This window comes from Gossypium hirsutum, chromosome A10 (assembly GCF_007990345.1).
Source record: "Gossypium hirsutum isolate 1008001.06 chromosome A10, Gossypium_hirsutum_v2.1, whole genome shotgun sequence".
Classification (NCBI taxonomy): domain Eukaryota; kingdom Viridiplantae; phylum Streptophyta; class Magnoliopsida; order Malvales; family Malvaceae; genus Gossypium; species Gossypium hirsutum.
Genome location: NC_053433.1, coordinates 77,084,454 through 77,156,542, shown reverse-complemented (window position 1 = coordinate 77,156,542; position 72,089 = coordinate 77,084,454). Strand labels below are relative to the sequence as shown.

General features: G+C 35.4%; 2 protein-coding genes and 1 non-coding gene across 6 annotated transcripts; all 3 read left to right on the top strand.

Moving 5' to 3' along the window:
* The first annotated feature begins 50,562 nt into the window (after positions 1 to 50,562).
* LOC107903760 (mitochondrial import inner membrane translocase subunit PAM16 like 2) lies at positions 50,563 to 53,898 on the top strand. The gene is made up of 4 exons (XM_016829908.2): positions 50,563 to 50,798; positions 52,366 to 52,453; positions 53,160 to 53,293; positions 53,379 to 53,898. The coding sequence occupies exons 1-4, from the start codon at positions 50,796 to 50,798 to the stop codon at positions 53,505 to 53,507; spliced, it is 354 nt and encodes a 117-aa protein (XP_016685397.2). The 5' UTR covers positions 50,563 to 50,795; the 3' UTR covers positions 53,508 to 53,898.
* A 2,929-nt stretch (positions 53,899 to 56,827) lies between these two features.
* On the top strand, positions 56,828 to 56,934 carry LOC121209202 (small nucleolar RNA R71). The gene has a single exon (XR_005904319.1). It is a non-coding gene; the product is annotated as a small nucleolar RNA R71 (small nucleolar RNA).
* Positions 56,935 to 59,975: 3,041 nt separating this feature from the next.
* Positions 59,976 to 68,673, top strand: LOC107903761 (clathrin interactor EPSIN 3). Of its 4 annotated transcripts, none has more exons than XM_016829912.2 (14): positions 59,976 to 60,327; positions 60,896 to 60,958; positions 61,182 to 61,233; positions 62,186 to 62,265; positions 62,344 to 62,422; positions 62,697 to 62,780; positions 62,889 to 63,034; positions 63,697 to 63,996; positions 64,378 to 64,419; positions 64,519 to 64,611; positions 64,695 to 64,780; positions 65,283 to 65,494; positions 65,998 to 67,477; positions 67,554 to 68,673. In XM_016829912.2, the coding sequence occupies exons 2-14, from the start codon at positions 60,924 to 60,926 to the stop codon at positions 68,294 to 68,296; spliced, it is 3,432 nt and encodes a 1,143-aa protein (XP_016685401.2). In that variant the 5' UTR covers positions 59,976 to 60,327; positions 60,896 to 60,923; the 3' UTR covers positions 68,297 to 68,673. The 4 variants fall into 4 exon arrangements, with proteins under 4 accessions (XP_016685401.2, XP_016685399.2, XP_016685400.2 ...); XM_016829910.2 differs by having other exon boundaries at positions 64,695 to 64,852; XM_016829911.2 differs by having other exon boundaries at positions 64,510 to 64,611.
* The last annotated feature ends 3,416 nt before the right edge of the window (positions 68,674 to 72,089 follow it).

Sequence of the window (72,089 nt, the reverse complement as noted above, 5' to 3'; positions counted from 1 at the left end):
CACATAGCATCCTTATCGCACTTGCTTGTCATGTCGTGAAAAATGACCATAATATCATTCATTCTTACAAATTCACCATTCTCATATTCATGAAATAAACATGGCATTACTCATTATTACATTTAGGCATTTTTCACATAATACAATTATCATATCAACTATATAAATATTCACCACATAATGTTAACACATCAATTTAATTTCAAGCATAAACAATGATATTATTGCATTATTATTGACATATGAACTTACTTCGAATGCGAGCACGGCTATTGTAACAGCCCTAATTCGACCCTAGTCGGAATGTGGTTTCGGGACCACAAAACCGAGTCATAAAATTTAGTTAAAATTTTATTTGCATATCTTATATGTGTGATAGTACTTGTACAAAAATTTGATGTTTTAATTTTATATTAGGAATGTGAATTTTGCTTGAAAGGATCTAGTTGAAAGACTTGGAAAATTATGATAGGTAAATAAGTAAGGACCAAATAGTATTAAAGTGGGAAAGTGTTGTCCTTGCATGTCAAATTAGCCAAACTAAAGCATAGTGGCCGGCCATGCTATGGGTGGAAACATGTCTCCAACATGTTATGCTAGTGATGTATGTTAAGAAAAATAAAATAATGAGCATGGTGATTAAATAATGAAAGGAAGGGTGATGAAAAAAAAATAATATGGTCTCATCCATACCCCTTGTTGCCGTGAATTGAAGAAAGAAAACAAAAAAAAAGTGTTCATTCTTAAACATCTTTGGCCGAATAGAGGAAAGAAAGGAAGGGGAAAAGCTTGAGAAAATCGGCTATGGTGGTTTGCTAGACTAAGGTATGTTTGATGTTGTCCTTGAGATGCATGCATGTTTTAGTAATTGACTTGAGTTCTAAATAGCCCATGTTCAAATCTTGAATCTTGTTGGTAACATGAGCAATCGGTCATGAGAAAGTGTTCAAGAAATGGTTGTTGTTCATGTTATTTGGATGAGAAATGGTGAGTTTTGTTGTTTCATGTTAAAGTTAGGTGAATGATGATAGAGGAGTGTTTGAACTATAAAAAGAATCGGCTACCTTGTTATGAGCTAGGGCCGAATGTGAGTTTGGTTGTGTTTGAATATTACATGCTTGGTAGAATGGTGGATGAAGGTGTCGAATGTATGTTGGATTGATAGAGTCTCCAAATTGATTTTATGTGTGTATGCATGACCGAATATACGTGGTCACATGAGTAAGGAAATGAGTTATTTGATATGTGGTAAAAGTTAAGTACTAAATCGAAGGTTGCTAAAATTGCCATTTCTTTAGCCGAATATGTGTTTGATCAATGAAGGAATTGTTGAAGAATATAGGTGAACTTGGTGAGAGTATTCGGCTTAGTGTATAAATGATATAAAGATTTTAGGAAATTGTTTTGGTTAGGTGTATGTATGATTAAGTATATTCGGCAATATACTTAAAGTGGGTACATGATATTACATTATAATTATTGAGCTTAAGTATATGGATATGTGTATATGTGGTCATATAATGACATTTTGGTTTGAAAATTTAATGATATGTGATTGCCGAATGTGATAAATAAATTCATGTTATTGGGTTAAATATTGAATACTCTTATTTGTATTATTTAAGCTCAAGAACCTAAAGGAGAGGCGTCCAACAAGGGGAAATCGAAGGTCATCGAGTAGCCGACTCGGAATTATTTTACCCAACATAAAGTAAGTCATTAAGCATATAGTTGGTATTAATTCAAATGGTCATAACGTTTATGTAATGATGCTGAATGGAATGAATAAATATATATATATGCATGTACGTATGTGGTGATGAAAGTGTTGAATGAAAAGAAAAGAGGTGAGATGTATTGAGTTGTTGATCTTGGCACTAAATGTGCGGGTATAAACATTTATGACCATGAGATTGGCGCTAAGTGTGCGGGTTTAAATTGTGCAGCACTAAGTGTGCGAATTGAATATGTAGCACTAAGTGTGCGAGTTTGACTATGTAGCACTAAGTGTGCGAGTTGACTATGTAGCACTAAGTGTGCGAGTATGATTATGTAGCACTAAGTGTGCGAGTTGATTATATAGCACTGAGTGTGCGGACTTAATATGTTCTTGAATCATTATGGACACTAAGTGTGCGACACTATTGAGTCGATCACGGACAGCGGATCGGGTAAGTATCTTGAGCTCATGGCTAATAGGTGCTATGTCTATATTTGGAGTTGAGCTTGGTAAGTTTGAACCCATGTGACGAATATACTTGAAGTCACGTACATAAGATTTATCGTGGAATGGGTGAAAGGCCGTTTAGTTGTATGATTGTAACGAAAATAAAATGATTTATGAAAATGCCTCGAATATCCTATTGATGAGTATATGGAATGTGAATGCATGATTTGGTATGAGATTGAACCGATAGGTCGGAGGAACTATGGTATGGTTCGGTATGGATGGAGTAACTAGCCTCGTTCCATTTTGTTTCCTCTTGTGATAATGTTATTAATGGATGGTAGTGTATTGCTTATGACTTACTGAGTTATAAACTCACTCGGTGTTTCCTTGTCACCCATACTAGGTTTCTTGGACTCATCTCCTTTTGCGTGGTCGGGCCGTCATCGAAGTCATCACACCGGATAGCAAGTTTTGGTACTTTCTTCTTAGTTGGCTTAGGAGAACATTTCGGCATGTATAGGCTATTATGTTGTGTTTGAACTTTGGTATGTAACCTTTTAGCCATGCGAAAATGGCATAAATGTTCGGTTGGGTTTGGATTCATACGTTAGGTCGCAAATCTTGATAATTCGACCTTTTTATGCCATACGTCATGGTTGATTATTTTGGTGTTAAAATTCATGATATGGCAATAGTGTAGTAGGGGGAAGTTTGACAATGATTAGCCTTTGGCATGGTTAGTCATGATCATAATTTGTGATATGCATGATGAATTATTAGTTAGATCAAGGAGTAAACACGAAGTGGGCATAGTTGCTTTCGTAACAGATGCTGGCAGCAGCAGTGACATGAGATTGAAAAATCACTAAAAATAGTAGGAGTGGAATTAATTGATGAATAAATTATGTAATCGAAGTTCGATGAGTCTATTTTCATATAGAAGTAACGAAAGGATCATATGGACAGTATGTTATGAGATAATCAGGTTCTCGTGGGACAGGGCCAGAACGGTTTCTGGATTCCCTGCTCCGACTTTGGAAATTCATTATAAATTAACCAGAGATAATTAGGAGTCATACCATATATGTATAGATTCCTCTCTGAGTCTAGTTTCTATAGAAACAAACGGCATCAGTATGGAAGTTCTGTACAGGGAGATATCCAGGTCGTAATGCGCAAAGGTCAGTGTAGTCGACCCCAGTAACATGGGAGACTTTGACTAATAAACTGTACTAATTGGCCCGACCAAAAATTCTAGAAAAAAATATGTAGATGGGAATATGAGTCTAGTTTCAGGGAAAATTCACGGAACTGGATTTTGAGTTCCAGAGCTCAAGATATGATTTTTAAAGCGACTAGTACGCAGATTGACAGCTTGTCTGGAAAAATTTTAATAAGTAGTTTGAAGTCTGTTAACACCTCGTGTTCAACTCGGGCGACGGCTTCGGGTTCGGGGTGTTACATTTGATTGGTATCAGAGCTATGGTTTATTCAGTTCTAGGACTACCATAGCGCGTATGAGTCTAGCTATACATGCCTTAATGTTAATGTTTAAATGTGTGATGACTTCTGACGGTTAAAATGTTTTTGTTTTGATTAGTAAATGGATCCCGGTGTAGAAAGAATCTTAGCGGATGACGTTGAAAGTGTAGCGGCTGCTCCTGCACAAGGGACACCGCCTGTTGAACCTCAGTCATCTGCGAATAATCAAGGTGAGGGGGCTAAACAAGCCTTCTTTACCATGATGAATGAATGGGTCGCGCAGTATGCCCGAACCAATCCGGCTGTCCAACAATTCCCGAATTTGAATAATCCACCCCCGGAGCCAGTAATGCCATCAGTTACTGATCCTGTGAGGCTGAGTAAGCCACCTGTAGACTTGATTAGGAAGCGCGGGGCTGAGGAGTTCAGGGCCATAGTTACTGATGATGCTGAAAGGGCCGAGTTCTGGCTTGATAACACCATTCGGGTGTTTGATGAACTGTCATGCACACCCGATGAATGTCTAAAGTGTGCTATATCCTTGTTGCGGGACTCAGCCTACTATTGGTGGAGGACCCTGATTTCCATAGTCCCAAACGAACGAGTAACTTGGGACTTCTTTCAGACGGAATTTCGAAAGAAATATATTAGTCAACGGTTCATTGATCAAAAGCGTAAGGAATTCTTGGAACTCAAGCAAGGCCGTATGACAGTATCTGAATACGAACATGAATTCGTAAGACTCAGTAGGTATGCCCGGGAGTGTGTAGCTGATGAGGTTGCTATGTGCAAAAGATTCGAAGAAGGATTGAATGAAGATTTAAAGCTACTAATGGGTATTTTGGAAATAAAAGAATTCGTAACACTAGTCGAACGAGCCTGCAAGGCGGAAGAACTTGGAAAGGAGAAGAAGAAGGTTGAATTTGAAGCTAGAGACTATCGTAAAAGATCGACGGGTAAAGCTCCGTTCTCAGCCGTAAAGAAGTTCAGGGAGGACACTAATAAGTCGAGGACGACTGCGGGAATTTCCATCAGAGCAAGACCATCGACGGACTCCCGAGCTACTTCGGTAGCTAGTGTAGGCAATAATCGTCTAGAGAAACCTGAATGTCCCCAATGCGGAAGACGACACCTAGGTGAATGTTGGGGTAAGTCTATTAACAGGGCCTGTTACGGATGCGGTTCGAAGGACCACTTCATTAGAGATTGCACGGAGCTTGATGAGAAGAATAAGATTCAAGGTGCAAGACCTAGTGGAGTGACAACTAGAGGTAGACCACCGAGAATTTTGGGAGGTAGGGGTGGTAGTCAGAGAGGGGCCTCTGATACGGCTGTTCGAGCCGAGAACCGTACTCCTGCTAGAGCTTATGCCATCCGCGCACGAGAGGAGGCATCCTCCCCTGACGTCATCACTGGTACCTTCACTCTCTTTGATACTAATGTGATTGCATTGATTGACCCTGGCTCTACTCATTCATATGTATGCGAAACCTTAGCATCCAGTAAGACTCTACCTGTTGAGTCTACTGAGTTCGTAATTCGAGTGTCAAACCCTTTGGGTCAATGCGTATTTGTTGATAAAGTGTGTAAGAGATGCCCTCTAATAATCCGAGAATCCTGTTTTCCGGCCGATTTGATGCTTTTGTTGTTTGACGAATTTGATGTTATTCTTGGTTTGGATTGGTTGACCGCGCATGATGCGGTTGTGAATTGCAAAAGCAAGACTATTGATTTGAGGTGCGCAAATAACGAGATAATCCGAGTTGAGTCTGCGGACTTAAGGGGGTTGTCAGCTGTAATATCAGCAATGTTGGCCCAGAAATATGTGAGAAAAGGGTGCGAAGCATACCTTGCGTATGTACTTAATGACAAAGAGTTAGAAAAGAAACCCGAATCTGTGCCGGTGGTTTGTGAATACCCGGATGTTTTTCCTGAAGAGTTACCGGGTTTGCCACCTGTTCGGGAGATAGAGTTTGGTATTGAGCTTGTACCTGGAACTACGCCAATTTCGATAGCTCCGTATTGTATGGCACTAACCGAGTTAAAAGAGTTGAAAGCTCAGTTGCAAGAATTGACGGATAGAGGTTTCGCTCGACCAAGTTTCTCACCTTGGGGTGCACCAGTATTGTTCGTGAAAAAGAAGGACGGAACCATGAGATTGTGCATTGACTATCGTCAACTGAATAAAGTGACGATAAAGAACAAATATCCGTTGCCGCGCATCGATGATTTGTTCGACCAACTGAAGGGAGCCTCAGTGTTCTCAAAAATAGATTTGAGATCGGGCTATTATCAGTTGCGAATTCGAGATTCGGACATACCCAAAACTGCTTTCAGAACGAGGTACGGTCACTACGTGTAACACCCCGAACCCGAGACCGACACCGACACCGGAGTCGGACACGAGATGTTAACAAACTTTGAAAAATTTTTCCAGACACTGCCCAGTCTGAGTACTAGTCGCTTCAAAAATCATATCTTGAGTTTCACAACTCAAAAATCAGTTTTGTGATTTTTCCCTGAAACTAGACTCATGTCCCCACCTATGGATTGTTTTCTAGAATTTTTGGTCGGGCCAACTAGTACAGTTTATTAATCAAATTCTCCCATGTTACAGGGGTCGACTACACTGACCTTTTCCCATTACGACTGGGATATCTCTCTGCACAGAGCTTCAATACTGATGCCGTTTGTTTCTATGGAAACTAGAGTCAGAGAGGAATCCATACATATATGGTATGACCCCTAATTATCTCTGGTCAATTTATAGTGAATTTCCAAAGGCGGAACAGTGAATCCAGAAACTGTTCTGGCCCTGTTTCACAAGAACCCGAATATCTCTTTCTGTACTGTTCCTATAATTGTTTCGTTACTTCCATATGAAAGTAGATTCATCAAGGTTCGATTACATAATTTATTCACTATTTAATTCCACTCCTACGAATTCTTGTGATTTTTCCAATCCACACCACTGCTGCTATCAGCTTCTGTTTTCAAAGTGAACCTTACCTAATTTGGGGTTTCATGGACCAACTAGGGCCTTGTCATACATAAGCCCACATATGATCATACTTAGCCATTCTAGTGGCTGATCATTTGCTCAACACTTCCATTCCAACATAGTTACATCATGAAACCATCTATACATTCATAAATACGAATGGTCTAATGCCATACTCCACTTCTACAAGCCATCTTCGCATGGCTGTACACTTATACATTTCATAAAGTACTCGAAAGACAACAATGGGTAGTCCTATACATGCCATAACAAAATTCAACCAAAATAGTACCCAAAAGAGCCTTTGATAGTGTGGGCGACTTCGACTTCAAGATCCCGAGTCCGATAGCTGGAGAACCAAAAATCTATAAAACAGAGGAGCAATGTAACGAGTAAGCAATTTATGCTTAGTAAGTTTGAGCAAGGAATTCCAGCATGCACAAAGAATAGCACACATTTAGCTAAACGGAATATTTCATAATACGCAATTTACCGATATCAAACTTGCTTCACAACATTAACAACCATTATGTACATACACAATAAACTAACTTGGCCGAAGGCCGGTAGCTCGTTTATCAACTGAGCGAACATTTATTTGTAAGGGCTCGATTAAATTCAACACATACGTAACATATCCCCATATTGGGATGTTTTTCGAGTATTCGCTGGAATTTTACAGCAAGCTCATTCATTACCAAATCACGTACCTTCGGGATTTAACCGGATATAGCTCCTCGTTCAAATGCCTTCGGGACATAGCCCGGTTTTAGTAACTCACACAATGCCTTCGGGACATAACCCGGATTTAACAACTCGCACGAATGCCTTCGGGACTTAACCCGGATTTAATAACTCGCACGAATGCCTTCGGGACTTAACCCGGATTTAATAACTCGCACGAATGCCTTCGGGACTTAACCCGGATTTAGTATCTCGCACAAAGGCCTTCGGATCTTAATCCGGATATATTCACTTAGCACAAAGCCTTCGGGACTTAGCCCGGACAGCATTCAATTAATCATGCACATCTAACAATAATTCATAGCACATTCATATTTCATTTTCGTTTACGAAACTCAAACACAAGGCACATATTGTCCTTGCACATTCGGCTCAATAGCCACACATAGAGCATGATTTAATCACATCGAAATTTAAGCTCTCTTACTCAAGAACTTACCTCGGGTGTTGTCGAACGATTCCGCTAGCTATTCAACCACTTTTTCCTTCCCTTTATCGGTTTTATTTCCCCTTTGCTCTTGAGCTTAATCAAACAAATAAATTGATTTCATCATTTTAGGCATCAAAAGATGAACACAAGGCACTTAGCCCATATTTATACATTAGACATTAAAGTCTCATACATGCAAAAATCATGCATCAACACCACATATTAGCTAATTTCTTGCCCTTGACCGAATATGCATGTCCATTTTTGGGGTCGATTTCAACACTTAATACACACATGTACACACTAGTAAAGCATCCTCCCCCTTTTCATCAATTTAACACATGCATTGCTCATTAACATGCAAAGTTACATTCGGCCTTAGCACACATCTTGCTAGCCGATTCTTCTCCATTTAGCAACCAATGCACATATGTGCTCACACAACAAAAAATGCTAAAAAGGAGGTTCAAGAATCATCAAGCCATCATCACATGCATCATTAACAAGCTTCATATTTTGCATGCAATGGCATTAACACAACCTCCACCTAGGCCGAATCTTAACTCATCCTCATGCCTCATCACCACAACATCAAACATCAACCAAGAATGATTCATCCATGGTCAAGTGCCATTTCCATCACATAGCAAGATTTAGACCATGGGTTAGGTAGAACTCAAGCTAACAACTAAAACATGCATGCCTCTCATGGAACATCATCAAACATACCTTAGCCTAGCTACATGCATGGCCGAATCTCTTCACCTTTCTTCTTCTTTCCTCCTTAAAATTTTTGGCCAAGGATGAACCAAAGGATGAGAAAATTTTTCTTTGTTTTTCTTTCTAGTTTTTGGCAAGCATGAAGATGAGAAAAGGATGAACAAAATTCCCCCTTTCTCTTGTTTAGCTCACGGCAATGGGGGGACAAACACCACACACACATTTTTTTTTTCTTTTGTTTTCCATTTCTTTATTACCCATACTCCTTATTTTATTCTTCCACTAACAAAACATGTTTCATGACATGTTTTGCCCATCCTTCCTTGTCATGGCCGGCCACTACTCATTAGGGGGGGGAATTTGACATGCAAGTCCCCCCTTTGTCCACATGCACTAGTAGGTCCTCACACATTGACCTATCACATTTTAGAATTTTCTCACATAAGTCCTATTGACTAAATTCACATGAAATCAACCAAATTGAAGCTTGAAATTTTCACACATTCATAATTACATATTCTACACAATAAGTATCACATTCAAACATTTCGGTGACTCGGTTTAGCGGTCCCGAAACCACTTCCCGACTGGGGTCAACTTTGGGCTGTCACAACTCTCCCCCACTTAAGAAATTTTCGTCCCCGAAAATCTTACCGGTAAATAGGTTTGGGTATCGTTCTTTCATCGAGCTCTCGGTCTCCCAAGTAGCTTCCTCGATCCCGAGTTTGAGCCATAACACCTTTACTAGCGGAACTCTTTTGTTTCGCAACTCCTTCACTTCACGAGCTAGGATACGCATCGGTTCTTCTTCATAGCTCATGTCGACTTGAATTTCAACCTCCGATGGGCTAATTATGTGCGATGGATCAGATCGATAGCGTCGAAGCATCGAAACATGAAAGACGTCATGAATCTTTTCAAGCTCCGGGGGCAAAATCAATCTATACGCAACCGGACCAACTCGTTCGGAGATTTCGTACGGCCCAATGAATCTTGGGCTCAACTTGCCCTTACGGCCGAACCTGAGTATCTTTTTCCAAGGTGAAACCTTAAGGAACACTTTGTCTCCCACCTGATACTCGATGTCTTTTCGTTTCAAATCTGCGTACGATTTCTGACGATCCGTGGATACCTTCAGACTTTCACGGATTACCTTTACTTTCTGTTCAGCATCTCTAATCAAATCAACTCCGAAAATTTTGCTTTCACCGAGCTCGGTCCAAAACAATGGTGTACGGCATTTACGACCGTACAAAGCCTCATAAGGTGCCATCTTAATACTTGATTGAAAACTATTGTTGTAAGCGAATTCAATCAAAGGTAAATACCGTTCCCATGAACTACTGAACTCGAGGATGCAACATCTCAACATATCCTCAAGTATCTGAATTATCCGCTCGGATTGACCATCGGTTTGGGGGTGAAAAGCAGTGCTAAAATGCAGCTTAGTACCCAGAGCTTCTTGCAATTTCTTCCAAAATCGTGAGGTGAATCTCGGATCTCTATCCGACACGATAGAAACAGGTACCCCGTGTAATCTCACAATTTGATAAACGTACAATTCAGCTAGTTTATCCAATGAAAAATCCGTACGTACGGGGATGAAATGAGCCGACTTAGTCAGTCTATCAACAATAACCCATATCGCAACCCTCTTACTTGCTGACAAGGGCAGTCCGGACACAAAGTCCATTGTGACTCGATCCCATTTCCACTCGGGTATCATGATCGGCTGGAGTAATCCTGAAAGCACTTGATGTTCCGCTTTCACTTGTTGACATATTAAACATCTCGAAACAAAGTCGGAGATGTCCCGTTTCATACCATGCCACCAAAATTGACGTTTCAAATCGTTGTACATTTTCGTACTCCCCGGGTGAATTGACATTCGGCTACAATGGGCTTCGTTCAGAATCATCGAAATGAGTTCCGAATTCCTTGGAACACACAAACGATTTCTGATCCTCAAACAATCATCATCATCAATTTGAAACTCCGATTCCTCGTTCGGAAAACACTTAGCCCGTTTTGCAACCAATTCATCATCGACTTTCTGAGCTTCACGAATTTGGTGAGTCAATAATGGTTTAGCTTTTAATTCAGCTACTAACACACTGTCTGGTAGAACAGACAAATGCACGTTCATCGCTCGTAAAGCAAACAATGACTTCCGGCTTAAGGCGTCCGCAACCACGTTAGCCTTTCCCGGGTGGTAATCAATGACAAGCTCGTAATCTTTCAACAACTCAAGCCAACGTCTTTGTCGCAGATTCAAGTCTCGTTGAGTCATCAAATATTTGAGACTTTTGTGATCCGAAAATACATGGCACTTCTCACCAAACAGATAATGTCGCCATATTTTTAAAGCAAACACGATGGCAGCTAGTTCGAGATCATGGGTCGGATAATTCCTCTCGTGTGGCTTCAATTGTCTCGACGCATAGGCCACGACTCGACCTTCTTGCATCAATACGCAACCCAACCCAAGTAGGGATGCGTCACTATAAATGACAAACTCTTTACCTGATTCGGGTTGCACCAAAATTGGAGCTTCAGTCAAATGAGTTTTCAGTTGGTTGAAACTTTTCTGACATTTCTCCGTCCACTCGAACTTAACATCCTTTTGAAGTAGCTTCGTCATTGGTGTGGCTATCATCGAGAAACCTTTCACAAATCGTCGGTAATAACCGGCGAGCCCCAAAAAGCTCCGAACTTCAGTAATATTTCTCGGAGGTTTCCAGTCAAGTATGGCTGAAATTTTGTTCGGGTCAACTCGAATACCCGACGCGGATACCACATGACCCAAGAAGCTAACCTCTCTTAACCAGAACTCACACTTACTGAACTTAGCATATAACTGCTTATCCCGCAAAATTTGCAGCACTAGCCTCAGATGCCCAGCATGTTCGGTCTCATCTCTTGAATAGACCAAAATGTCATCAATGAACACAACTACGAACTGATCCAAATACGGTCTGAAGATCCGATTCATCAAATCCATAAATACCGCAGGGGCATTAGTGAGCCCAAACGGCATCACTAAGAATTCGTAGTGACCATATCTCGTTCTGAAGGCAGTTTTGGGAATATCTGGATCTCGAATTCGCAACTGATAATAGCCCGATCTCAAATCTATTTTTGAGAACACTGAGGCTCCCTTCAGTTGGTCGAACAAATCATCGATGCACGGCAACGGATATTTGTTCTTTATCGTCACTTTATTCAGCTGACGATAGTCAATGCACAACCTCATGGTTCCGTCCTTCTTTTTCACGAACAATACTGGTGCACCCCAAGGTGAGAAACTTGGTCGAGCGAAACCTCTATCCGTCAGTTCTTGCAACTGAGCTTTCAACTCCTTTAACTCAGTTGGTGCCATACGATACGGAGCTATCGAAATCGGCATAGTCCCAGGTACAAGCTCAATACCAAACTCTACCTCCCGAACAGGTGGTAAACCCGGTAATTCTTCCGGAAAAACATCCGGGTATTCACAAACCACCGGCACAGATTCGGGTTTCTTTTCTAATTCTTTGTCATCAAGCACATATGCAAGGTATGCTTCGCACCCTTTTCTTACATATTTCTGTGCCAACATTGCTGATATTACAGCTGGCATCCCCTCCAAGTCCGCAGACTCAATTCGGACTACTTCGTTATTTGCGCACCTCAAATCAATAGTCTTGCTCTTGCAATTCACAATCGCATCATGCGCGGTCAACCAATCCAACCCAAGGATAACATCAAATTCATCAAACGGCAAAAGCATCAAGTCCGCTGGAAAACAGGAACCTCGAATTTCCAGGGGACATTTCTTACACACTTTGTCGACAAGCACGTAACGACCCAAGGGATTTGACACCCGAATTACGAACTTAGTAGACTCAATAGGTAAAGTCTTACTGGATGCTAAGGTTTCACATATGTAAGAATGAGTAGAACCGGGGTCAATCAAAGCAATTACATTAGTATCAAAGAGGGTGAATGTACCGGTAATAACATCAGGCGAAGAAGCATCCTCGCGGGCACGTATAGCATAAGCTCTAGCAGGCGCACGGGCTTCGGATCTGGTTATATCATCTCTAGATCCTCTCTGACCACCACCAGCATTGCCCATATTTCCAGATGGTCTACCTCGAGCAGTGGTAGCACCCGGTCTCCCACTCTGATTTGCATTCTGTCCCGACAACCTCGGGCAATCTTTAATGAAGTGGTCCACTGATCCGCATTTGTAACAGGAGCGGTCAGGAAATCTACAACTCCCCGAATGCCATTTACCGCAATATCGGCATTTCGTCCTGTCTCGACGTTCATTCCCAGCACTGGCGACCGAAGTGCCTCGTGTACCCACAGGGGGTCGATCACGATCTCGTCCAAAAAGGCCCGAAGTGCCTCTAAACTGGCCCGCATCATCTCGAAATCTCTTCGATGTCTGTTGAAGAGACCTCCCCGAGGATGTTTTACGAAACTCTCCAGTTCCCTCATCAACTCTTTGCTTTTCTTTTCTAAGCTCTTCGGCTTTACAAGCTCGTTCAACAAGTACCACGAACTCTTGTATTTCAAGAACGCCAACGAACATTTTTATATCTTCATTCAGCCCATCCTCGAAGCGTTTACACATAACAGCTTCGGACGAAACACATTCCCGAGCGTATTTGCTAAGTCTAACAAATTTTCGCTCGTAATCAGTAACCGACATGGAGCCTTGCTTAAGCTCAAGAAATTCCTTCCGTTTTTGATCAACAAATCTCTGACTGATATACTTTTTCCGAAACTCAGTTTGGAAAAACTCCCAAGTTACTTGCTCTCGGGGCACAATAGAAGTCAGAGTACTCCACCAATAGTAGGCAGAATCACGTAGCAAGGAGATAGCACACTTCAGGCATTCATCGGGTGTACAAGATAGCTCATCGAGTACCCGGATAGTGTTGTCCAGCCAAAATTCAGCTTGCTCGGCATCATCGCTATCCATAGCCTTAAATTCAATAGCCCCATGTTTTCGGATTCTGTCAACTGGGGCTTATGTGACCTTATTTGGTCCGTTACCGGTGGTATTGTAGGTGCGGGGGTAGTATTTGTTCGGGAATGGAGGTTGTGGAACAGCCATATTAGTTCGAATGTATTGGTTAAACCAATCATTCATCACGCTATAGAATGCTTGTCTAGCTTCATCATTCTGATTACTAGCATTAGGTTGAGAGTTTTCCGGCACTGTCCCTTGTGCGGGAGCAGGCGCTACACTCTCAAGATCATCAGCTACCTCTCGGTCACGATCGGGATCCATTACTATAAATAAACACATTTACAATTGTCGGAAATCACCACACTATCAAGTAATCACATAAAATGGCATGTATAGCTAGACCCAAAACATTACGGTAGTCCTAGAATCGACTAAACCGTAGCTCTGATACCAATAAAATGTAACACCCCGAACCCGAGACCGACACCGGAGTCGGACACGAGATGTTAACAAACTTTGAAAAAATTTTCCAGACACTGCCCAGTCTGAGTACTAGTCGCTTCAAAAATCATATCTTGAGTTTCACAACTCAAAAATCAGTTTTGTGATTTTTCCCTGAAACTAGACTCATGTCCCCACCTATGGATTGTTTTCTAGAATTTTTGGTCGGGCCAACTAGTACAGTTTATTAGTCAAAGTCTCCCATGTTACAGGGGTCGACTACACTGACCTTTTCCCATTACGATTGGGATATCTCTCTGCACAGAGCTTCAATACTGATGCCGTTTGTTTCTATGGAAACTAGACTCAGAGAGGAATCCATACATATATGGTATGACCCCTAATTATCTCTGGTCAATTTATAGTGAATTTCCAAAGGCGGAACAGTGAATCCAGAAACTGTTCTGGCCCTGTTCCACAAGAACCCGAATATCTCTTTCTGTACTGTTCCTATAATTGTTTCGTTACTTCCATATGAAAGTAGATTCATCAAGGTTCGATTACATAATTTATTCACTATTTAATTCCACTCCTACGAATTCTTTTGATTTTTCCAATCCACACCACTGCTGCTATCAGCTTCTGTTTTCAAAGTGAACCTTACCTAATTTGGGGTTTCATGGACCAACTAGGGCCTTGTCATACATAAGCCCACATATGATCATACTTAGCCATTCTAGTGGCTGATCATTTGCTCAACACTTCCATTCCAACATAGTTACATCATGAAACCATCTATACATTCATAAATACGAATGGTCTAATGCCATACTCCACTTCTACAAGCCATCTTCGCATGGCTGTACACTTATACATTTCATAAAGTACTCGAAAGACAACAATGGGTAGTCCTATACATGCCATAACAAAATTCAACCAAAATAGTACCCAAAAGAGCCTTTGATAGTGTGGGCGACTTCGACTTCAAGATCCCGAGTCCGATAGCTGGAGAACCAAAAATCTATAAAACAGAGGAGCAATGTAACGAGTAAGCAATTTATGCTTAGTAAGTTTGAGCAAGGAATTCCAGCATGCACAAAGAATAGCACACATTTAGCTAAACGGAATATTTCATAATACGCAATTTACCGATATCAAACTTGCTTCACAACATTAACAACCATTATGTACATACACAATAAACTAACTTGGCCGAAGGCCGGTAGCTCGTTTATCAACTGAGCGAACATTTATTTGTAAGGGCTCGATTAAATTCAACACATACGTAACATATCCCCATATTGGGATGTTTTTCGAGTATTCGCTGGAATTTTACAGCAAGCTCATTCATTACCAAATCACGTACCTTCGGGATTTAACCGGATATAGCTCCTCGTTCAAATGCCTTCGGGACATAGCCCGGTTTTAGTAACTCACACAATGCCTTCGGGACATAACCCGGATTTAACAACTCGCACGAATGCCTTCGGGACTTAACCCGGATTTAATAACTCGCACGAATGCCTTCGGGACTTAACCCGGATTTAATAACTCGCACGAATGCCTTCGGGACTTAACCCGGATTTAGTATCTCGCACAAAGGCCTTCGGATCTTAATCCGGATATATTCACTTAGCACAAAGCCTTCGGGACTTAGCCCGGACAGCATTCAATTAATCATGCACATCTAACAATAATTCATAGCACATTCATATTTCATTTTCGTTTACGAAACTCAAACACAAGGCACATATTGTCCTTGCACATTCGGCTCAATAGCCACACATAGAGCATGATTTAATCACATCAAAATTTAAGCTCTCTTACTCAAGAACTTACCTCGGGTGTTGTCGAACGATTCCGCTAGCTATTCAACCACTTTTTCCTTCCCTTTATCGGTTTTATTTCCCCTTTGCTCTTGAGCTTAATCAAACAAATAAATTGATTTCATCATTTTAGGCATCAAAAGATGAACACAAGGCACTTAGCCCATATTTATACATTAGACATTAAAGTCTCATACATGCAAAAATCATGCATCAACACCACATATTAGCTAATTTCTTGCCCTTGACCGAATATGCATGTCCATTTTTGGGGTCGATTTCAACACTTAATACACACATGTACACACTAGTAAAGCATCCTCCCCCTTTTCATCAATTTAACACATGCATTGCTCATTAACATGCAAAGTTACATTCGGCCTTAGCACACATCTTGCTAGCCGATTCTTCTCCATTTAGCAACCAATGCACATATGTGCTCACACAACAAAAAATGCTAAAAAGGAGGTTCAAGAATCATCAAGCCATCATCACATGCATCATTAACAAGCTTCATATTTTGCATGCAATGGCATTAACACAACCTCCACCTAGGCCGAATCTTAACTCATCCTCATGCCTCATCACCACAACATCAAACATCAACAAAGAATGATTCATCCATGGTCAAGTGCCATTTCCATCACATAGCAAGATTTAGACCATGGGTTAGGTAGAACTCAAGCTAACAACTAAAACATGCATGCCTCTCATGGAACATCATCAAACATACCTTAGCCTAGCTACATGCATGGCCGAATCTCTTCACCTTTCTTCTTCTTTCCTCCTTAAAATTTTTGGCCAAGGATGAACCAAAGGATGAGAAAATTTTTCTTTGTTTTTCTTTCTAGTTTTTGGCAAGCATGAAGATGAGAAAAGGATGAACAAAATTCCCCCTTTCTCTTGTTTAGCTCACGGTAATGGGGGGACAAACACCACACACACATTTTTTTTTCTTTTGTTTTCCATTTCTTTATTACCCATACTCCTTATTTTATTCTTCCACTAACAAAACATGTTTCATGACATGTTTTGCCCATCCTTCCTTGTCATGGCCGGCCACTACTCATTAGGGGGGGAATTTGACATGCAAGTCCCCCCTTTGTCCACATGCACTAGTAGGTCCTCACACATTGACCTATCACATTTTAGAATTTTCTCACATAAGTCCTATTGACTAAATTCACATGAAATCAACCAAATTGAAGCTTGAAATTTTCACACATTCATAATTACATATTCTACACAATAAGTATCACATTCAAACATTTCGGTGACTCGGTTTAGCGGTCCCGAAACCACTTCCCGACTAGGGTCAACTTTGGGCTGTCACACTACGAGTTCTTAGTGATGCCGTTTGGGCTCACTAATGCCCCTGCAGTATTTATGGATTTGATGAATCGGATCTTCAGACCATATTTGGATCGGTTCGTAGTTGTGTTCATTAATGACATCTTGGTCTATTCAAGAGATGAGATCGAACATGCTGAACACTTGAGATTAATGTTGCAAGTTTTGCGGGATAAGCAGTTATATGCTAAGTTTAGTAAGTGTGAGTTCTGGTTAAGAGAGGTTAGCTTCTTGGGTCATGTGGTATCCGCATCGGGTATTCGAGTTGACCCGAACAAAATCTCAGCCATACTTAACTGGAAACCTCCGAGAAATATTACTGAGGTTCGGAGCTTTTTGGGACTCGCCGGTTATTACCGACGATTTGTCAAAGGTTTCTCGATGATAGCCACACCAATGACGAAGCTACTTCAAAAGGATGTTAAGTTCGAATGGACGGAGAAATGTCAGAAAAGTTTCGATCAACTGAAAACTTATTTGACTGAAGCTCCAATTTTAGTGCAACCTGAATCAGGCAAAGAGTTTGTCATTTATAGTGACGCATCCCTACTCGGGTTGGGTTGCGTATTGATGCAAGAAGGTCGAGTTGTGGCCTATGCGTCGAGACAATTGAAGCCACACGAGAGAAATTATCCCACCCATGATCTCAAGCTAGCCGCCATCGTATTTGCATTGAAAATATGGCGACATTATTTGTTTGGCGAAAAGTGCCATGTATTTTCGGATCACATGTGATAGCCCTAAATTGACCCTAGTCGGGAAGTGGTTTCGGGACCACAAAACCGAGTTATGAAAATAATTAATTGTTATATTCTATGCTTATTATGTGTGTACATGCATATGTGGAAATTTCATTCCCTAATTTTGCCAATTGTATGAGGAATTATTAAATAGAGATCAACATGAGACATGGTGAAATATGATAGGCTAATTTTAAAGGGCTTATTAGTGCATGTCAACACAAAGGTGGACTTGCATGTCAAATTTGCCCAATTCCCTTATAGTGGCCGGCCAAGATGGATTGATGATGGGCAATTTATTTGTTGAATTAGATATTATAATAGGAAATTGGGTTATTGGAGACATAATGAATAATAGGAAGAATGGGAAGAAAACAAAGTCTTAACTTTGTTCTTCTTAGCCGAACCAAAAGGGAGAGAAAGGGGAGCAAACATTCGGCCATTGAAACCTAAGGAAGGTTAGTAAATCAAGTTAGATTTTTTTTAAATTCTAGTTTGTTTTAGGTTACTCATCATGCTACTTACTTAGCCCATGCCAAAACTTTGAATTTGGATGGTTGAATTGAACATTCGGTTATGGTAGATAAGGAAGGAATTTGATTTTTATCTTTAAGTTTTGATGAAGAAATTGTTGATGAAAGAAGTTGATCTTGTTAAAAACTATAATTTCTAATACTCATATGTGTAATAGCCGAACCTAGACTTTGCTTAATGTCTTGAGCAAATGCCGATTGGGTGTTTTGAAATGGATAAATTAGGTGCTTGATTTCCTAAAGGTTCGGCATAGTACATGATATTTTTGTTAGTATGCTTTCGAAGAATTTGAGTAGTGTTATGTATAAGTAAGATTATTACGTACGGTCTTGGCGGTATATATGTACAATTGATCTATTTAGCTAATAATATCTAGGGTGATAAATAATTAAATAATATGTATACAAAGAATGTGTGAAAGAGTGAATTGCCAATAATCTCTTTAGGACAGCAGCAGTAAAGTGATTTTGGAAAAATCACTATAAATTGTGGGAGTTGAGTTAGAAGCTGAGTGAATTATGTCATTAAAGCTTGAAGAGTCTATTTTCTTACAAAAGAAACTATAAAAACAAAAGAGTTACCGATCTTGAGATATTTGAAGTATTGTGGGGCTGAGTCAAAATGACTGCTGGATTCCCTGTTCTGTTTTTAGAAAATCATTATAAATTGTACAAAAATGATTATGAGATAAAATTTATATTCTTAGACTCCTTAATGAGTCTAGTTTCAAATGAGATTAAATACAATACATTTGGAATTCTGTAAAGTGAGAAATTGGATTCGTAGTGAAGAGTGGTCAGAATAGTCAAACAGTGAAATAGGGGAAACTTTAAGAAAAATCTGGTATTGATTGGCCAAGCCTAAAATTCTGAAAATTTTATGGATGGAAGATATACGAGTCTATATTCAGGGAAAATTAACGGCAAGTGATTTGGAGTATAGTAGCTCCAGTTATAAGTAATTTAGTAACTACTGCTCAGGAAAACAGCTCGTAGTGAATATGTGATTTTGTTGTAAACATTAATGAAAGTTTGCCGATGAATTATTTATTGATTATTATAAAGCTTACTATAATCTATGTGTGTGAAAGTCGGATCAATATATATATATATTATTCTGAAAGTAATACTTGAATAGTCGATTAATGACTATTTTAAATTTTGTTGAACTTAAGCTCAAGAGCAAAGGGGAACTAGATCCGATAAAGGGAAGGAAAAAGTAATTGAATAGCCGTTGAAGTCGTCCGACGACATTTGAGGTAAGTCTTCGAGTAATGACCCTACTTGAATTATATTGAAATGAATAGTCATACTATGACGGATAGTCGAATGTGCTTAGAGACTATGTTATAAAGCCAATTGAAATTATGCTCTTTGTGTGCGGCTACTGAGCCGAAATTTGAAAGGTTTAATAAATGTTTTGTGTTTGAGCCTTAGTAACGAAGAAATGATATGGATGTGTTATGATTATTGATATATGTGTGCATGAGCATTGGAATATATCCGGGCTAAGACCCGAAGGCAATTATGCGAGTTAATATATCCGGGCTAAGACCCGAAGGCAATTATGCGAGTTAATATATCCGGGCTAAGACCCGAAGGCAATTATGCGAGTTGATATATCCGGGCTAAGACCCGAAGGCAATTATGCGAGTTAATATGTCCGGGCTATGACCCGAAGGCAATTATGCGAGATGATATATCCGGGCTAAGACCCGAAGGCAATTATGCAAGTTGATATGTCCGGGTTAAGACCCGAAGGCACATGTGTTTGCGGATGTATTCGGTTAAATACCGAAGAAACTTGGGTTTGAATGTGAGCGTTTTGTGCTGTAACTAATTCAATAAATATGCTCGACCAACCCGAACGATAAGGTATGTTGCATGTGCATTGGAAAAGTCGATTCGTTTTAAATAGTATTCGTGCGATCGGCTAACGAATTTTCGGCTTTTAGAAAGGTTGATACCTTGTGTATATATGTTGATGAAGTGTGAAGTAAGTAGGATTATGAGAATGTGTGTAAATAAAATGACTTAGTTAGCTATGTGAATGTAATACTGTAGTCAAAGCCGATTTCATTACTTGAGACTTACTAAGCTTAAAATGCTTACCCGGTTGCTTTGGCTCTCTGTTTTATAGATTTTGTTCGTTAGCTATCGGATTCGGGATCAGCGAAGTCGAAGTCATCTACACTATCAAGCTCTTTTGGTACTCTTTAGTTGAACTCTGGATATGGCATGTATAGGATTACCCCCTGTTGTTTAAGTTCTTTTGTGATGTATGTGTGTAAAGCCATGCGAAAATGGCTTGTAGATGTGGAGTATGGCATTAGACCATTTGTGTTTATGTATGTATATATATGGTTTCACGATGTGACTATGGATTGAAATGGAAGTGTTGGGCTAATGATCAGCCATTGGAATGGCTAAATATGATCACATGTGGACCTATGTATGGCAAAACCCTAGTTGGTCCATGGTAACCACAAAATAGGTAAAGTTTATCTTGAAAACAGATTTTGACAGCAACAGTGGTGTAGAATTGAAAAATCACATAAATTCGTAGGAGTGGAATTAAATAGTGAATAAATTATGTAATCGAACCTTGATGAATCTACTTTCATATGGAAGTAACGAAACAATTATAGGAACAGTACAGAAAGAGATATTCGGGTTCTTGTGGAACAGGGCCAGAACAGTTTCTGGATTCACTGTTCCGCCTTTGGAAATTCACTATAAATTGACCAGAGATAATTAGGGGTCATAACATATATGTATGGATTCCTCTCTGAGTCTAGTTTCCATAGAAGCAAACGGCATTAGTATTGAAGCCCTGTGCAGAGAGATATCCCAGTCGTAATGGGAAAAGGTCAGTGTAGTCGACCCCTGTAACATGAGAGACTTTGACTAATAAACTGTACTAATTGGCCCGACCAAAAATTCTAGAAAAAAATATATAGGTGGGAACATGAGTCTAGTTTCAGGGAAAAATCACAAAACTGATTTTCGAGTTGTGAAACTCAAGATATGATTTTTGAAGCGACTAGTACTCAGACTGGGCAGTGTCTGGAAAATTTTTTTAAAAAGTCTGTCAACACCTCGTATTCGACTCCGGTGACGGTCTCGGGTTCGGGGCGTTACATCACAAAAGTCTCAAATATTTGATGACTCAAAGAGACCTAAATCTGCGACAAAGACGTTGGCTTGAGTTGTTGAAAGATTACGAGCTTGCCATTGATTACCACTCGAGAAAGGCTAATGTGGTTGCGGACGCCTTAAGCCGGAAATCGCTGTTTGCTTTACGAGCGATGAATGTGCACTTGTCTGTTCTACCCGACAATGTGTTAGTAGCTGAATTAAAAGCCAAACCATTATTGATTCATCAAATTCGTGAAGCCCAGAAAGTTGATGATGAATTGGTTGCAAAACGGGCTGAGTGTGTTCCGAACAAGGAATCGGAGTTTCGAATGGATGATGATGATTGTTTGAGGTTTAGAAGTCGTTTGTGTGTTCCAAGGAATTCGGAACTTATTTCGATGATTTTGAATGAGGCTCATAGTGGCCGAATGTCTATCCACCCGGGTAGTACTAAAATGTACAACGATCTGAAACGTCAACTTTGGTGGCCGGGCATGAAACGAGACATTTCGGAATTTGTTTTAAGGTGTTTAATATGTCAACAAGTGAAAGCGGAACATCAAGTGCCTTCGGGATTACTTCAGCCAATCATGATACCTGAATGGAAATGGGATCGAGTCACGATGGATTTTGTATCTGGGTTACCATTGTCGACGAGTAAGAAAGATGCGATTTGGGTTGTTGTCGATAGACTGACTAAGTCGGCTCACTTTATCCCTGTATGTACGGATTTTTCATTGGATAAACTAGCCGAATTGTATGTTTCTTAGATTGTGAGATTACATGGAGTACCTATTTCTATTGTGTCAGATAGAGACCCAAGATTTACATCGCGATTTTGGAAGAAATTGCAAGAAGCTTTGGGTACCAAGCTGCATTTTAGCACTGCTTTTCACCCCCAAACCGATGGTCAATCTGAACGAACAATTCAGATACTCGAGGATATGTTGAGATGTTGCGTCTTAGAGTTCTGTGGTTCATGGGAAAGATATTTGCCTTTGATTGAATTTGCTTATAACAATAGCTTTCAATCAAGCATTAAGATGGCACCTTACGAGGCTTTATACGGTCGCAAGTGCCGTACCCCATTATTTTGGACTGAACTTAGTGAAAGTAAAATCTTTGGGGTTGATTTGATTAAGGATGCCGAGCAGAAAGTCCGAGTAATTCGCGAAAGTTTGAAAGCCGCTTCGGATCGTCAAAAGTCGTATGCGGATTTGAAAAGAAAAGACATTGAATATCAGGTTGGAGATAAAGTATTTCTCAAAGTTTCACCCTGGAAGAAGGTGCTTAGATTTGGTCGTAAGGGCAAATTGAGTCCGAGATTCATCGGCCCGTACGAAGTATCCGAACGAGTTGGACCAGTTGCATACCGATTAATTTTGCCCCCTGAGCTTGAAAAGATTCACGACGTCTTTCATGTTTCGATGCTTCGACGCTATCGATCTAATCCATCGCACATAATTAGCCCATCAGAGGTTGAAATTCAAGCCGATATGAGTTATGAAGAAGAACCGATACGTATCCTAGCTCGTGAAGTGAAGGAGTTGCGAAACAAAAGGGTTCCATTAGTGAAGGTGTTATGGCTCAAACATGGGATCGAGGAAGCTACTTGGGAAACCGAGAGCTCGATGAAAGAACGATACCCAAACCTATTTACCGGTAAGATTTTCGGGGACGAAAATTTCTTAAGTGGGGGAGAGTTGTAACAGCCCTAATTCGACCCTAGTCGGAATGTGGTTTCGGGACCACAAAACCGAGTCATAAAATTTAGTTAAAATTTTATTTGCATATCTTATATGTGTGATAGTACTTGTACAAAAATTTGATGTTTTAATTTTATATTAGGAATGTGAATTTTGCTTGAAAGGATCTAGTTGAAAGACTTGGAAAATTATGATAGGTAAATAAGTAAGGACCAAATAGTATTAAAGTGGGAAAGTGTTGTCCTTGCATGTCAAATTAGCCAAACTAAAGCATAGTGGCCGGCCATGCTATGGGTGGAAACATGTCTCCAACATGTTATGCTAGTGATGTATGTTAAGAAAAATAAAATAATGAGCATGGTGATTAAATAATGAAAGGAAGGGTGATGAAAAAAAAATAATATGGTCTCATCCATACCCCTTGTTGCCGTGAATTGAAGAAAGAAAACAAAAAAAAAGTGTTCATTCTTGAACATCTTTGGCCGAATAGAGGAAAGAAAGGAAGGGGAAAAGCTTGAGAAAATCGGCTATGGTGGTTTGCTAGACTAAGGTATGTTTGATGTTGTCCTTGAGATGCATGCATGTTTTAGTAATTGACTTGAGTTCTAAATAGCCCATGTTCAAATCTTGAATCTTGTTGGTAACATGAGCAATCGGTCATGAGAAAGTGTTCAAGAAATGGTTGTTGTTCATGTTATTTGAATGAGAAATGGTGAGTTTTGTTGTTTCATGTTAAAGTTAGGTGAATGATGATAGAGGAGTGTTTGAACTATAAAAAGAATCGGCTACCTTGTTATGAGCTAGGGCCGAATGTGAGTTTGGTTGTGTTTGAATATTACATGCTTGGTAGAATGGTGGATGAAGGTGTCGAATGTATGTTGGATTGATAGAGTCTCCAAATTGATTTTATGTGTGTATGCATGACCGAATATACGTGGTCACATGAGTAAGGAAATGAGTTATTTGATATGTGGTAAAAGTTAAGTACTAAATCGAAGGTTGCTAAAATTGCCATTTCTTTAGCCGAATATGTGTTTGATCAATGAAGGAATTGTTGAAGAATATAGGTGAACTTGGTGAGAGTATTCGGCTTAGTGTATAAATGATATAAAGATTTTAGGAAATTGTTTTGGTTAGGTGTATGTATGATTAAGTATATTCGGCAATATACTTAAAGTGGGTACATGATATTACATTATAATTATTGAGCTTAAGTATATGGATATGTGTATATGTGGTCATATAATGACATTTTGGTTTGAAAATTTAATGATATGTGATTGCCGAATGTGATAAATAAATTCATGTTATTGGGTTAAATATTGAATACTCTTATTTGTATTATTTAAGCTCAAGAACCTAAAGGAGAGGCGTCCAACAAGGGGAAATCGAAGGTCATCGAGTAGCCGACTCGGAATTATTTTACCCAACATAAAGTAAGTCATTAAGCATATAGTTGGTATTAATTCAAATGGTCATAACGTTTATGTAATGATGCTGAATGGAATGAATAAATATATATATGCATGTACGTATGTGGTGATGAAAGTGTTGAATGAAAAGAAAAGAGGTGAGATGTATTGAGTTGTTGATCTTGGCACTAAATGTGCGGGTATAAACATTTATGACCATGAGATTGGCGCTAAGTGTGCGGGTTTAAATTGTGCAGCACTAAGTGTGCGAATCGAATATGTAGCACTAAGTGTGCGAGTTTGACTATGTAGCACTAAGTGTGCGAGTTGACTATGTAGCACTAAGTGTGCGAGTATGATTATGTAGCACTAAATGTGCGAGTTGATTATATAGCACTGAGTGTGCGGACTTAATATGTTCTTGAATCATTATGGACACTAAGTGTGCGACACTATTGAGTCGATCACGGACAGCGGATCGGGTAAGTATCTTGAGCTCATGGCTAATAGGTGCTATGTCTATATTTGGAGTTGAGCTTGGTAAGTTTGAACCCATGTGACGAATATACTTGAAGTCACGTACATAAGATTTATCGTGGAATGGGTGAAAGGCCGTTTAGTTGTATGATTGTAACGAAAATAAAATGATTTATGAAAATGCCTCGAATATCCTATTGATGAGTATATGGAATGTGAATGCATGATTTGGTATGAGATTGAACCGATAGGTCGGAGGAACTATGGTATGGTTCGGTATGGATGGAGTAACTAGCCTCGTTCCATTTTGTTTCCTCTTGTGATAATGTTATTAATGGATGGTAGTGTATTGCTTATGACTTACTGAGTTATAAACTCACTCGGTGTTTCCTTGTCACCCATACTAGGTTTCTTGGACTCATCTCCTTTTGCGTGGTCGGGCCGTCATCGAAGTCATCACACCGGATAGCAAGTTTTGGTACTTTCTTCTTAGTTGGCTTAGGAGAACATTTCGGCATGTATAGGCTATTATGTTGTGTTTGAACTTTGGTATGTAACCTTTTAGCCATGCGAAAATAGCATAAATGTTCGGTTGGGTTTGGATTCATACGTTAGGTCGCAAATCTTGATAATTCGACCTTTTTATGCCATACGTCATGGTTGATTATTTTGGTGTTAAAATTCATGATATGGCAATAGTGTAGTAGGGGGAAGTTTGACAATGATTGGCCTTTGGCATGGTTAGTCATGATCATAATTTGTGATATGCATGATGAATTATTAGTTAGATCAAGGAGTAAACACGAAGTGGGCATAGTTGCTTTCGTAACAGATGCTGGCAGCAGCAGTGACATGAGATTGAAAAATCACTAAAAATAGTAGGAGTGGAATTAATTGATGAATAAATTATGTAACCGAAGCTCGATGAGTCTATTTTCATATAGAAGTAACGAAAGGATCATATAGACAGTATGTTATGAGATAATCAGGTTCTTGTGGGACAGGGCCAGAACGGTTTCTGGATTCCCTGCTCCGACTTTGGAAATTCATTATAAATTAACCAGAGATAATTAGGAGTCATACCATATATGTATAGATTCCTCTCTGAGTCTAGTTTCTATAGAAACAAACGGCATCAGTATGGAAGTTCTGTACAGGGAGATATCCAGGTCGTAATGCGAAAAGGTCAGTGTAGTCGACCCCAGTAACATGGGAGACTTTGACTAATAAACTGTACTAATTTGCCCGACGAAAAATTCTAGAAAAAAATATGTAGATGGGAATATGAGTCTAGTTTCAGGAAAAATTCACGGAACTGGATTTTGAGTTCCAGAGCTCAAGATATGATTTTTAAAGCGACTAGTACGCAAATTGACAGCTTGTCTGGAAAAATTTTAATAAGTAGTTTGAAGTCTGTTAACACCTCGTGTTCAACTCCGGCGACGGCTTCGGGTTCGGGGTGTTAGAGCTATTTATTATGATTTAGTCCATAATCTCATTCATTTCCAATCTATGCCCGAATCTCATTTTCCTTGATCTATAATATCACATTTAGCTTACTAAATAGTCACATTATTCATATGGGTCCAAAAATCATATTTTTACAAATTTGCATTTGGACTCCTAAACTTTCACATATTTACACTTTGGCCCCTAGGCTCATAAAATGTTTTTTATTCAATTTCCTTGCATTTTAAGCCTAGCTGAATCATTTTCATAAATATATCAGCCCTTAATTTCCACTAAATCACACTTTTATGACAAATTTTATAACTTTTACAAAACGGTCCTTTTAAGCATTTTCACCGGAAATCACTTAGCAAAAGTCATTTATTTAACACCCAACATTCATTTTCTACCATTAGACATTAAAAATATGCATATCATTCATGATTAAATTTTTAAACATGAACCCTAGCTCAAAATAATGGTAGAAATAGATCAATCGAGTTATCGGGACTTTAAAAATGTAAAGAACATTAAAAAAAGGGGCTCGAGATCACTTACAAATGAGCTTGGAAGCTTGAACCAAACCCTAGCCATGGCTTCCATGAAAAAATTTGGCCAAAGGTTGAAGATAGACAAAAATTGGCTTATTGTGGCTTTTTAATTCTTTTTATTATTAGATTACCAAAGTGCCCCTAACTTAAAAATATTCTATTTCACCCATTTCATGTCTATTTTTGTCCAAAAATTTTCCAATGGTCTAATTACCATTTAAGGACCTCAAATTTAAAATTTCAAATCAATTTTACACCTCTAACATGTAGAACTTAACTTTTTCACTTTTTATAATTTAGTCCTTTTGACTAAATTGAGTGCCCAAACGTCAAAATTTTCAAACGAAATTTTCACGAAATCATCCCATGAAATTGTAGACCATAAAAATATAATAAAAATAAGTTTTCTTATGTCAAATTTGTGGTCCCGAAACCACTGTTTTGACTAAGCCGTAATTCGGGATGTTACACACTATCAGACCTAAATCGAGGAAAAGCTTCAGCTTCAGATTAGTTTGATATTACTTATATGCCCTAGTTATCAAGGTAAGTTCAAATGAACTATAATCATTTTAATGTTATCTAAATTGAATGTTTATTATGTTGTTCTAGTGTAAATGAATCAATATATAAATGTATCAATGCTATGATGAATTGAAAGATATCTAGTCCCGATTGAACCTTAAGAATTCTTAGGATACAAATGACATGTCATTAGGGATTTCATGTTTCGAGTGCTGGTCTTGAATGTCCTACTGATGGCTGAGGTCCTGTATTTGTTGCGGATTCTTCATAGCTCGTATGAGTAGCATCGTGTAGCTTACATTTCAACACATAGCTCATGTGAGTTGGCCTATTTCACAGCTAATGTGAGCATTGATGTAAAGTAAAGGTTACGATTATATGTAAAGGCACACTATATGTGAGCGTTCTCGAGTATCTGATGTAATTCTAGATAGTTCAATAGGTAAGAAAAGGGAATGAAATGGTAAGTATGCAAATGGATTGAATCATGATATTATGAAAAGGTTTTCAAGCTAAATGATGCATCTACATATAGAAGTTTACTTATCTTATGATTGAATTCATTAGTATCATGAGTAAATGTAGTAACTTGTGAGTTTGATGATCTTATGGCACTGGTATTGATTTATATTTATATCCATGAATTGTGTAAATGACATGGTAAGTTATGTTTAAGTTTATACGAGCTTACTAAGCCTCGTTGCTTATGTAGTTGTTTTTCTTTATTTTTTAGATCATCGGAAGCTCGATTTGGTTGGAAGCTCGTCGGAGACTTATCACGCTATCCAGAAATCAATTCGATAGTTTTTCAGTGTTTTGGCCAAGGTTAATAATGGCATGTATAGGATCTTTTGTAATGGTAGTTCATAGACAAGTAATGGTTGATTTAGTATGTTTATGTTATTGATATTTATGTTTGGTTGATGGACTTATAATGTTTGTTATGTTAGGTCATTTTGACCATATTTAGGTAAGTGAAATGCATGTTCTTTGGGTAGGTAGTAGAACTAGGTTATAATGTTTGAAATATGGCAATGTTGACTTGTTTTGGTAAATAATGTTTTGATACAATTGTGGTGTCTTTGAATGGCCTATTGGTTAGGTAAGTTAATGTGGTTGAAATAGCATGTTTAAGTGTGTTTGGATGATGTTTAAGTCCTTTGAAAGTGTGCACAAATGGATTGGTTATTAAATAGCTTGATTTTAGGTAAAATTTTGGGTTCACACGGCCTGGGACACAAGCGTGTATCATTTGAGAGTTTCTTAGTATTCAAATCAGTGAGTTACACCGCCTGACAGACGGGCGTGTGAGGCAACTTAGTGAGTTACATGAGTGAGGACATGGTCTGAGACACGGCCGTGTGTCCTTTGTTTGAAAGTTATATGGTCTGGCCAGATGATCGTGTGACCCCTGTTTCCAATTTTTGCAACTTTTTCTTAAACTTTTCGTTTTGTTTCAAATTAGTCCCAAATTGCTTCTAAGTTATTTTTAAGACCTCGAGGGCTCGATTTAGGGACAGAATGCATGTGATTGAATAGATTATGGTATGTTTAATTTATTTAAATATTACGATGTTAAATGTTTTTGATTGTACAGTAATGCTTCGTAACCCTAATCCAGCGACGGAGACAAGTTATGGGTGTTACAACATTTTCTATCTAGAAGAGTTTGTATTTATTAGTATAATATATTTAGCATTTATTAGCATAATTTATTTGACCTACGAATTTAGCCTATAAATAAGCTCTTTTACAACTTTAGAAAACACACCCATCAAAAGATTAGAACTCATAACACTTTTGGAGAATTTTATGTTTACGTTTTGAGGGTTCTTTGTTTTCGGATTTTGGGGTTTAGTTTTTATCTCCATCTTTTGTACTCTTCGTTCTTTTGTCATTATAGTATAATCCTCTTTAGAGGGGTTTTTTCACGTTAAACTTATGTGTTCAATTTTTCAATTTATTTTGCTATTGTTATTCGTTTATTACCTAATCGGGTCAATCCCAACAAGGCAACAACCAACAAGGACCATTTCCTTATGCATATCATAAAGTTAATACTGTTGTTGCCCAAGGCTTAGGAAATGACATCAATGGCAATTTTTTTGGATTTTCATGGGCTTTAGATTTAAGTGGTGGAGTGGTCCATATCCATATACATATGTTATTTTATTTTGAGAAAAATTTTAAAAATGGAAAACTGTCACTTAGATATATTCATGTTTAGAAGTAGTTTTTTTTAATCGGAATAGTGTGGTTCAATATTACCCCTTATTGCTGTGGCATTCGACCGACACTACTAGTCGTGCAAGTAAATTCATCAATTATTACTACTCTTTTCATTTGTGAATGTACTCCCTTTTTTTTATTGGTTATTGTTTGATTTTGTTGAGTATTGGAACCCACCCATTTGTTTGAAAAGTCAAAAAGGGTGGGCACCGAAAGTAGAAAGTAATATTGGTTGGCAAGTTGGGTTAAAAGTTGGCATGGGATAATTGCAATTTTGGTCCCTAATTGTATAGGGACATTGCAAGTTGATCCTTGAACCTCAACTATAAATAGGCCTAACCATTTCTTACTTTCTTCATCCCATAATTGCCATTCTCTACTTAAGGCATTATTCTTTCTCTCTATTTGTAAATTTCACTTATAATTTTTGGAGTGAAATATATTTGGTAGTGCCCGAGGACGTAGGCAAAATTTGCTGAACCTAGTTAAAATTCTGGTGTTCTTTATTATTTATTTTGCATATTTTGTGAATGTGATTGTAGTGATTTATTGTGCTATTAAATTACGATAGAGGGATATTCTGGCTAGGAAAGACTTGGTATTTAAGTGATCTTCGTGATCTACCTCTCTTTCCTGGGAATTGAACTTAGTGTGATTTTTCAGTACAATAATTTTACTCTTTCACACGCTTCCGCACAACAATTAGTACCAGAGCCAGATTCGTACTTGGGGAATACGACCATTTACGGCACTATTCACGTATACGGCACTATTCACTTATATGGTACTATTTACGTATACAGTACTATTCACGTATACAGTAGTTGGGATTGAGGAGAAAAATGGCAGCAGCATCGTCATCAGCAAGAACTACTGTGACAAATGCAAAATTTGAAGTAGAGAAATTTGACGGTACCAATAATTTTGGTATGTGGCAATGTGAGATCCTGGATGTCTTATGTCAGCAAGAGCTAGATATAGCCCTTGAAAAAAAACCTGACAAGATGGATGACAAGGAGTGGGCCAAGATCAATAGACAGGCGTGTGGTACAATCCGCCTATGTTTGGCCAAAGAGCAGAAGTACTCTGTCATGAGGGAGACATCAGCGAAGAAGTTATGGGATACACTTGAAGAAAAGTTTCTAACGAAAAGTCTTGAAAATAGGCTTTATATGAAAAAGAAACTTTATCGATTCACGTATGCACCCGGTATGTCGATGAATGACCATGTGAACTCATTCAATAAAATTTTAGCAGACTTGCTAAATTTGGATGAGAAATTTGAAGATGAAGACAAGGCATTATTGTTGTTGAATTCCCTTCCTGATGAATATGATCATCTTACCACCACATTGCTTCATGGGAAGGACACGATCACATTTGATGCAGTCTGTAGTGCATTGTATAGATCTGAGACTCGAAAGAAAGATAAAAGAGATCACAGAGATACAACCGCAGAAGTCTTAACAGTAAGAGGTCGTTCACACAGCAGCAAATCTGGTAGAAGGGGAAAGTCCAAAGGGAGACCCGCCAAAGATGAATGTGTCTTTTGCAGTGAAAAAGGGCATTGGAAAAAGAATTGTCCTAAGCTACAAAAGGACAAGGCTATTTCTAATGCATGTGTAGCGGAACATGATGAGGAGTCAGACTTTAGCTTGGTTGGCATGGCAATGGCATGTCAAACGGATGAGTGGATTTTGGATTCAGGATGTACTTACCATATGTGTCCTAATAAGGACTGGTTTTCTAGTCTTAAAGAGCTAGAAGGTGGAATTATTCTTATGGGCAATGATAGTGCTTGTAAGACAATGGGAGTGGGTACAGTCCAATTGAAGAATCACGACAGCTCAATCCAAGTCTTGACAGATGTTCGCTACGTACCTAGCCTGAAGAAAAATCTCATCTCATTAGGGGCTCTAGAATCTAAAGGGCTCACAATCACTTTGAGAGATGGATTACTAAAAGTAGTAGCTGGGCAATTGACGGTGATGAAAGGCACAAGAAGAAATAACTTGTATTTTTTAAATGGAAGTACAGTTATTGGATCAACATCAACAGTTTTTACAAAAGATGTAGATTTAGAGGCTACCAGATTATGGCATATGCGATTGGGACATGCTGGTGAAAAAGCTTTGCAGACTTTGGCGAAGCAAGGCTTGTTGAAAGGTGCAAATTCTTGCAAATTGGAATTCTGTGAACATTGTGTTCTGGGCAAGCAGACGAGAGTAAAATTTGGTCCAGCAATTCACAATACGAAAGGAATTCTGGACTACGTTCACAGTGATGTGTGGGGACCTACCAAAGTGGCTTCTTTGGGAGGTATGCACTATTTTGTTACTTTTGTTGATGATTATTCAAGAAAAGTATGGGTGTATCTAATGAAAAGAAAAAGTGAAGTTTTGGATGCATTTCTGAAATGGAAGAAGATGGTGGAGACTCAGACTGGTCGAAAGGTCAAACGACTTCGATCAGATAATGGCACTGAGTACAAAAATGATCCATTTCTACAAGTATGTCAAGATGAGGGCATTGTGCGACACTTCACTGTTCGGAATACACCACAGCAGAATGGGGTGGCAGAACGCATGAATCGAACTATACTGGAGAAAGTTCAATGTATGTTGTCCAACGCTGGATTGGGCAATAAATTTTGGGCTAAGGCAGTTACATATGCGTGCCATCTAATTAACCGTCTGCCATCAGCTGCAATAAATGGAAAAACTCCTATGGAGATGTAGACTGGTAAATCTGCTACTGATTATGATTCTTTACATATATTTGGTTCCATTGCATATTATCATGTAAAAGAATCTAAGTTAGACCCAATAGCAAAGAAAGCATTATTATTGGGTATAACTGATGGAGTAAAAGGATACCGTCTCTGGTGTCCTGATACAAGGAATATTGTTTTCAGTAGAGATGTGACTTTTGATGAATCAACCATGTTAAAGTACAAGGATTCACAAAAGGATGACAAAACCAGTAGTACTTTGCAGCAGGTGGAGCTTGAAAAGGTTAACGATGATCCAGCTAATATTGAAGGGACAAATGATGAAGAGGTTCCTACCCAAGAACCTCTACAGCAACAAGATTCAATTGCATATAGAAGGCCAAGAAGAGAGATTCGTAAGCCTGTTCGCTTTGATGATATAGTGGCCTATGCACTTCCAATTGCAGATGATGATGTTCCTTCTACTTACACAGAAGCAATAAGTAACCCTGATGGTGTAAAGTGGAAGCAAGCAATGAATGAAGAAATGCAGTCTCTTCATAAAAATAAGACCTGGGAGTTGGTAACACTACCCAAGGGAAAGAAGGCAATTGGATGCAAATGTGTATATGCAAAGAAGGAAGGATTTCCTGATAAAAATGAAATTCGATACAAGGCTAGATTAGTAGCAAAGGGTTACGCTCAGAAAGAAGGAATAGACTACAATGAAGTGTTTTGTCCAGTTGTGAAGCATTCGTCTATTCGGATTTTGCTAGCCTTAGTTGCGCAATATGATCTTGAACTAGTTCAGCTTGATGTGAAGACCGCGTTTTTACACGGTAATTTGGAAGAGGAAATTTATATGACTCAGCCAGATGGATTCAAGGTTGCTGGAAAAGAAAATTGGGTTTGCAAACTGACAAAGTCGCTTTATGGATTGAAACAATCTCCGAGACAGTGGTACAAGCGATTTGATCAGTTCATGAAAGGGCAAAGGTACACAAGAAGCAAATTTGATCATTGTGTGTATTTTCAGAAGCTACAAGATGGAACTTTCATATACTTGCTCTTATATGTTGATGATATGCTAATAGCATCTAAGAGCAGAGTTGAGATTGAAAGATTGAAGACTCAACTCAATCTCGAGTTTGAGATGAAAGATCTAGGAGAAGCTAAAAAGATTCTCGGCATGGAAATATGGAGAGATAGAGCTCATGATAGAGCTAGCTTGTCTCAGAAGCAGTATTTGAAGAAGGTACTACAGCAGTTTGGCATGAACGAGCAGACAAAACCTGTAAGTACCCCGTTGGCTTCTCATTTCAAACTTTCTACACAACTACCTCCTTCAACGAATACGGAACGAGAATACATGTTGCAAGTTCCGTATTCTAATGTAGTGGGTAGCTTGATGTATGCAATGGTGTGTACAAGACCCGACATTTCACAGGCAGTTAGTATAGTGAGCAGGTATATGCATAATCCTGGAAAAGGACATTGGCAAGCTGTGAAATGGATTCTACGGTATATTCAGAAGACCGTAGATGTTGGATTACTGTTCAAGCAGGATAATACACTTGGTAAAGGTGTTATTGGGTACGTTGATTCTGACTATGCCGGTGATTTGGACAAGTGAAGATCAACCACCGGTTATGTGTTTACACTTGCTGGAGGACCAATAAGTTGGAAGTCTACACTACAATCTACAGTTGCGTTGTCAACCACAGAAGCCGAGTACATGGCTGTAACAGAGGTTGTAAAGGAGGTTATTTGGTTACAAGGTATGACTAAAACCTTGGGATTGGTCCAGGAGCATATTAACGTGTATTGTGATAATCAAAGTGCTATTCATTTAGCAAAGAATCAAGTTTATCATGCACGTACAAAGCATATTGACGTACGTTTCCACTTTGTGCGGGAAATTATTGATGAGGGGAAAATTTGTCTTCAGAAGATCAAGACTGCAGATAATCCCGCAGATATGATGACCAATGTGGTAACAGTAACCAAGTTTGAACATTGTTTAAACTTGATTAATATCCTGCAAGTTTAACAGTTGAAGAAGGCACTATCAAGTATTATTGTCAAAGGCAGAAAGAATTCTGTGAAGATAAGATTATCCTAATCAAATCTTCAAGGTGGAGATTATTGGAACCCACCCATTTGTTTGAAAAGTCAAAAAGGGTGGGCACCGAAAGTAGAAAGTAATATTGGTTGGCAAGTTGGGTTAAAAGTTGGCATGGGATAATTGCAATTTTGGTCCCTAATTGTATAGGGACATTGCAAGTTGATCCTTGAACCTCAACTATAAATAGGCCTAACCATTTCTTACTTTCTTCATCCCATAATTGTCATTCTCTACTTAAGGCATTATTCTCTCTCTCTATTTGTAAATTTCACTTGTAATTTTTGGAGTGAAATATATTTGGTAGTGCCCGAGGACGTAGGCAAAATTTGCTGAACCTCGTTAAAATTCTGGTGTTCTTTATTATTTATTTTGCATATTTTGTGAATGTGATTGTAGTGATTTATTGTGCTATTAAATTACGATAGAGGGATATTCTGGCAAGGAAAGACTTGGTATTTAAGTGATCTTCGTGATCTACCTCTCTTTCCTGGGAATTGAACTTAGTGTGATTTTTCAGTACAATAATTTTACTCTTTCACACGCTTCCGCACAACATTGAGGATTATTGAAACTTCAGTGTTTGGTTAAAAGACTGGATTGGAAGAGATTTAGGGAGCTGTTCTGCAAGTAAACCTGTCAATTAGTTGTATTTTTTATTTCAAAATTTAAAAAAAAAAGTTCTAAAGGTATATGAATTTATCATATACTACAAACTATGAAAATTAGGGTTCTCTTCACATGAAATTCGTTCAAAGTACTTTTCATTTGATTTCTAATTGTTTATCGCCGTATGGTACTTCAGGTACGTGTCTTTGACATGCACATTATCACCCCACTTCTCTAACCCCAATCAATAGTTAACTGTATTGCCTTCATTCAGGTGGTTAAGACCATTGAAATAAATGGATTATTTATTTCTCTTATTGGGTTTCAATACTGGCCCTACAGTTCTATGTATTCATAATTAATTTGATATATGTATTGTACATTAGTTTAACAACGAGTAAATGAAAAAGAAATTCAATTTCATATTAATGTGGAATCGTAAGATTTAAAAATATAAGAAAATAAGAATAGAAATTGGAATGGAAAGATCTAAACAAAAGAAAGAAAGGGGTTGGTTATGTATTAATTGAATGAGAGCTGAAATCCAATGGAAGAAATAAAGTAAATCAAGATCGAAGTTAGAGTTGTACAATAGAAGGTAAAAGAAAGTAAAATAAAAAATAAATTTAATGGATAGAATTTCCTTATTAACCCTTTTAAACTTGCTCTAAAAACATCAATGATTGAATGGATTTTTCCCTACAAAATCTTTAAGAGGATGATTAAATTTTAAGGTTGAAAATTTTTCAATTAAAAGAAACTTGAAAAGTAATAAATTTTAAAGGAAAAATAATAGTCGAATTACTCCAACCTTCAGAACGCTTTCTCTATCTCTCTTTGAGAGTACGAAATTTTACGATATATATATATAATTTAATGAATGAGGAAGGTGGCATGAACTTTGTATAGAATGAAAATGCAAGTATATTAAATTCAAAAATAACTCTTATATCCTAAGTAAATCACCTAACATCACTTTAAAAACCAACAAAACAACACTAAATCACCTATGATTTGTTCCAGCCAATTAGGTTCAAATGAGTTACATCATAAATTTGATTTAAAAGAGATTAAAAAAAAAAAACTTAGTTGGTTACGAAGAGGTTGATTTCTATCCAGACACGTGGTTGAATTCACCTCAAGCTCTTCAATTTCTTCATGAAAAATCCAATGTGTCGCCGACCATCCTCGAACTTCTTGAATGAAATTTGCATGTCTTTTGGTCTTGCAATTGCTTGTGGACTCGGTCTCTCTGAACTCCTCTAATTGGCCTACAAGATCAAAACAGAACACATGTCCATGAACACAAAGTATGGGTGACGAATTTAGTGAATTTTTAATCAAAGTAAAAATTCATCAAACTTACAAAAATCATATATACTACATAATGACTAGAGGTGTGCATGGCCGGGCCTGCCTAACTAAAGTTTTAGGCCCGTTTGCTAGGCCTAGGCCTGGCTCATGCCTGAAAAATGGGCTAAAATTTTACCCAAGCCCGGTTCAAATAAAAATGTTAAAATCAGAGCCCGACCCGGCCTGCCCATATTAATTTTTATATTATTTTTATATAATTTTAAAATATATATATATAAACCATCAAAAATACTAAAAACATTAAAATAAATATTTCTCAACAAATTAAAAATAAATTTTAAAAAATACGTATACTTAAATAACACTAAAATAGATGCAATTTAACAAGAAAATACCTCTAAAATAATAACAAAATTAGCAAATGTCTTTAAAATAATAAAAAAATTAACAATAAAATAAGTTTTATATAATATCCAAACAATAACAACAAAATAGTAGCAACATAATAGTAAAATAGTAGCAAAATAGGGAGAAAATAATATTAAAAAATTTTCTTTTCATCTAGTGAATTCAGGCTGGGTCGGGCCAGGTCAAAAATGCCTTACCCGAGGCCTAGCCCATTATTTAAACCGACCTTATTTTTTTGCCCAAACCCTCCCACATTTCAGGCGGGCTTTCGGGTCGGACCGAGTGGGCCGGCCCATGGACACCTCTAATAATGACTCAATAACTCAATATAATTTTCTTACCACAGTGACGAAATTAGAAAAAAAATTTAGGGAGAGAAGGAATTAAATTGTAACTTTTACGATAGAAAAAAATGCAATTTTACCATTCTTTATAATTTTTAAATAATTAAATCAAATTTTTAATTTTTAGGAAAGAACGAAATATAATTTTACCTTTATTAATTTAAAATTTTAAAAATTTTAAGAAGGTTGAGATCCCACCAACCCCTAATTTTGCAATTACCATAAAACTAATGAAAATTTAATAGAAAGAAGTAAAAATAGAAAGTTCATAAGAATACGTAAAATTCCAATTTTGGCAACTTCTCGTATTTATAATTTGAGTAGACATATGGATAGATCTTAAGAATTATTCACTTTTCCGAAACAAGGTCTAAAGGGCCTGAAATGGATTTCCTAAAACATAGGAAAGTAAGCAATTTTTAACTGTTTTAAAAATGTTCCTACAAGAAATGTTTCAAAAAAGCAAAAAAGTTACCAAAATAAAAATTTGGCAAAAATAAAAAATTCATAAAGATCAAATTACGAGAAATAAGAAAATGATCCTAAAATAAAAATTCCTTGAAATAGAAAATTTTGCAAAAAATGGCAAATAACTAAAATGAAAAGTTTTCAAAAAGGATAAAATTCATCTAAAGAACTTCCTCTTTCCATATTCGACATCACAAGCATCATGAGCCAACTTAAACTAGAAATAAAGCTTTGGATGAAAATATTAAGGTTGTATTTCATTTGATGCACCTTGCTTTTAATGATTATTCTACGAGGTAAAGAAAAATTGCGAATCACTCATCCATTGTCTATGTTTCTCATCATCCCCCGTCCCTCTCTTTAAGAGAACTCGTCTTAAATCTAAACTTGCGTCAAAAGAAAAAAAGAGGAGAAAGATCATAACATTAAAGGTGGTACCAACACTAAACTCACTAGGCAAATCAATATGAGAAGCATTGTCATTAATCGTTTCAAAGACTTGAAATGGGTCATCACCTCTTGGGTCAAGTTTAGTTCGATGTTTTGATGGAAATTATTCTTTTTGAAAATGCACCCAAACACTTGCAGGCTTGAACAAAATTAACTTGTGACTTTTATTTATGCGGTGTGTATTTTATTCATTCTTTAAGCATACAATGATTGTTATAAAAAGGAAATTGTATCAAACTTAAAAAAATTGTTAATGGTCCATGTCCATAATGACCCAATAAATTAACTTAAATATCTAGTCCCAAAAATAATGAAGATTTATAACAAAGAAGTAAAAATAGAAAGTTCACAAAAATTACCATGTAAAAACCCTAATTCTAAGAAATTCTCAAATTTACTATTCGAGCAGACATGTGGATAGATCTTTTCGAGACAAGTTTGAAAAATTATTCACTTTCCAAAATGAGGCCTAATGGGCCCATAAAAGAACCATTCATTTTATACAATCTCTACAAACTTTAGATACGACTCCCCTAGCTTTGGTAGTCCCCTCAAAGCATTCTATCTCACCAATCTTCGAATGCTCTTGAAATAGACATCGCTTAGAATTTCATTCCAAAGTTCAAGATCAAAGGAGCTTGCTCAATTACATGTCAATTTTTCAATGAGTTTATGGTAACAAAATGTTGTTACACTCTTATATAGAGGGGTGATTGTATATAATTTTATAAAATTATGATTGAATTCAACATCAATTTACTTAATATTAACTAAGTATCATCTCAATTGATATTATTTTATTGTAATAATTTATAAGACAAATTTAAACACGTTTAACATACAATATCCTTCCCTTTAAAGTTCGGGATACTATAAATAATTTAAAAATTATATAAATACATCAATTTAATTAATAAAATTTCTTTACGAAAATATAAAAAAATTATGTGATATTTTTTATATATCATTATCATATTTATTTGCTATGCTAGCTAATTTATGTTACCAATAAATCTTGTTCTAAGAGTTGATTAAGTAGTGTACTTACATAGAAGTGGAATGAAAATTTAGGTTTTTAAAAAACGGATTAGTGGTTGAATGATTTGATTCGATCAATTTAATTAGTTCGTTTGATAAAATAAATAATTAAAATATATATATATAAATAAAAATCAATTCACAAACCTATATTTATTTTTATTTGGTCCAATTAGAAAATATTTTATTATTTTTGTATTTGCAATCCAATATAGATGGGTATTCCATAACATATATATGTCCCTCTTACTCTCAGTTTTCTCAGGCAATGTGGTGGAATACTCAAACAGTCGATTCTTTTTTTCATCTTAGCTTCTATCTTTATGAATGAAAATAAAAGAAACGAGTCTCTTATTATGATATGGATTCATTTATATGGGTTGCATCTTTTTTTCTTTAATTTCATTTTTATTCTTATCATTTTATTAGACTATTCTATATAACCATAATAAGAATAAGATAACTAAAAAAAAATAAAAATGAAAATTGAATTTATTCATTATTAAAATTAAATTAATTAATTTTGTAGCTACTAAATTTCAATTTAATTGACCAGATCAAATTCAAAAAATCATAACAAAAACATGTAGAATATATATTATCCCCAAATCTTAAGGAAAAAAATCAACTATATCATATACTTTCGAAAAGGAAGTTGTATACAATAATTGATACATGATTTCCATCTCTTTAAGCAAAGTTCAAATTAAAAGAAATTTTTTTTTTATAAAAGAGAAAAATATTAATATATATACTAATTAAATCTATTCATGATGTATAAAGAAAATCTATTCATAAATTAATCAAATAGATGGTAGTTTGAATTATTTTCAAATTTCTTCTGGAAGATCAACCTAATGGCTTGATTTATTATTAAAAAATAAAATTTATAAATTAAATCTAAAAAAGTTATTTGATAATCCAAACCAAATCACTTGAAATCTTTATTCAAAACTCAACTTATATGGATTGAGTGTTTTTTATGTTACCAAAATATGCACAAATTCTAAATCCGGAACGAAGATTGTCAATACATTTAAATTTCACATAAATCATTGTGATTAAACCAGTAAGTTATTAGCCTTATGAGATTGATGCAATTTGGACCAAGTTTTTAGGTGGTCCAAAAAGCATATATGGCAGCTGAGATTTAGCACACTGGGGGACAATGTCTGCTCAAGTGAAATTCAAAATAAAATAACAAATACAATCATTTTTTTTCTCTCTTTTAACACCTTTTTTTAAACAAACCTTTTTCCCCTTTTTTTTTTAAAAAAAATCTCTTTTGTGTGTAGTCCAAATTTCCAGTAAAAGCTGCAGTGCTACTTGATTGAATTTCATAACTAATTATTGAGAAATCACATGGAATATGAGAAAGATAGAAGGGAAACCCCATTTCTTTTAAGAATTAAAATACTAAATTAGTCTTTTAATTTGTTGATGGAAGGTGGTATAAAGTTGCGTTTTATTGTCATAAATTATAACACTGAAATTAGGAAAAATATTGCTAAATAATAACTTTGCTGATTGTTAGAAATATATAGATTGCATGAATAAAATATTAAATTTTAAAATGATTATAATTTATATAATTATATTGTAATAAGTTTAAAATTGATTAATTAATTAATTCATCTTGGAAAATAAATCTCCAACCCTTTCAAATGAGTTATTATATTTTATTATTAGTTAAGGAATGAAATTATTTTAGCACAATTTATGTATATTTTAAAAGAATAATTCAATTTAATTTTAAGATAAAACCTTTTGAAAATATCTTTAAATGGTATATGATTTTTGAGTTAAAAATTATTCAAAGTAAAAGGAAGGATAATGTGCTTCATCCCACTCAAACTCACATCCTCTTGCATGGACTATAATAACCATACAAATCGAATTAAAACTCAATCGGCAAAAAAAAGTGGCTTTTAATATATTCACTATTACATATTAATTAGTTTTATTGTTACAAATATTCATTTTGTCTCATTACTGCATATCAACCTCTGAAGGCTACCACTAGTCATATTTGGTATTTTGATAATGGATGCTCCAAGTTTTAGAATGTATTGATTGTGGATGGTTTAAAAGCCAATTTCATAAGTATTAACCGTCTTTGTGATTAGGGTATGTTGGTGAACTTTACAAATGAAAATTACAATGTGATTGTTGTTTGTTATATTTGTAGTTAATTAATTTAGTTACTTTTAATTTCAATCAATTACTTGAATTTATCAGTTAAATAATAAAAAAACAATAATTACTAATAATAAATAATAGAAAGACGATAATTACTAATAATTTTAATCTTTCTGGAAACGATATCTTTACTCATCTTAACTATACTATTAATTGATTGTACTCCAAAAAATATCCCCATTCAACTACACTACTATGTAGTTCCACACACTAATCTTTCATTCTACCTAATTTCTTCAATATTATTCATGCCAAGCTATTTCTTAGAAACAAAGAAATCATTGTGTCAATACAATGAAGAAAATCCTAAAATTACCCATGAACAACTAATAGTCATTAATGCATTCCCCAAAACTTGGTTCGAAACTCCAATCGGATCTAAAGCGTCACCAAGATCTATAGAGCGATCCACTCACTCAATTGTTCATTTAATAACATTTAAACATAAAAATTAAACATACACATAATAAATTGTTTAATAAATTTCAACCAATTGACCGATCTAAAATAAAATTGAAGTAACTAAATCATCCAAATAACAAATCCTAAATAAATCCACACTATACCATTTCAAGAGGTCCTTATGAAATAAGGATTGTAGAGATTAGATGGCGATGCTACTCGATCACGAACTCATGAACTATTCGTCATCTATGTATAGAATTAAAAACCTAAGCGTTGAGCATTACAACTCAGTAGTGATACACTTTAAACTACCAATGCATATGGTTAAAATAAAAGTATTCTAATCAAATACAAACATATATAATTAGGCAATAATTCAAGGGATGAAAGTTTCATTCAATAGAAATTTCCAAAGGCACAATACAATCATAAATCAATCTCAAAATAACACTTAAAATAACAATGAAAGAATATCAAAACATTCGATAATTAACGATAACGTTTTAACTTAACAATTAAATTCATTTAACAATTTTTGTCCAAATAGCACAAGGAAAGACATTTGGACTGTGTCCAACCAAAAACCAAACAATCGATGAAAATGGTGTAAGCGCCAACAATGACAATACTCTATTGCATGATAAATGCGACTTAATCAATAACCAACCATCACACCAAATGCACAAAGTGCAACAATGACAATGCTCCTAAATGTTCAAAGCAATCTGAACAATGAACACTAAGTAAATGTCCAAACATTTAGTAAATTATTAATTAAAATAGTCCATATAGTCTACAACATGCCAGCTATATCCAAATAATTTTCAACTAGTTTTACTAGCCATTTAATAAATTATTAAAGTAATGATTTTTGGCAATAGTTTAAAAAAAAGTAATTAATAAAAATAAAAATTTATTAAAATCAATTTTATAAACTACCACACAAGTAAAATTTTGAATGCAAGGAATCACAACGTCAAACTCACTAAGCTAATAATTTAACTATAACATTAAAATACTTTAAAACGTATGGATCACACTGACCATCACTCTAGACGATTTGCTTTCCTTTTCTCTTCAATATAGCAAAACATGTGAACTTAATAAAAATTATATCTAAGTTAACAATTCCACCATAATTAGTCTAAATTTGATCTAAATTAAACATAATGTCGATATTTCAATCTGGTAGAAATTAATTACTAAGCTCATTTTTAAGCAAGCAATACATAAACAAGTACAGAAATTAGAACATTAGATTCTCACAGTAACAACAACTAATTGAGAAAATTGCCTTCAAAGAAAGGCAAGTTGATGCAATTTAGTCAAAAAGCAAGTAACTGACTTGGAAACACCTTGCATTCGATAATAAAGCAACAAACACTTAGATAAACAGCCACCAAAGTCAACAATTGGCAGCAAGAAAACAGTGCAGATTTTTCAGCCCAACGGTGCAACAATTTGAGGCAATTCCACTCCAATTTGGAAGGCAAAACAAAACTAATTTAAGGATAATAATAGCAGCATTTTGAGGAGCAAAATTTTAAAGGATTTTCATTTATGTTGCTGGAAAGTGCAGAAAACTGAGAAAAATAAACAAGGGAAACACAAATGAAATCAATGAAGAGGGAAAGCAAAGAATGAAGAAGCAATGGACATGAATGATGTATTCAGAAAAGCCTATCAAGCATGAAGAGCTGAGGCTATTTATATAACATTAATCAAGAAATAACTGCTATGACCACTTGTAACAATACAACTGACTCTTGCTAATTGAACAACTAACTTTGACTGTACTCAACTAATTTCAGCAAACAAGTTTAATCTCATAATCGTAAGTTCAAACATGTCGAATGTTAAATAAATGAGCAGTTGGAGATCATTAGTTTGGGCCTGGGGTGATGTAAAAAATTATTTAGATAAAGGACATTTAGAGAAAACCCTAATTTGCTATAAGATCAGTCGAATTGGTCCCTTTTGACAGTTTTTCATCAACCACTCTTTGCACTATATATGCTCATGCAGGCTTTAAAGCACCACCGCAAACCTAAACTCAAGATCCTTTTCTAAGATAGTCTAAACACATTGGCCGAAGTTAGTGTTCTTCGGTGATCATCCATGACGGTGCGGTGGGGAGGCTTTTCAAAGTATCAATTTTGGCCCCTAAAATTTTCGTTTGAAATGATGATTTAATGTATCACATCAACCGACCATTATATCCTTAATGACAATTAATGGCTCAGTGACTAAAATGTTACAACACGATAATGTAAGTGACTAAAACGTAACATTTTAAAGATAAATAACTAAAATGTAATTTGAGTCAAATAAAAGTGACTATTTTAATAGTTTACCCTTTAGAAAAGTAATATGTTGATAAATTAAGCTAGAAAAGAAATCTCTATTAATTAAGCTGGAAAACAAATATTGTCTTTGTTTCTTTATGCTTGTATCTAAATTATATTTAGTATATAGTTTATTAGTTGGTAACATATATATCATTCGGCAATGGGATCAAATCTTAAAGTAGAAAAAAAAAATCATAAAGTAGAAATTTTATATTCCAATAAATCATAATACGTTTATCATAATGACACTTAAAGTATTTGGGTTTAAACTAATTCGATACGATATATTTAATTTTTAAGAGTTAAGCTTTTTAACAATGGTTTTTGAATTCCAACTAGCGCAGCTTAAAACAAAGGTGAATCACAAATTCAGCATCACGGTTGAGGGATTTGACTATGCCAGATACGGAGCCAAGGCATGAAATTAAAGGCCAAGCTCCATGCCCCACCCAAGGGCTCGCCTTGCAACATTGCTACTTGCTTACACTGGGGCAACAAGGGTGCCCGGCTCAAGGTGAAATCAGAGGACAAGTATGAAGTGCTTAAGGCTAAGCCATTTGCTTATGCTTCAAAGACTCCATACAAGGAGGCCGAAAAGCCAAAACCTAAGCATCCTGCAGCTTATTACTATACTTCACCACCACTACCATCTCACCCATATAAGCCACCACCGTACTATTACATATCCCCACTTCTATCCTCACCAATTCCTACTTATGTATACAAATCATCATCACCTCCGACTCACTCCTACAATTGACCACCATACAATCACAAATCATTGCCTCCATCATCACCAACTTACAACTATAAGTCTTCACCACCTCCATTGTACTACTACAAGGTTTGAGAAAAAGTTTAGTTCAAAAACGGTTTTCTTGCATAGCTGAAAATAAATTTTTTTGACAACTAAGTTAGTTTGTGATATTTATAACAATAAACCCTTTATCGAAATCGCACATGTGTTTTCAGCTAGACGGATCCTTGTTGTTCCTAACTTTCAACCGAACGGCCTTATCTGTTGTTCTCGTACCACGAACTACTTCGAGTGTGAGGTCGAATGATTCGAATCAAACACAGAACCAGAAATAGTTTTTTTTACTTTCAGTGTGAAAACAAAATCTCTTTTTAATAAAAACAAACAGAATTGTTATTCTAGAAAATAGATTTACTACTTAGAGAATAAACTCTCACTATTTTCGATCATAATAACAATATCTTAAAGTTTTGTATTTAGCTCTACCAGTGCCATCTATTTATAAGGAGAAAAGGTGAAACCCTTATTGAATTGTAGAAATTTATTTTAATAGAAAAACAAACTCCTAGTCTAACTAGGAGTTTGTGGGGTGGCAACCCTAGTTAAATAAACTAGGGTTTGTTGTCCCTAGCATTAAACATGAGATGTTTTTTACCTTTCCCATATCGAGTCCAATTACAAGTACGTCCTTAACTTTTTAACCCAGTATTTTATAATTCAATTCAACCTGACATTTATTTTTCTATTTTCCAAAATAAACATATTTAATTAATTAATTTCTCAATTAAATAATTTTCTTAACCCAATTCTAATTCCATTAAAATCATGACTGTTTTACCGTAAAAGAATATATGAGAAAATATATTTAATATTTCTACATTCAGCAGGTTTAATATGACCAAATAATTTATTTCTATTTTTGAATTTCATTTAATTTAAAAATCATAAATTCGTTTCTAGGTCATTTTCATTTTGGAGAAAATCACATTCATTTCCAAATGTTTCCCATTTCTCCAACTTTACCATTTATATCCAATTTTGCTCATTTGATTCGATATGCAATTCATTTCTGGTTTCAACAAGCTAGCGGAGGGACTTATTGCACATATGCAATTAGGGCTCAAATTATTTATAATTAAGTTCCAACTTTTCTCCTATTAATTATAAACTTATTTAGCCACAAAATCATTCCACTATAGCATTGTGATTGAGTTTTCCCCAATAGTATACCATTACGAAAGCAACTCGATCAGTGCTTGTCCAATGACCTTATCATAAGTGTGTTATTCTCATAGGGTATCCTTAATCTCTTTGAGATAAATCTGTTCTCCCAATATAATCATATTTTATCTCATGGTAATCATTACACCTCCTTTATGAAAGTTCAGTTATTATCAAATAGTAATCAAATCATTCATTACAAAGACGAATAACTCGTGGCCATGTTTACTTTTCATCAACCATGCAATGTCAATGAGATAATATCATTTACTCATATCTCGGGCTATGACTTCCACTATTGTGAATAACACTACATACTGCAGAAGTTGTATACCTAATGCTTTTACTTACATCAAAGTATACTGATCACACATACATAGCCCATCATCTACTCAAGATTAAGTATGTTGTACTTTGGACGTCACAAGTGAATAAACCCATAAACGAATGTAGGATCTATTTTTCTTGGGTCCAACCCGATGTACTATCAGTTCAATTAGTTACATCTATATCTGTATCTTCTGGAGTCATCCGCTTTGATGCCCAAGACAAAGTCTCTCCCCTATTGGACCTGATAGACGGCATATTAGTTTTTCAATCAGTTTGCTAATTTCCGATTAGACTATAATGACATGTTTAGGTTCATCTACTGATATAATTTGTTTTTCTGTATTACGATCCGACCACGTAATACCGCTTAGTATTTGTTTAAACATTAGATAACCAGTAAGCCAATATTTGCTTTTATTTTGCTTTGCAACACATGAGGATAATTATACAAAGTATATTAATGTAATCCATGAATTATTTTAATTAATGTAATCCATGAATTATTTTAATTAATGTAATCCATGAATTATTTTATTAACCAATCTTTTCGAAAAATTATAAGTGTACATAGACGAAAATACTACACTTAAGGCACCAGATCCAACAGCCTCCCAATTGCCCTAGTGAAGTAGATGAGTCATATTCTGCATTCTCATACTCTCCACATGTTTCTCAAAACTCCTAGCTAGTACAATCTCGGTAAACAGGTCTGCAAGGTTGTTCTCGGATGCGACTTTGACTACATCCACAATTCTATTTGCAACTGCCTCTTTATGATATAATACTTCCAATCAATATGTTTTGTCCTCTTGTGGTTTCTCATCTCTTTGGTTTTAGCTATTGCCACACTGTTGTCACAATACAGTGTGATAGCTTTTCCCATACCAGGAATGACTTCAAGATCTGTAAGGAACTTCTGAAGACATATTGCTTATTTGGTAGCCTCAGAAGTAGCCACGTGTTTGGTAATCCAGGGTTGAAGGCATTACACAGGTATTATATACCAGTTGATGTTTTAAAGTCTTAGTAAGACAATCTATTAGAATAAATGAAAGTAATGCATGTCTAAAGCATGGTAGATCCATTGGTTCCAAAGGTGGAATTTCTCAAAAATAAATAAGAAATTAAAATGGTCATATAGTGGAGGCAAGTGCTTAAGAAAAGATCCAAGTTATAACTAATCATTAAAACTTCAGAAGAGATTCAAGTACCTGAAGATGGAAATAGTAAAAAAAAATATCTCAATAAGTTATGTCGAGAAAATATGAAACTAAAATAAATGTTGTCGATAATGCTTTTGCATGCAATATTATTTCAAATAATGAAAGAAAAATGAGGACCTTTAATAAATTTGTCGAGAAATATTAACATAGATTAGATTGGTCAAAATGGAAAGACACAATTCAACTAGAATGCACTTTCGAATCATGAAGTTTTTGGACTAGTAGTCCAAACATCTAAAGGTACAAAGCCAGAATGGTACAAATGAGTAGTTTTCTGATAAAGAAATAAGCAAAATGAAAATTTTCAATATGTTCTGGCATTGGTTATGAAAAAATATAATATTTTTATGTGGATGTAATAATCTTTAAATATCTTATTAGTCTAACAATTCATGAGAATTTGATATGCTTCTAATTGTTGTTATTATAGCATTTTATACGAATCATTATGTAGTGAAGTTTTTATGTTAAAATCCTTAAAAGATTTAGAACACTAGAAGCAAATAAAAATTCCAAAGAAATTGTTCAATACACTTGAGTAAATTTTTATATGAACTAGAATTTTTTGAACATATGTATTTTTTTTATAAAATGATCATGATCAAAGTTTGCTATAATTATTGTTGAACTTCCTGAAGAGATCAAAATATATTTTCATAAATTTTGTTTTTGCTCATGAGTACTTTTAGAAAAATAATGATATGAACATTTAACAAATATACTCAAGTGATCATTTGAAAAACTAGTATTCAAGAATGAAATACGTAGAATCTAAGATACTATATGATGTTATCATGAAGGGGAATAAATACATAATTGAGGTTTTGCCCCACTAGATTTTTCGAATAAGGTTTTTAATGAGGCAATATGTTATGCGTGTTATAAATATATATTTTCTTTTTCCTTCACTAAGAATTTTTTTCACAAGGTTTTTATCTTAATAAGATTTTAATGTGACATATTATCTTTTGATAGACATCCAATGGAGAGTGTCATAAATATTTTATTATTATAAAGTGGATATCCATTAAAATAAGAAATTTAATATACTTTAGGACTCCGATGTCCATTAGGAGTAAAATTTTATTTCATTTATATTTCTTATGCCTATAAATATAAAATTTGGAGAAGCACTATAAATATTCATAATGATAAATAAAATACTTATTTCTCTCATAATCTCCTCCAATTCCTTGTTTCTTTACTTTCTTGGGTAAAATACAAAAATGGTGTCTAAACTATTGACTTTGTTCTCTTTTGGTCACTTAACTATTAATTTTTTCGATTTCATCACTAAACTTTTTGAAATTAAATATCTTAGTCACTCTCCCGCTAGTTGTCATTAGATGATTGACGAAAAAATGGCGTGATTTTTTTTATTGGTTTAATAATAAATTTAACCCTTTAATATTTACACATTCTATTAATTTGATCCTAAATATTAAAAAAATCAACAAATTTAACCTCTAATGTTTACAAAATTTATCTTTTAAGTTCAATTTTTAGAAAAGCAAATTACTAAACTAATTTCATAAAAAACTTTGATATATAAAAATATTATTTTATTTAATATAATAATTAAAAACTCGTTACCAAATCACTATATAATTACATTTTCCCCTAAATTTTTATTTAAAACATTTTAAAATTAAATTATAAACTTCAATTTTGACATTTTATTTTTAATTTTGTTAAATTTATTAATCACAATTACATCTTCATTTCAAAATTTGGTATACTTTTTAACTCAGTTAAGAGTAAACATAAATCATACTTTTATACATCATAATTTTTTTTTCATCAAATACTAAATTAATTCCTTGGATGCAGGCCATAGCTACAATCTCAGTTTGTTTGAAAAGACGGCAGTGGAAATCAAAACGTCTCTTACGGGCCGAGTAAATCCGTGGAGACTTTGCACAGTTACGCAGGCTGTAAATTGTAATCTTTTCTACTGGTTACACTTTACAGTCAAATGGGCAACTTCTTTGTGTTGCAAGGTGAAAGAATGCATACTCGAGCCGACATTACTTTCCATCTTCGACACTCTCAGCTTGACCTTTTGGGTGCTAACCTATGACAGAATTATTAGTTAATCCTTACATTTATTAGTACTTTAACATATATTAGTTAAGTTTGAGAAAGCTATGGAATGCATGCATGCTTTCTGACATGGGAAGTGAGCTACGGAGTAATATTCGTACCTTGTGGTGAAGACAGCTACACAATAACAATCCAGAAGAGCAAGAAGGTGGGTTGTTCAGAGTAAAAATGCTAAATTTATTGATCTTTTTTAAAATATTGTTGAATAAATTTGTTGATTTTTTTATATATATATATTTAACATCCAATTGATAAAATTATTGGAAAATATGTGATGCTTAAATTTTTATAGTGTTAAATTTATTATTAAACTAATAAAATAACCCACATCAACTCCCCCATCACTTATCTAACTACGATTAAGGGTGAGTGAGTAAAATATTTAATTTCAAAAAATTTAATGACTAAATTAATAATAAAATAATTAAAATAGAAGAAAATCAATAGTTTAATAATTATTTTTGTACTTTACCCTTCTTTCTAAAACATTTTGAATTTGTTTAGCAGAATTTCGTTGTTGGATTCTAAATCCAAAAGATTTGGGCTTTATCACTCATCGATTAATGCAATTTAGCCCAAAAACAATTTGGGTTTCTTACATAAATAATCATTAAAAAAAAAAGAGGAAAGAATCTAACAATTCCAGGCTCCGTAAAAGGTATGGAAGTCGCATAAACTTTCATTAAAAAAAAAAGACCCCCGAAAAAGACTGCTTCGCTTTCTCGAATTTTCCTTCTCCGTTTATCCCTTTTTTCTAAATTTTCTTCCGACAGAAATCAATTTTGTTTTCCCCTTTTTCTTCGGGGTAAAAAGAACCTTTCTCATATAAATCATTGATTAGCTCGAATTTCGATCCATTATGGTACGTTTCTCTATTACCCTTCTCTAATATTTGATCTAATGAATCAGTTGTATGATTTTTCTTCTCTTTTTGTATTTCATTTCGATGAATTATTGTTAAATACAGACAATTATAATGGAACAGAATGTTAAAAATGCTCTTTCTGAATGTTTGTTTGGATGTTTTTAGTTTGCTTGTAAACTTTTAGGTAATTGAGATTCATGATTCATCAATAACTTGGTTAGTAATTTCCTGATAATCTGCTACAGAAGTTATGGATGTTATTGTCTTGGACATAATCTTGTTTCAAGTTAAAATGATCTGGTTCAACTTTTTGCTCTTTTTTAGTATCAGTATGAATTTCGGTTTTTGATTTTGGAAGCGAGTGATATAATTCGAAAGAGTAGGCCAGTTTACAGTGTGTAGTCGAGCTCAAATCATTCAAAACTCGAGCTGAAATGCAAGGCTTGAAGCTCAACTTGAGTTTGATTGAATTTTGCTTTTATAACTGAAGCAATTTGAGATAATAGTCGAACTGGATGAGCTTACTCAATTAAAGTAAAATATAAACTCAGTTTCTATACTCAAGTTTGGATTTGAATTGAAACATTTAATAGTAATTAAAAAGAAAAGGCTCGATTAAGCTCTTAAACTACTTGAGTCAAATACTCAAATTCAGCTCTTTCACTAGCTCGAGATTTGGTCAAGCTGAAATCAAGTTTTTTCAAGCTGAGGCCAAATAGCTTTTGTAATACGAGTGTTTCTTTTGCTCTCTTAGATCTACTAAGGTTGGAGCTTAGTTTTTAGTGCTCTTAAAACCCCAAACTTGAGTGATTTTGCTTGTTGTGTATGTCAATTCTTGCTTCAGTGTCTCTATCTATCTTTCCTTTCTTAATTTTGATGTTATAGGGTGTAACTGTTTTTGTTTGCTATAGTTTGTCATAGGCATCAGCTTCCTTAGTTTTGGACTCTATATTCATTTTATTTTTAAGAATCCAAATGGATCTCAATTCCCAATTGAATCTAGTTACATTAGGTTTTAAATAGGTTTAATGCTTAGTTTTCCCAAACCACCAAATCCGGCATTAAAGTGAGTTGTTGTTAGAATGATTGGGGTAGCATCATTATTCTATCAAGCCATACAACTTCATTGCTAGTTATAGCAGTGATATTTCTTCAATTATAGGTGATGCAAGTCACGAATGTGTTCAACCTGAAAGTGATCGAAGGACAAAATAGAGGTAACAATATCTTACATTGAGCCACAGACATGCAACTTTCAATTGAAAGAATCAGTTCCAGATAAAATTAAATTCTAAACAAGGTTTTAGGAAGTTTGCAGTAAGCTTTATTGAGCTGTTTTGTGGTTCTTTCTCTGTGTTCTGGTTCTATTTAAGTGTTGTCTGGTGTCTTGATTTTAAGAATTCTGGGATTTGAAATACTGTCTTCTTGCTTGATAAAACTATTCAGGGAAGAGTGAATGTTGCAATGGGTGAGTGTAAAATAGTTAAACTTTACATTTTCTTTTTAGGCTTTTTTCCTTTGTATTATCATTCTTCTTTGCTTATCTGTATATCTTTAAATGTAGGCTGCGAAGATTCTTGCCAACTTAATTGTAATGGGCTCAGGTATATTGGCTCGGGCCGTTGTTCAGGCATACCGTCAAGCACTTTCAAGTTAGTTCTTTACTGCAGTACTATTATTCCATGTACATAATGTTAACTTTGCTTGAACATTAGGAGCTTGCTTTTAAAAATGGAGCAATTGTATGGTATAATCATCCAAGCAGACTCTGCTTATTGTGAAAAGGGTTTGTTTGTTATTGCTGCTTGCTTGTTGCTGTTGATTTGTGTAGTGCAAATGGACTTTCTAGTTTCTTCAACCGTAGTGCCTTTTATATTGAGGTTGCAGCAGTTGTGGCTCTTGCAATAATAGAGTTTTGAGGTCACGGTAGTGTAAAGAGACAGGGATCAACTAGTAAAATGTGCAAAATAGAAGCTTAGAAAGATAAGACGACAACCTCGCTAGGGCTTGTCAAACTCACATGGGGTTGGGCAATAACAACAGAACATACCTGGGACTCTGATCCCAAGTAAAACATCCATTGTAAAACTAATGGTCAATAGGTGAAGGGACTCAACTTTAATATGAGTCCACAGGAAACCTTATTTAACAGATGTGGGATAACACCACTTAACACTAGTGAGCTAATTGTCTTTGATGTTGATTTGCTCATGGTGATGTCTTCGTTAAAGAAGTCCCATGAGGAAAATTGGTTTAGGATCAACATTCTATTGTTAATTTTAACAAATAACAGCAAGCTTGTTTACTCTCGTGTTTGCTTTATATGCATCAATCTTCTGAATAGTAAGTTTGTTGTAGATGCCGCCAAATCTGGTGTTACCCATGAGACACTACAAAACGCAGTCCGTAGAGGTGGCAAAGTCATGACCGAGCAAGAGGCCAGGCTGATTCTTGGTGTAAGCGAGGAGACTGCTTGGGAGGAGATATTAAAGGCAAGTTTGTGTAACTCTTTTATTAACATTTTCTGTTATGCCCGTCTCGAGCAAGTTTTGAACTTCTCCCATTACTTAATTGCAGAAGTATGAAATTTTATTTGAGAAGAATGCCAAGAATGGGAGCTTCTACCTTCAGTCAAAGGTTCATAGGGCTAAGGAGTGCTTAGAATCTGTCTATCAAGGCAAAGCAGAGGGCAGTCCTCCGAGTTGAGAACTCATCAAGGTTAGCTCATTGTACATTGGGATGCCTGCCTGAATACTAATTCTAGTCTAACGCAAGTACTTGCTGCAATTTTGTGTCCTCAGTTCTCAATGTTGAATTGGTTGAGTGGTTGCAAATAATAATTTAAGGTTTCTTAAACTAATCTGTTTCCTGTGGTCGTTGCCATGCCTCTTGTTAGATGAATACAGAGTAGATTACTTCAATCTTAAAATACAAGTCTATGTTATTCAGACTCGAATGTATATACGTGTTTGATATGGATATACATTAGACATGTGCTGAACACTAGTACTTCAAGAAAAATCAAGAACATGAAGAGTAAAAATATGAGAAACTACAAGTATATAAATAGTAGCTAAGCCAGTTTAGTTTGAGTGAATTATTTGTGTGTTCAACTGTCGTCTATGATTTTCCAGTATCTTTCAATTGATTCTTTAAACATTTATTTCACCCTTAATTAGTCGGAATGTTTATTAGTTTAAATGTGCCAAAGGTGGTTGTATTTTAATGAAATTTTAATTTTAATCCCGCACAAGACAATGAGCATTTGTACTAATTTCGATTTTTCGGTCTTAGTTCTACTGATGGAGGAATTATAAAAATGGCATAATTGACTCTCTTTTTCTTTGCAGAAGTGCTTGATTTTTTAAATAATAATAATAATAAAAGTTTTTCATATTTTCAATAAAAATAAATCTTTAAATTTTATAAAAGAAAAATTCCAAGATTATGAAAAAAAATAGTCTTTAAAACTTCAAAAATTTTAAATTAAATTTTAAAAAAAATAAGTTCTACAAATTCTAAAAAAATGACCAATACTCGTGAGGGTGAAGGACGGGAGTCGCAAAGAAAAAAGAACTTATAGCAGGTATGCTATGCCAAAAATACAAACTATTCTGCTTGATCATTCAAAGAGGCACTACCTTTTAGTTATAAGTGCTTAATTCCAAACACTTCCTTAATCCTCAAAAATATTGTTATCATGAATCAGAATTTTAATATTTTCGATGTGTAGGATCCATAAATGGAAAGCACAGAGCATATCATATTGCAATTCATTATTAACTTATTCATTGGACTTCTGAGAAGAAGATCTACAGAAACAAAAAATTTAAAAAGCCTGGATAGTAAAACACACTGATATTTTTATTAAGAGAAAACTCGATGATCTTACAAGCCATGCTCCCTTCTCCTTTTATAGTCGAAGGAAAGTATGAGCTGGACGATTACAATAGTACATAAAGAACAGTAAAGAGTAATAAACAGTACACATCAGTACACTCTATTATTTATGATAAGAAAAAGTAAAGATTCCCATAAAAAGTTCTTTCAGCTGTTGAAATTTGAATGGAGAAGTAGAGCACTATCCATAGAATCTTCACTGTGATCAGTCATTTCATCCATTTCATGCTTATCTTCTTTATCATGAATTTTCAACTTTGAAAGATTGATTTGACTGCAATGTCACGGGTAGTCTTGGGACCATTCTGATGGGTCTGGAATAGCTTAATAATACTCTTGGATGGCTTTTAAGATTTTTTTGTGATAAGGTTTATGTTGTGTTGGCCATGTGTCCTATGGTGCTGTAATGTCTGGAGGAGGTCATATCTCAAATGGAATGATTCTATTGAGCTGACAGAGGAATTTTTGTAATCCCCTATACTGGATACCATAATTTTGAATGTCATCAGTGATAATCTTGTGAACCCACGAAGTAAGAAAAGATCCAAGTTGGGTTGCTCTTCCACATTGTATAAAAATTTGGGGTTTATAGAAAATTATAATCATATAACTTCCATAATTTCCCTTAGTTTGAAGACAATGTTGGTTAATAATTTCCAACCATTGTGGTAAAGGATGGAACCAACTTAAAAATGTAAAGAAATTTTGGTGTTCTGGTTTAATATTTCCTCTGATGGCCTTTGTTAAGTAATAGAGAAGGTCAGGTATATTGAACTGTATTGCAATATGATGAAGATGGGTGAGGTACCACAAAAACCATTTTAGTTCATCTGGTTGTTTGAAAACTTAATTGGGTGTATGAATGGATACTCTGGATGCACACCCTAATGTTTAAGAATGAATCCCCAAAAATTTTAAAAACTTGAATCTGGTATTCAAACATTATGTCATTGGCTTTTTGATGGAATATTTTCTTTTCAACAAGGGTATAGACTTCTGGTGGAAATTCTAGGTTGAGGTTGAGAGTAACAGAATAAGAGGTAGGAGAGGTTGAAGATGAGGAATATGGCCTATACATCATGATTGGTTTGGGCCAAAAAAACTCTTTTGTAGTAAGAATTTTAGGTTTGGGCCTTGAAAGAAAATCAGCAAGAACATTGTCTTTTCCTTTGATGTGTTTGGTATCAAAAGAAAATTGTGAAAACCATTTAGCCCATCTGAGGAGTTGCGGGTGTGGAACTGTCTTCTGTTTGAATTTGAGCATTTGAGGGAAATAAGACATATCCATTTCTACAAGAATATGATATCCTGCAAGATAAAATTCAAATTTGGAAATACCTTTTTTTATCGCCAATATTTCCTTGAAAGTGGAATGATAATGCATCTCTGCGTCTAAAAATCTTCCACTTTTGTATCTACAAATATGTCTTTTTATTTCTTTTTCTTCTAGTAATACTGCACCCCAGTATTTATCATTAGCGTCTGTCTGTAGAATTTTTTTTTATCAGAAAGAATTTGAAGTGGAGGCAATTCTTGTAACAGCTCTTCCAATCTTTTCACAACCTTTGTTTGTTTGGAGGACCATTCAGAAGGATTCTTCTTGAGCATTTTTCTTAAGGGATTATTATACTTAGAAATTTTAGGAATAAAATCTCTAAGATAATTAACAATCCTTAAGAATTGTTGTATCTATTTTGTGGACAGGTTTTCATCTGGAAACTTGAGAAATTCTTGTGATATGTGTGGCTTTGGAGAGTGTTTTCCTTATTTAATCTTCATACCCCAAAATTCAATTTTTGGTCTATTGATCTGCATCTTTTTTCCTGAGAGCATAATCCCATAGTTGAAAACTAGGGACTTGAATTCATCTAACAATTGAGTATGAGACTCTTCATTCTGGCTGTAAAGCAAGATGTCATATATGTAAATTAAAGCATTTTCCATTAAAAGCTGGAAAATCTTTATCATTGCTTTCTGGAACAAAGAGGGAGCGGTTTTCAATCCAAAAGGCATAACTTTCCATTGAAAATGTTTGTTAGAATGCATAACTTCATGTACTCCTGTCACTCATCTTTTGATGGCTATTAAGACCATCATAAAAAGTCTCCAACTAAATGCAATGTGGAATACCATGGTGAGGGCACTTTCTCAATAACTTTTTGAACCGCTCTCATGCCTCATATAAAGATTCATCATCAAGTTATTGAAATGTAGTTATCTCATTTTGAAGCTTGGCATTCTTACTAGAAGGAAAATATTTCATCAAGAATCGTTTAGCCAATTCTTGCCATGTGGTTACTGAGTTAAACGGTAAAGAATTCAATCATGCTCGTGCTCTTCCCTCAACGAGTATAGGAACAACTTCAATCGTAAAGCATCTTCGATCATTAAGGAGTCACTTACTTTCCTAAATAAGCGAAGATGCAAATGTGGATCTTTAGTAGGCATCTTACTAAATTGGCCCACAGTTTGCAGCATCTAGAACATTATTTGCTTTAATTCAAATTGTGGTCTTCAATTTCGGGTCTCACAATTCCTGGATTAAGTTCATTGAAAAGGTACAACATATTGGCGTATGGCATGACCTCTATCATCAACAAGAAGCCGATGAAAGTAGATGTCTAGTAGAAACAGTTTAGATGTAAACTTGTTAGAGTTATGTGACTCAAATTACTGTTAAATAAAATAATAAATTACTTGCAAGTCAAGTTAAACAAAATATATTTTCTTTCTAGAAGATTTAATATTTATTAGTATAATATATATTTATCATTTATTAGTATACTTTATTTGACCTACGAAATTACCTTATAAATAAACTATTTTACAACATTAAAAAACACACTCATTAAAAAGATTAGAACTCATAACACTTTTGGAGAATTTTGTATTTATGTTTTGAGGGTTCTTTGTTTTTCGAGTTTCAGGGTTTAGTTTTATCTGCATCTTTTGTATTCTTTGTTCTTTTGCCATTATAGTAAAATTATATTTGCCCGTGATTTTTTATCCTCTTTGGACGAGTTTTTTTACGTTAAATTTATGTGTTCAATTTCTCAATTTCTTTCGCTATTTTTTACTTGTTCGTTGCTTAATCGGGTCGATCTTTAACAAAACTAGTTTATTTTTCTTCTTTACCAAAAAAATTAAACTGATTAAAAGAAATAACACAACAAAACATTAGGTATGTGAACGATTTATGCATTAACTTTCCTTTTAACAATTTGGAATGATTTATCATCTTAATAGCTCAACTTAAAATGATTTCTCAAATGCTCTTGTGGATGAATAGGATCTAAATTTAATTATTTAATTCACTTTATAAATGTATAAATGAATCTAGAGAATGTATAATAATTGTTGTTAAAAAATTTACGAATTGCAATGTTAGATTTTTTAAGGCTCAAAACAAGGTGATATTATTTCTTTTTTGAAAAAGTCCAAATTTACTGAACACTGCCGAACCGAATCAAACTGCAATTATTGATTTTGGATATTTTGATTTGTATTCCATATGATTGAAAATTGAATAGAGTGATTCGGTTAAATTTTTAGATAAAAATTGAATCAACCCGAATACACCCCTTGCACCAGCGACTAGCCAATGCACAATGTTTTTGCTGATGTGATCGAAATTAGGTAAAACGGAACTGGTTTGATTGATACGGGTTGAAATTTTAGCTGATGCAAACAAGAGAGCTGATTGCACTGATTTATTACTGGAACAATACACACCAACCAAAACGACTGGAACTCGTGTAGAACCGACATTGATTTAAGTTGCTCCTCATATGTTATGAGCTTGTTGAATCTACTCTCCAGATTTGGGAGTTTGTTTATGGAAAATAAAAGGGTAAACTATAAAAGGGTCACTCAATTATGCTTTTTATTCTATTTTGGTCACTCAATTATTTATTATTTTTGAATTAGTCACTAAATTTTTTAAAATTAAATGTTTTAGTCACTCTGAGTTGATATGGACCTTTTTTTATTGGTTTAGTAACAAAATTAGCCCTCTGATTGTTACATATGTTATCAGTTTGATCGTAAATATAAAAAAATTCAACAAAATTAGCCCTCAATGTTAACAAAAATTTTCATTTTAGTTCTAATCTTAAAAAATTCAATTAATTTGGCTGTCAACATTTACAAAATTATTAATTTAGTCCTAACTCTAAAAATTTAAAAATTATTTTTAGCTCTTTATAAACTATTGACTAACTAATGATCCCAACAGGGCTGGACCAGGCAATTTTTTTAAAAACAAAATGTTTTGATACCATTTTTTTATTAGATTTACTTAATGATTTATCTCTGAGCTTGTGTTTTAATGAATATTTACACATATGTTGAGATTACAATATAGAAGAAAAAAGAAGGAACAAATTTTCCTTTAATAAATTATTAAATTAAGAAAATAGAAAATTGGAGAAATAACCTTCCAGCGGTGAAAGGGAATTAGTATAGAGGCAATAGAATGAGACTAGTAGTGATAAATTTTAGAGATTTTTTTAATTTAATTAACATTAAATATGTATAAAGGGTAATTTCGTAAATATCTTGGAGTGAGGTGGGGTGATTTCATTCTAAACTCAACCTTGACCCGACTAGACTATTTTTAAAAATTAGCCCGCCCCAACCCTCGACTCCAAGTAAAAAACTTGTTCAGGTAATAATGCAGCCGATTATTCTAGATAAATTTAAAATCAATTAGTTTGGTCCAATGTGAAGCCTAAATTATAGTAAAAGAAATTGTTGCAAGTGACTTGAAAAAGGGTATTCTTTTTCTTATTTTAATACATTACATGGTTTAGTCGATGAGTTATGAAAGGATAAAAATGAATGTTTTTGAATTTTTAAAATTAAGACTAAATTGATATATTTGTAAATGTTGAGAGTCAAATTTATTGATTTTTTAGAAATAACACTAAATTAACAAATTTTGTAAACATTGAGGGCTAAATGTATTGATTTTTTTATATTTAAGATCAAATTGATAAAATATGTAAACATTATAAGGTTATTTTTATTACTAGACCAATAAAAAAAACTATATTAACTAAGAAGGATTAAAATATTTAATTTCGAAAAATTTAGTGACTAAATTGAAAATTTTAATAATTAGATAACCAAAATAGAAAAAAAAACATAGTTGGATGACTATTTTTATATTTACCCAAAAAATCTAAATATTAGATAAAAAGAATACACTTAAATGCTATATTAATTTTATAACATAATAATAAAAAAACAAAACCCCTTAATATTCTGCGTGTAAGTTGCGCTGTCTTATTTTATTCCATTCTTTCTTTTCTCTCTAAATCTAAAAAAAAAAAAAGAGTAAAAATAATAAAAAGAAACAAAACCGATCAAATCAAAACGAAGCTTTATTCATAAATTTTCTCTCATTTTCTCACACTTTCTCATTTGTTTACCGCTATATTTCTTTAAGCACCAAAATTTGCATTTCGTGGGAGGAAGAACCCTCCGCGCTTTTTCCTCTCTCCCCCACCCCACTCCTCCTCTCTCTATCTCTCTGTCTCTCTCTCTCTCTCTCTCTTTCATTTTTCTTCTAGCACCGACGATCAATTTTGCATCAGATCTGCGGTTTCAATTTTGATTCAATCAGGTTCTGGCTTTGTTTATCTTGTTTATTATATTCGTTCTTTCTTTTTTCTCACATTCAGATCTGCTTCATTTATTTATTACATTATTGATTTGGAGTTCCGTTTGGTTTTTTTTTTTGTTTTTTAAATTTTAGACTTCTATTTTTTAAACTTCCTCCGTGTTTAGCTCAATTCTCATTTTGATTATGTTTTCCTCTTCTTTAAATTGATAATGGTTGTAAAGGTTTCTCGTTTCTCTTTCTGGTTGAATGATTTGAGTTTTGTTTCTAATTATTGTAAGTTACACTTAAATATATATATACATATATTTATTTATTTATTTTGTTTTTGCTTGCAAAGATTCTTATTGCGCGATTGCAAGATTTAGGGATCTGTTAAAAATATTTTTTGAAATTTTAGAATTTTTATCCCGATTATCTTCTTTACTTGCCTCTAAATGACCTTTTTTTTTCTTTGAATTCTTTTAATAATAAATTTTGTTCACGTGCATCTAATTTTATTCCATTGTGATCTTGAAAATGGTTCAAGATCTGATCTTTCTTTCTGTTGTTTTTGTCTCTAATGCGACAGGGCTGCTTCATTGTGAACGCAGGCAACGATGAAGAAGGCCTTAGGCCAAACTGTTAGAGACCTGTAAGTTCGTTATTAGATACAAATTCCCTCTATCTAATTAACATTTTTGAATTGTTTGAATATTTAACAGTATAAGCAATCTCTTCGTAACAAAATTATACTCTGAAGAATGATCCTTGCGAGTTTGGTCTTTTGTGAATATATATATATTTCTTGTATTCGTGCGTCTTGGTATTTGCTATATAACCAGTGCTAAATGATTTATTATTCTTTGTTCCTGCAGTAAGAGAGGAGTTAATAAGAAAGTTCTTAAAGTTCCTGGAATAGAGCAGAAGGTAAGAATATTGTTAGAAAGTTCACTGAGCATACGAGTACCTAATAATCAATTGTTGCATAATTGTAAGCATCTATGGTTGTTTCTTGTAGAATTAGGTTTCTCTTTGGCTAGGGGTTTAATAGACTATCTAGATATTGTTCAGTCGATATGATATGTTTTCTGAGGTATTAAACTATGAATGTGATTTTTAGATTGATTGGCATCATAGTTGCCAAAAAGTAAGGGACTTTAACTATTATCTATTAAAATGCTGTTATGATTTCGTAATGTTGCATACCCTTGTATGGAAGAGAAGTGGGAAATGGGATTATAAGTGGAATCCAGCTTTATTTTTTTGGTGAAGTTGTGGAGGTCCAGAGGGTTAATGCTCATGTCTACATTATGGTGAGGTGGCAATGACTGGAAAAATGCTGTTGTTTTCAGAAAGAGAAACTGTAGCTTGATTTATTTTTTGTTATACGAGGGGTGATTTACTACCAGTCAGAGGCCTCTGCTTATTCGCCTTCTCAACGAAGCGCTACTAGAACTGGAGAATTTTGAAATGTGGTTATATGATTTGGAAAACAAGCTTACTTATATTCGGTGTTGAGCTTCCTGTCACTTCCCATTACATGGCCTGCTTGAGCCTCTTAAGTGAACGTTTGGATGGAAGGGTACTAAGAGGACTGATTCTTTCATTTGCTCTAGGACCCAAATTTTCTATGTAAACTACTTCTGAAGTTAGGCTAACTTCTAATGCTGGTTGTGCTGAATCTTGATAGAATATAGTGGATCCAACTCTTCCATTTTATTTTCATTTGGTAAGAGGAGATTGTCCTTAAATTTATAAAGTAAAAATAGTTATTTAACAACAGCAATCACTATGCAACAACATAAGAATATCACCTGGAATACAATTAAAACTTTGTTTATCTACTTGAATTAGTAATACATTTTTAACTTGTCTTTAGGTTCTTGATGCCACCAGCAATGAGCCCTGGGGTCCTCATGGGTCACTTCTTGCAGATATTGCAATGGCTACTAGAAACTAGTAAGCTTGAGAGAAATTATGTTTGATTTTCATTACTTATTTGTCACAGCTAAATTTATTTTGCAAATCTCCATGCAGTCATGAATACCAGATAATCATGGCAGTAATCTGGAAACGTATGAGTGACACTAGAAAGAATTGGCGTCATGTCTACAAGGTCAGCATTATGTTGAAGGGTTAATTGTATTAGTGTCAGTTTGTTCTCTCTACAACCGAAAAAAGTGTTCCTCTAAATACTTATGTAATTGTAAAAGTTTTATCCTTTCTCTAAATCTCCTTCAATTCTGCATGGTCATTGTGTTGGGGTGTGGTACATTTTTTGTGCACTATATTTTGCTTTGTGTTTTCTGTATATATTTTACTTTTCCTCCAATTCCTCCCGACATTAAAATATATCATTGTACTAAGGTATGTTCTTTATTGAGCCTCAGGGTCTGACTGTTTTGGAGTACCTTGTTGCCCATGGATCAGAGCGTGTCATAGATGACATAAGAGAACACGCATATCAAATATCAGTAATTGCTGTTTCTTATGACATTATTTTATGCAGTGTTGATAACTCTATCTGCGGCTCACTGTGTTTAAAACTTTTGGTCTAATTAATATTCCATCTCATGTTACAGAGTTTGTCCGACTTTCAGTACATTGATTCCAGTGGAAGGGACCAGGGTAGCAATATTCGAAAAAAATCTCAGAGCCTTGTGGTTCTTGTAAATGATAAAGAAAGGATAATTGAAGTAAGACAGAAGGCTGCAGCCAACAAGGACAAGTGAGTCTGCAAAAATGGCTTTATGTTTTAATCTCCTTGCTGTTTTCAACATATGACCAGCATGTACAAAATTGATGAGCATGCATAATTTCATCATGAAATTATGATGAGTACTTGTGTGTTAGAGCATAGATGCTTTCAACATGACAAGTATGTGTGAAAGAGCATGCCCATATGCATACCTTTTATTTTGCAAAATTGACTTGAGAATTATTTAAATTGTTTTTTCTCCTAAGCTGCTGGTATATTTTCGCCATTTATGGCCGTTTCTTGAGATTTTACTTGTTCACCCATTTAGTGGTGAAAATAAAATAATTAGTCTAGTCTTGCCAAATCTACCATGATATGGACATGGTGGACTATCTCTGGTTTCCCATTAAAATTTTGAATTTATTTTCTGCAGCCATGGTCCTATATCTTTACTCTAATAGATAATATAGGTAGCATATGGTATTAAGCTTATATAAATGATATTAAGCCTTTTCTAATTGAGTTCCATTTCTCTAAGTTCTAATGACATTTCTTGCGTACGATTACAGGTATCCGTGTGATTTAATTTCTTGTCTCGAATATTTTGCCTTGGAAATTCATTTTAGAATATGAGAATATAAATCAATGGATATGTAGAATTCTTCCGTAATGTATAACTGTTTGTTTTACAGGTTTCGGAGCACATCAACAGGTGGAATGAATAGGGCAGGTTCGGGGGGACAGGGGGACAGATATGATTATGATTATCAATATGGTTATAGAGATGATGATCGGTATGGTAGATATTCAGATTCAAACAGTCGTGATGGAGATCGCTACAGCAGAGATAATGAAGACCGCTATGTCAGGGATGGTTACAGGGATGATGACTACAAAGGTAGAAGTACAAGTGTTGATGGTGATCAATATGGCACCAGAAGTAGGAGCTCTGATAGAGACCATGCTTTTGATGATGATGGTGATTCATCACGGTATGCTTTTATTTCCTTTTGATACCTTTATATGGCTATGTTCTTTTTAAGAGGCATATTAATATTGTTGATTCGATTTTTTTTCTTAATTATTTGTTGAAGTAAATATCTTTCTTGTTCTGGATTGCAATTTAGATGGTGAAAGTTGAATATTTAATAAGTTCTTTTGCACGAGATTAGGTAATTTACTGCATACATGGTGCATTAATTAGTAATTTTCTGCATAAAGTTTCTTTCTTCATGAGCTTTTGGGTGTTGGTTCAGTCATTGATGTTCTATTTAGTAATTTTCATGATCCCCCCCCCTCTGAATCTTAAGTATGGTGCCTTTACCTTCATGGATGCTTGGCATGAAGAATGTAATTAACTGTCGTCTTTGCAGGGGCAGCAATGCTAGAGCTGATGATTATTCTCAGGATGGAAGGTAACCCTGAGTGGGTGCATTCTTAACCTGTCTTAGTTGATCAATTTTTTTAACAACAATTATTGCTTTCTAAATTTTCTAAAAATTAAGTTTCTATAGACGGCATGAGCAGAAGTTCTCTGAACAAAATAATGGTGCTCCTCCTAGTTATGAAGCAGTAAATGAATCTCATAGTCCTGTCCATAGTGAAAGGTATTATTTTGTACCTTAAATGTTTGGAGACATGTTGCTTGCTGTTGTATTTTTCTGTGCACTGAAAAGATCATTGATGATAGGGATGGAGAAATTTCAGTAGCAGCTGCTCCCAGGTCATCTTCTCCTCCTGCTAGCAGTAATCCTAACCTAGCAACGTCTGATTTTGGTAATTTAGCATCTCCTTCAAATAAAAATGTGGAGGCTTTCAATGCATTTGATCCACGTGTTTCAGTTTCAGGTACTATATTTGTAATATATACACCATCATTTGTATGTTCCAGTGGTGTTTCCTTGATCATGGTTGTCTTTATGCTCATCCAATAAGAACTTAGTTGATGTGGTGACGTTTTGCTTGAACAATCACCATGCAAAATGTAAATTTCTGAGTTGTTTAAGTATTTAGTTTGATATCCTATATTGGTTCACATTCCATTCCATTTTTAAATTTTCGTCCATAAAATTTATGTTAGGATGACCCCTTGTTTTCAATTTTGACTTTCCTTTACTCATTTAAAATGAAATTGTACTGATTGGAGTCTAACATGATTGTATTTGTATGAACTAAATCTCCTTGTGTTTGAGGAACTAAATTGGGTTCTTTTTTATGCTATTGCATTTATCCCTTTTAACCCGGAACTTACTTTTTATCTTCTGCTCATCTGTTTCAGCTGCCTCTGCCGGTGCTCCTGTTTCTACACCTGCCCCTGCTCCTCCCACTGCTTCAACCAGTTCTGAAATGGACTTACTCGGTGCACTGTCAGATTCATGGGCGGTTGTGCCAACTCTATCTGAAACCCCTGCTGCTGAGGCTGATGCCCATGCTAAAGGTTCTATGCCCTCCTTTGCTGCTAATCCATCAGCATCTAACTCCGGAAATCAGGTAGATATGATTTGTTTGAGGACCTCTTAAACTCCTTTTTCTTTGCTTCATATACAAGGATTTCATCCTTCCTGTCTAAAATATGCCTGTTGGTGATACCATGAATGCAGATGTGCTGTTCTATTGTAGCCTTATCTGTTGTATTCAATTCTTGTATCTTTAATTAGTCAGCATGTAAAACAGCATGTGTAGTTAATATTGGAGCTACTTTGTGAATTGTTGATATCATCTGTATATTTACTATAGAAGGATAACATAAAAAGGTTTTACGGTGAATTTAAAAAGGTATATAAAGGTGAAATCTTATTTTGAATTATATCACTTAACTGATTATGAAAATAATCATCTTCTAGATTTTGCTCTAATTCATCCCTCTATCCTATCCATCCCCTTTATTTTGCCTCTAAACGTTGTCTTCATTCTTTGATTCCAGTGGACATCAATGTGCTCTGAATATTTGTTGTAATTCTGTTGTTAGGGAATAAGTTTTGTTCTTGATACAGGGTTTTGATGATCCATTTGGTGATGGTCCTTTTAAGGCTTTCCCTTCAGGGGATGCTGCCTCAGCTCAGCAACAAATATTGACTCCGGCGACTACTTTCCAGGCTACAATGAGCCAAAATATGGAAGCAGCTCAGCCACCTTCTGTAAAATCTGAGATTGTCACAGGCTTCGACTTCGGGGAATCATTCTCTGCCTACTCCACTCTCAATGCCTCAAACAGTCAACCTTCATCAGGAAATTTCCAGTTTTTGCCTCAAGAATTGTCAGATCCAAATCAGGAAGATGATATATTGGGAGAAATCCTTCCACCCTCTGGACCTGCAAATGATGCAGCTTTACATACAGTCTTTTCAGCACCATCCAGCCAATCTGCACTACCTGTAGCTACTTATGGCCAGCATGCACAATCAGGTGCTAATATGTACCAACCCGCGCAGCCAAGTGCGAATCCATATGGCCAGCTTGCTCAGCCCAGTGCTAATCCATATGGCCAAAATGGGCAACCAAGTGCTAATCCCTATGGCCAGCCTGAGCAGCCCAATGCTAATCCATATGGCCAAAATGGGCAACCAAGTGCTAATCCCTATGGCCAGCCTGTGCAGCCCAGTACTAACCCATATGGCCAAAATGGGCACTCAAGTGCTAATCCCTATGGCCAGCCTGTGCAGCCCAGTGCTAACCCATACAGCCAAAACGGGCAGCCAAGTGCTAATCTCTATGGCCTGCCTGTGCCACCCAGTGCAAACCCATATGGCCAGTCAAGTGCTAATCCCTATGGCCAGCCAACACAACCAAATGCTGATCCTTATGGTCAATCTGCACAACCAAATGCTAATCCGTATAGTCAACCAGCACAAACAAATGCTAATCCATACAGCCAACCTGTACAGGTACATGCTAATCCATATGGCCAACCTGCTCAGCCAAGTGCTAATCCATACAACCAACCTGCTCAGCCGAATGCTAATCCATACAGCCAGCCTACACAGCCTAATGCTAATCCATATGGCCAACCTGTTCAGCCAAGTGCTAATCCATATGCCCAACCCACACAGTCTGTGTCTGCAGCCCCTCAAATTCCAGGATCTGCTGCTCAGAGCAGCAATGGGAGCTTAATGATAGGTTCTAATGGTCCTGTCAGTTCACAAATGGCTGCTCAACCTCCAACTCCTGCTGCACCAGCTACTCAGTTTAACACTGGAAACTTTATTTCAAAGCAGGGTTCTGCTGTGCCAGTTGAGTCACAGAGTGCTCCTCAAACCACAAACGATTCAGGTGCACATAATAACAGTGATGTCCTGGGAGGCTTCTTTTCACAACTAGGATCGAATGCTTCAGTGGCACCACAGACTGTTCCTCCCTCATTAACAGGAGCACTTGCTATAGTTCCGCAACCATCGAAGGATAAATTTGAGCCCAAGTCAGCAGTTTGGGCTGATACATTGAGCAGAGGACTGGTCAATTTGAATATATCTGGACGTAAGTACTTGCCTTTCCCATCGAAAATATGCCCATTCCACAAGAATTAACTTTAATTTATTTTCTATATGTACAGCTAAAACAAACCCACTGTCTGATATTGGAGTTGACTTTGATGCTATTAATCGGAAGGAAAAGAGGTTGGAAAAGCCTGCCCCAACTGCAATAACGTCTACTGTCACAATGGGTAAAGCTATGGGATCTGGTTCTGGAATTGGCCGTGCTGGTGCTAGTGTTCTCAGAGCTCCAGCAAATCCTATGGTGGGTTCCGGCATGGGTATGGGAATGGGTGGTGGTCCTGTTGGAGGTGTTGGCATGGGAGGCTATGTTGGTATGAATCAACAACCTATGGGCATGGGAATGGGGATGAACATGGGCATGAACCCAGGCATGGGGATGAACAACATGGGCATGAATCCAGGCATGGGGATGAGCAATATGGGCATAAATCCAGGCATGGGGATGAGCAATATGGGCATGAATCCAGGCATGGGGATGAGCAATATGGGCATGAATCCAGGCATGGGGATGAGTAATATGGGCATGAATAAAGGCATGGGGATGAGTAATATGGACATGAATAAAGGCATGGGGATGAACATGGGCATGAATCCAGGCATGGGGATGAACAACATGGGCATGAATCCAGGCATGGAGATGAACAATATGGGCATGAGCGCAGGCATGGGGATGAACATGGGAATGGGGCAGGCAACCCACATGCAATCTCAAAGTGGGATGCCTGGCGGTTACAACCCTATGATGGGTTCCAGTGGCTACTCTCAACAGCAACATGGTGGTGGTGGTGGTTACCGATGAGAAATCATTGTCAAGTAGAGTAACGGAAGTTACATCCCTGCTTGTGATGCAAGATTAAAAGAGGTTGAAATAGCAAGACCCAGGTGTCGCCATCGAATTCCAGAGTTTAGTGGCAGCGGCCTGATGATGCGATCCATGTTTATTCACGTCTATTATTTCTCATACCAGCATAAGCTATTGCTCTGTTTTGGCCACAAGAGTCTCGGTTCATTGCTGGTTTGAGTTTCAAGTGTTGTGAAAATTGTGTAGCAGTGAAAGACAACCAGAGCAAGGTCCAGGTTGCCTTTTCTTTTCTCTTATTCTTCCATTATATATTTGTTGAGCATTTGTTGTATGTGGGCTACATCATAGAACAATAAATATAATCTCCTTTGTTCTTTTTGCGTTCATTTTATCATAACCGACTCCTGTAACCAACATGGGTATGGTTTGTCATTTTCAAGTTTTTCCATATTTTTAAGGACTACCGGGGGGCTACTTAAAGAGCACAGATACCAGAGTATTTACAGGGAAGGTGAAACAATTCCCTTTCTAAAAAATCCAAGCAACCACCTACAAGGTCGGAGTAATTTGGTAGCAGGAGAATGCTTGCTTAATCACTTCTAATGTTGGATTTTGACCTAATTTTGTTCTTTTTTGTTGCGCTAAAATGTTATCTTTTTCATATAAAACGCAACCTATATATAGCATGATATGTATCAAGCTTCCTAAGAAGTAGTGCGACCAAACTAATAAGGAAATGACTAAATTCTGGTAGGGTCAAAGGAAAGAGAAAGGAAGAATTCATTGGAAGAAGTGGAAGAAGTGGGAAGTCCTAACTAGTGTAAAAGTGGATAGTGACTTGGGTTTTAAAGATTTGGAGAAGTTTAATGATGTTATGTTGGCAAAGCAGTTCTGGAAGTTATTGAATAAGTCTGAAGCATTATGGGTTAAAGTTCTAAAAATGGCTTTATTTTCTAGATTGTACAACTTTTTTGGCCAATAAAGGTGCTAGGGTTTTTTGGTGTTAGAATAGCTTATTAAGGGGGATGGAGGTTATTAGATAAAAGATTTTATGGCAAGTTAGAAATGGGAAAAATATTTCAATACAGCAGGATAATTGGCTTCTAGATTTAAAAAGGAAGCTTTTGACTCAAATTGTTGTTTCGTGAACATATTTTCCTAAGAATGTCGCTGAATGGATTTGTAGATAGGAAGGAAATTGGAATGTTAATGCTTTGGGTGGTTGGATTGATGAGGAAGCAAAACAAACAATTAGGAAAATTCCTATTAGCTGGAAAGGAGGGAAAGATAAGTTGATCTGGCATTGTGAAAGGAATGTAATTTATAGTGCTAAGTCTGGATATAGAATGGTGTACAAAAGTCAGTGTCAATAGATTTGTTGCTCCTTCTTCATTTGTTTCTATTGATGACAAGTTATGGAAAATGTTATAGGGGTTAAATATGCCTAGTAAAATGAAACACTTTATTTGGAGATTATGTGTAACACTCCATATCTAACCCAATCGCCACTTTCAAGATATAAGATGTCACATTCGTTGCCAAATCAACTACATTTTTTTTTCAATATTCGAAAGAAAAATCATGCAAACATTTGAGTTCTAAAACTTCTATTAACTTTAATTATTCAAATCTGGATCATAAGTAGGCTTATAAAAACACTTATGAAACTCTTGTAACAAATGATAGACTAACATGTAAAAACAGCCAATACATGGGTGTTGTCACAACACTCGTGACATTAAGGGTAATAGCTTTATGTTGCGACTTCAATAGGGTTGAGTAATGACCAAGAAGACAATAACTTGATGTTGCAACTTCAGTAGGGGAATGTCGTGATATTGATGGTAAAGGGCTTAGTGTCGCAACCTTTGCAAGGGAGAGTCATGACCATGGAAATAGAGGCTTAATGTCGCAACACCAACAAGGGAATGTCACAACTATGAAAGCAGGTCCCTCAATTTCTTTTTATCATTCTTCTCAAACCTGCCAAGCGTGAATACTAATTGGTCAAAATGCCCCCAAAGCTCAACTCAACATATTATATGAAGTACCACAAATGCCAAATTAACATTATTAACATATAAAACATCTACCCTTTTCATGATTACAAGTATACATACATGTTCATTTACTTGACATGTAAGAAATAATTCAATCACAAGCATAATATGGTCAAATGGGCAAGTAAACCATCAACTTACTAAATTAATACATATAATGCCACCAATATAATGGCCATATTTAAAATATAAGCATTTTCTATCGTATGGACCAAAACATCCAAAATGGACCTAAAGACCAATTCAAGACCTTAGGTACATGTCACTTGCTTTAAACATAACAAAATCTATACAAACTGTCTGAGTCGAAAGTTGAAACTAGATGTTGTTGATCACTATGAGACTTCGAGATCTATAATACCTGTGCCATGAAATAAACAAAATCGCACGTTGAGAAATAGTGCTCGTGGTGCTAACATGATTTAAATCAATAATCACATATAAACAATACAAAGAACATACAATATGAAATCCAATTCTATCTAAATCACAAGTGCATTTCTTGTTTCATGTGAACAAAACATTAATCTTTAAAACTATTCAACATGCCATATTCCATCATTCAATCACTTTATTATTAAATCTCATTTACATGAATGTCATAGCATATCACAAGGGTTATGACACTTTTTTTTTCTATTATGGAATCTATTGATTTGTTATATAACCAGATCAACCCGCAGAGCTCGTAATAACCAAACCATGTGTCATTTCATATGTCGTCATTTAATGCTTAATATCAAGAATAAATATACAATTCAATAACCAATGTCAATAGGCAAGTTCCAAATTTTCATAATCCTTATTAACCAAACACAAACTCAATATGGATACATGGATCATCCAACCATCACACCTAATATATTCGACACCTAATGCCTCATTGGTACGTCTGAAGTATAATTTGCGCTCCGTGCCTCATCGTTATAAACCAAAGTACATTAATCCTATGCAATGCCAACTATATCCAACTCTACCCAAGATCATTAATAAGGTATCCAATGTTTCAAATATGTTCACAAGGTTCACATATCATAGCTTAATACACAACAATTCATATAATACTCTATTCAATTTATATAATTTCATATCATTATACGCATATCATCACATTTTCCATAAGATTCCAACCATTTAATACTTACCTAATCATGAGACAAGTAAGATCATTACTTTAAGCATAGCTAATTTCAAAAATCCATATTGTAATTGAATTTAACTCATGAAAGCACAAACCGAGATAGCTACTCGTCTATTGCTCTTGTGTTTTATTTATCTCGAGATAGCTTGATGTCGTCTTTAGCTACGTACTATAATTCAATTATATAGATGGTATTAGTTTTCACCCAATCACATGAAAAACACATAATCAAACATATTTTATATTTTATTCATTTTAGTCCTTATATCTGAAATACTCATGTTTTTCGATCTTAATTTCATATTATTTCATTAGGGACCTTGTACTTTTAATCCATAGCATAATTTCTTAACAACTTTCAATTTATTCAATTAGGCCCATAATGTCATAAAATCAACTAATAAGTTTAATTGAATTTCAAGTCAAATCTTACACATTTCCCTAATTTCCAACTTAGTTTCTTAATTTAGTTTCCTAACTGTCCACTAATGTATTTTCATATTTAAAAAAAAAAAGATCCTTTCACTCATAATTTCGCTAACTCAATTTACAAAATTGAATTTTGAAATAGCATTTTTCGACACTGACT

Coding starts and splice junctions, on each gene's coding strand:
- LOC107903760 (XM_016829908.2), top strand. Junction 52,454..53,159: donor ATACCGTCAAGCACTTTCAA/GTTAGTTCTTTA, acceptor AGTTTGTTGTAG/ATGCCGCCAAATCTGGTGTT. Junction 53,294..53,378: donor CTTGGGAGGAGATATTAAAG/GCAAGTTTGTGT, acceptor ACTTAATTGCAG/AAGTATGAAATTTTATTTGA.
- LOC107903761 (XM_016829909.2), top strand. CDS start 60,924: ATGAAGAAGGCCTTAGGCCAAACTGTTAGAGACCT. Junction 63,997..64,377: donor GATGATGGTGATTCATCACG/GTATGCTTTTAT, acceptor TCGTCTTTGCAG/GGGCAGCAATGCTAGAGCTG. Junction 64,420..64,509: donor GATTATTCTCAGGATGGAAG/GTAACCCTGAGT, acceptor CTAAAAATTAAG/TTTCTATAGACGGCATGAGC.